Source organism: Nicotiana tabacum, chromosome 11 (assembly GCF_000715075.1).
Source record: "Nicotiana tabacum cultivar K326 chromosome 11, ASM71507v2, whole genome shotgun sequence".
Taxonomy (NCBI): domain Eukaryota; kingdom Viridiplantae; phylum Streptophyta; class Magnoliopsida; order Solanales; family Solanaceae; genus Nicotiana; species Nicotiana tabacum.
This window is the reverse complement of record NC_134090.1, coordinates 84,067,462-84,139,550: the sequence shown is the minus strand read 5'-3', so window position 1 is coordinate 84,139,550 and position 72,089 is coordinate 84,067,462. Positions and strand designations below refer to the sequence as shown.

The 72,089-nt window shown below is 39.9% G+C and overlaps 1 protein-coding gene across 2 annotated transcripts; it reads right to left on the bottom strand.

Moving 5' to 3' along the window:
* Positions 1–36,326: 36,326 nt before the first annotated feature.
* LOC107764748 (homeobox-leucine zipper protein HDG1-like) lies at positions 36,327–41,740 on the bottom strand. Of its 2 annotated transcripts, XM_075225919.1 has the most exons (9): positions 41,644–41,740; positions 39,818–40,044; positions 39,620–39,737; positions 38,854–39,528; positions 38,479–38,580; positions 38,165–38,377; positions 37,358–37,520; positions 36,905–37,266; positions 36,327–36,806 (listed from the first exon to the last, which is right to left on the bottom strand). In XM_075225919.1, exons 2-9 carry the CDS (start codon positions 40,033–40,035, stop codon positions 36,408–36,410), a joined length of 2,250 nt encoding a protein of 749 aa, XP_075082020.1. In that variant the 5' UTR covers positions 40,036–40,044; positions 41,644–41,740; the 3' UTR covers positions 36,327–36,407. The 2 variants fall into 2 exon arrangements, with proteins under 2 accessions (XP_075082020.1, XP_016438836.1); XM_016583350.2 differs by lacking the exon at positions 41,644–41,740 and having other exon boundaries at positions 39,818–40,211.
* Between the last annotated feature and the right edge of the window lie 30,349 nt (positions 41,741–72,089).

Genomic DNA, 72,089 nt, shown 5'->3' with positions numbered 1-72,089 from the left:
GCTTATGAGATTCTGACTGAGTAAGGCCGAGGGCCTGTGTTGTGAGGATACATTGATTTATGATTATGATGCTGAGGGCCTGAGTTGTACGCCACAAGGTGGCTTGATATGAGGCCGAGAGCCTATTGATTATGCCACGAGATGGCTTTATATTGTGCTTGGGCCGTAAGGGGCCCCTCCCGGAGTCTACACACCCCCAGTGAGCGGCGGTACCCATTGTGATATGAAATATAGCCTGAGGGGATGGTGTTGTTCCATGATATTTCCCGAGGGTCGGATTCTGTTGACATTGTGCCTAAAGGGCGGATTTTTATGTGTTTATCTATTTTAGCTGCTTTCATTTAATTTTTTAACTGTTAAAAAGGGTGTTTTAAAGAAGTTTATTCTGAACTAAGGTGTCTTTATATGTTTTCACTGTTTCATTGCTTTTACAGATTTTATACTGCTTCTTTATAGCATGTTGATGTGCGTTTACTTGATTTCTTATCGCTCAGCCTTCATTTATTGTTATTACTCACTGAGTTGGAGTACTCACTTTACTCCCTGCACCTTGTGTGCAGATTCAAGCGCTTTAGGTCCCGCTAGCGAGTGTTGATTCTTCCAGCACAGGCGGATTCGGAGATTCACAAGGTAGTTGCTCGGCATTCGCTAACCAGTGCTTCTCCCTCTATCTTATTTTTTCTTGTTTTAGTTCTTTAATAGACTATGTAGACTCTTCTTGTTCTTAATCGGTGAGTAGATGCTCATAACTTGTGACACCCTGATGTCGGGGTATGTCTATTCCGCAAATTGTATTATTCACCTTTACTTTGGGATCATTACTATGTTAAAGACTTAATTTGTATTGTTTGAATTACTTAAAATGAATTGGCTGTGTGTCGATTGGCCTTGTCTTCATGAGAAGCGCTATCACGACCGGGTCTAGGTTCAGGGTCGTGACAAAGCACGTCAAGGTTTTGTTATCTCTACATTCACTTTTAAACCCACCGTTTTGATCTCTCATACACTTTGGGAGTATATTGTTCACCAATCACAAAAATGTGCATTATTTCTCAAGTAATACACACTAAATAGGTACCACTAATGTTACATCCCGTAAGTTTGAACGTTGGATTTGTCGTAAGATAATTGACATAGGTTCAAGGATAAGACTATTTTTGAGATTATAATTATTTATACTACTTATAACAGGTGATAAGTAAGCGTCGTGAAGGTGAGAGGGTAAAACGAGTTGAAGAAAATGAGTTTCGCTGAAGCTTGCCAAGTGGGGGTCCACCCTTATAATAAAAATGTCTCTAAATCACTTCAAGAGATGGATATCTCTACAATAGGAGGAAAGGAAGGCTTTAGCCAATTCATATGAGAATTCATGTGGTAATAACGTGATCCTCATGAAACAAAATTCAAACGAGAATTTTTAGTATCTTAGCAACGTGAGATTTTGCAATTTTAAGGGAGTATGGTGCAATCTTTCTCAAGACTATCATACGTATTTTTCCCTACTTCGATCCGCCGTTACGTATTTTGTCACAGTTGACGTGTGTAAGAGGGATTTTCAAGAGAATCGACTCAGGCATGTTACGGCTAATCCTTCCTTCTTATGGCATGATCCAAGTAACGACACATAAACGTAATGCTATTTCGTAAGTATTTCTACTTTTAGTAGTTAAGGATGTCTATGTTATTTAATCCTGTAAAATTACATTCAAGCATGTCTAAGTATGTTCCTAAGTTTCTATTGAGGTATATGATAAAGATGTTAATGTTCATAATATAGTAATACATGCATCTTCATGCATTTACCATCGTGCTACGGCCAGTTGGGCAGTCATGCATATTTATTTACCACTGTGCTACGATTGGTTGTGCAATCATGCATCATCATTTACCACCGTGCTACAGCCGGTCGGGCAGTTACCACCGGTTGGGTAGTTATGTATCACTATTTACCACCGGTTAGGCAGTCATATATTTACTATCGTGCGATGGCCGGTCGGGCAATTACCACTGATCAGTTGGCAGTCATGCATCATAAGATATGGATAACAGTCTCAAGGAGAAGCATTATATATATACAAGTATGATAAGTATGCATATACAATGGCACTTAAGAGATTCGGGTTGATTCTTATATGTCATTAATTAATGTTGACTTATTGTTATGTTTCAGTTTCGCCTTACATACTAAGTACATTATTCGTACTGACGTCCTTTTTTTGGGGATACTGCATTCATGCCTACAGGTATAGACAATCAGTTTGATGAGCCCTCATAGTAGATAAGGTCAGCATTCACCGAAGGATCGGTAAGACTCGACCTCATTTGAAGTGCAGTCGAGTCTATAAGTCATCGTGTCATAGTTTTGCTACAGACGTATGGGTAGGCCGGTACCCTGTCCTATTTGATGTCTAATACTCTTAGAGGCTTTGCAGACAGAGGTTCATTTTGTACAGTATATTAAAGGCCTTGACGACCCATATATATTTTTATGTTTTAAGAACGATGGTTCATTGATACAACACTTTCCCACTTATAGTTATACATTACGAGTTGTGGCCATGTTGGCCCATCAAAGTAAAAAATAAAAAGAGTTATAGAGGGGTTCGCTCGGGTCCAGTACGGCATCGGGTGCCAGCCATGCCTCCCTAGGTTTGGGGCGTGACAACTAATTGATGGCCATTCAATTAACTATGTTAAGCATATAGTTGAACACGTATAAAAATTCACAAACAAAATTACATTTGGATATAATGATCCTTCAGCAGGTTCAATCAAACTCTCGATATAAATTTAGCTATTTATAATCATGCTAACAATCATATTCACAATTGGAAGCATAAATCTACAAACTAGAAAGATTTTAGAAGAATAAATCTTGTGATTTGTTGCTTGCAAGTGTTCCATCTGTATTTTCTCTCCCAAAGTTTTTCTAACTCCTAAAAGACTAAGTTAAAGAGGCATTTATATGATAGGGTATAATTAGAGTCGAAATAAACAAGTCCTAAGCTAAGTGGGGTTAAATTCCTCGGACCACGGCCTTGGCGCGCCATGCCCCTCTTTCCACACCTTGGAGCTTGCTTTGCACCGTGGGGTGCGCCAACCTTGGCTCCTTAAGCCTCGCGAGGCACCATGTATGGCGCCAAATTTTGTTGCGCCTTTTGGGGCGCAGTATTTTTGCGACCTTACTTCGTGATTCTTCTCATACTCTACTTTGTTGTCTTAATGCTCTTTGTCCAATTTACTTTGCACTTTACTTTAAAATTGTCATGACCCAAAACCAACCGTCGTGATGGCACCTATCGTGGAACTAGGCCAGCCTCAACTCAACAACCAAACATAGTAAAAATAACTTTAAAAATAATGACGGAAGCAATTAACATTAAAGAAACTCTTTTGAAACATAATAAATCCCAAAGTGTGATACAATCCAGCCCAAAATCGGGGTCTCCATGAGCGTCTACTTGGAATACAATCCACTATAATGTCTAAAGAAAACAACTAAAAATACATCAAATGATGAAGAAGGAGAGTCAAGGCCTGTGAACGCTGTGCAACTACCTTGATAGTCTCCAAACTCTGGGGTCTCAATCAGCAATCACCGCCGTGAACAAAGTCGTTTGGACAACTCAAAACAACAAAGTAAATACATATATGAAAAGTGTAAGGTATACAACTTAGCTACCTTTACATGCCAATGCACAGACTGTATGAAATGCACCATGTACTCTCACTCTCAAGTGCTCAACCACTCGATACTGTATATGGCCATACGACCAAGGAAAGATCCATCCCGGAACATATACAACACTAACTATAAGTCACCCAGTACCGAGGAAAAAGGGGAATCCAACCCTGTAGAGAAATCTATCTACAGGTATCAGGTACTTCGAACAAATCCATGTCCAAGAAAATCCATCCCTCACTAATATTATCCGCGCTAATTGGGGGTGTGTTACAGACACTGGAGGGGCTCGTACAGCCCAAGCGCTTTTATAATTATCAATATAACCACTGTGATGTGTCGGCCGATCCCATAACTATCGCTAATAACCAGGCTCTCGGCCTCACTCAGTCATCAACCTCTCCAGTCTCACCCATGGGCTCACAATGTCATAAAAATAAACCCGAAACAATGATATGATGAATCAATAAATAACCGGGACTGAGATATGATATAAAAATGCATGAACATGATTAAGTACGGAATATTAATGAAAATAGTGAAATGACAGTAAGAAACGACCACTAAGGGTCCCAACAATACCGACATAAAGCCTAAACATGAGATCTAGCATGATTTACTGCTCAATTACTTTATCACATGATGAAAATATGGATATTAACAACATAGAGTCACTAAACAATGCCATAGAATCACCCAGGTCCCAATTCTCACAGTGCACGCCCACCCGCCCGCCACTTGGCATGTGCGTTACCTCAATACTAATCACATAACACATAGTTTGGGGTTTTGAACCCTCAGAACCATGTTTGGAAGTGTTACTTACCTCAAGCCGAGCAAAATCCTACTCTGCAATTCCTTTGCCTCAAAAATCGGCCTCCAAACATCCTGAATCTTGCCACAAGCAATACAATACGATCAATATAGGCTAAAGGAATCGATTCCATAAGAAAAATACCAAATTATAGCCAAAATTCCGAAATCGACTCAAACCCAGTCCCCTAGGCCGACGTCTCGAAATCCGACAAAGGTCACAAAACTCGGAAGCCCATTCACTCACAAGACTAACCATACCAAATCTATTCAAATCCGATTACAAAATCCCATTCAAAACCACAAAATTCCATCTCAAGAACACTTCCTCTTTTTCCCCAATTTTTCACCCCAAATCACAAATTAGATGATAACATTAAAGGTATAATCATGAGATTTAACCAAAGCTAAGTGAGAAACACTTACCCCAATCAAATTTGCAAAAACCCCTTCAATAATCACCCAAATCTGTGATCTCTAGCTCAAGATATGAAAAATGAGCTCAAATCCTCAATTTTGAATTTAACACTGTCTGCCCAGATTTTCTTCTTCGCGAACACGACCGTCCTCTCGCGTTCGCGTAGACTAACTCAGACTGCCTCTCCGCTTTACACTTTGCGGACGCGACAACTGCTTCGCTAACATGATGCTTTACTCGCTCAAACCTTTAAGAACGCGACCCTCACCTCGCGAATGCGTAGACCAAGGACCTTGGGTCCCCAACTGCCTCACTCTTCTTCACAAACGCGACGCCACTCATGCGTTCGCGATGCACACACTTCCCTACCCTTCGCATTAGCGTCCTCTCCTTCGCGAACGCAAAGAACAAAACTCACCATATCAGAAACACTATTCGCAAATGCAAGGCCCCTCTCACGAACACGTAAGAGGAAACCAGAAACAAAATTTAAATACGAGGTTGGTTACATATAAGTTAACATCCGGTCAACTTTTCTAACTTAAGATTCTAGTTAAGAAACTATGTATCTCAATTCACTCTGAAACCACTCCGAACCCAAACCAACTAACTGGGTATGTCATAATATAGCTGAAGAATAGAAATGGGGGGGATGGGGCTATAACTCTTAAAACGATCGGCCGGGCCATTACAAAAATGATCCTACACCCGAAAACTAATCAATTAAGGGCAAACATAGCACGAATTGTCAATATTTACAAGAAAAATATCGAGTAATGATAATACAAAATGTAAGATGTTAGCATCATATTAATACCCTATACTTAAATATTGCTCGTCCTCGAGTCAACTCCAAACTAAGACAACTCACAACATTGCACTTTCTAAGCAACTACACCTTTGACCATGGTTGATAACAATAATTAAGTTTTAGCATATTCATCCAACAAACACTTCCTATAACTCATGCTAACTTTCAAAATAATCAAATATGAACAATAGGATCCGACAATCCTAGCCTTGAAATTTAGCCCATTGTCACATTGCACTCAAGGCTTGAATACTCGATCTAACAAAGAAGTCTAATAAATTACATATCCCTCATAAAACCATGAGCCTTCACAACAACATCAAGAGATTAAACAGCCCACACATCCCAATCAAATAATTTAATATATTTTAAGTACTCACATAAGTCACTCTCTCAAAGAAGTCATATGCATGCAAAAGGTACAATAGACTTGCCAATTATGTATCTCTACTAGTACATGCCAGTTGGTCTAAAATTAACTAGACATTATTATGGTTGTAATGTCGGCTAAGGGACGGGTAGAATAAATTTAGAAATAATTAATCCTCCTACACATTTTATCATGTCATATAGTAAAGTTTAAGCACATTTTTTTCAATTCACTTTAAACATCACAATAGAGACCATCCCAAGATATGCCCCATCTTTCTTTAAGCATTACTATAACTCACACTCACTATACTCCCACAACTCTTTTTTTCGTTCTAATTTTTCCCTTTTTTAACTTTATTTTTCCCTTGGATATTTCCCTCACCACTAGCAGTGGTTTCTTTAGATACAAGTGCACCTTCTTTCCTTTTATTGGTTCCACTTAAAAGCAACCCAAATTTCTCTTATTACTTATCTTCAACGCTATATTTATCATTCAAGTGCTTTAAGAAGTAAAGGGATCCAATAATTCAATTAATAATGAAATGGGGCATAAGCTTATAATGAGGGTTGCCAAAGGAAAGGTTTATAGGGCTAACTTGGGATGATATTATCTATGATAAGCAACAAAGCATAAAAAGATCAAAGAAAGATTAACATTATTTTCCAAACTGAGTAACACCTATGGTTTCACTTCAGTTTACCTTTTGGATAACTTTTAGATGCAAATGCAATAACACGGACTATACTAAGAAATCACTTCATACATAGCACATGACTCACTAATAACGGTTCTATTCCGACTCTCAAATCAAACAAGTATTCATAAAGCTAAAAGATATATTCAGCATTCAACACAAAGTGAACACAAGTCAAAAATGAGCCATACAAGTCATAAAATATATTATTCAATTTAATCAAGGCATCATCATATATTTAAAACAAAAGGAATATGAAACACATGCCAAAATCTAAGTATGCTACCATCAAACAAGTCAAAAGTCACCTAGGACTCACATTTTTTTCCTCCTTTTATTTCATACACTAATCTAGTCTATTCTAAGAAATAAAATAAAATAAATTATCTGCTTCAAACTACATACCGTGAAAAATAATCGATGTACAAAAAATTCACTTGAGATTACCCATCACTGGAAAAAGTTCAATCTTTTTCTATTTTTTCGATGATATCTTTTTTTCTTTTTTTCCTTTCATTTTTAGCTCCTACTGAAAATACTACACAACTAAATAAGCAACCTAAAAATAACATAAGAAGCTAAAAATAAAAATAAAAAGCTAACATTATTAATATTACAATAATACCACTATCCAAAAATATTCCCCCACCGTACACTTAAAAAGATGCAGTGTCCTTAATGCATAATCAAAACAAAATTAGCAAGGATGGACAAGAAACTTCCTAATCAATCATCAAGGTCATTTCCCTCATCAAAGAAAGCTCTATCAGCCTCCTCCCAGTCATCTACATCCTTTCCATCATCAACATCTTCTTTAACCTGCTCCCCCTCCTCGTACACATAATGCTCTGGAGTATTAATATCTTCATCAAAAGGTATAACCTTGCCTCAGCGATCCCCACAAACCTTTGGGCATGTGTGTTGAGAAAAAATCATTCATTCAACTGCATCCGCTCTTGAGTAGTAGGCCTACTCCCAATCTGCAACTGCAAATTCAGCATCAAGTATAAATGGGCCAAGAAGCTAGCATCATGAGCTTGGCGTTCGGTAGTAGTCACAGAAAACCCATGGTACTCATCCTTCCCATGGATAGTAGTGATGTTTGTGGCATTTGGAGCAGTGGGAATGATCATGTTAAAGTCCGGATCTTCATCTACCGCCTCAGCTCGCAAATACTGAGTGAGCACATTACCAAAGAATATCTTCTCAACATTGTTACTCATTTGAACCTGCGCCATCTGGTGGTGCATTAGCTATATTTGATTAACTTGATTCCCCATTATCTGAAAATACACAAGTCAAACTCTGTCCCTACCAATATCCATAGCATGATCATATGGTAGTAGCCTCGTGTTCACCAGCCTCAACCAAAGTTTGGCAATCTTATTGAATTTTTTCTTTGATAAGATAAAGTGGTATGAGTTATTTTGTATTGATTCCAAGTAGTATTAGAATGGAAACCACACAAGGTGTGTCTAATATCTCTATAAGAGGGCTGGGTAATAAAGTAGCACAAAGGTACATGTGGAACATCGGGTAACCCCAAGTGGCCACATAATGCACTAGCAAAAATATCAATTAACCTCCCATGGATAGACACCAACTACTCTTCATCCTGAAGATTCAATCCATCATAAAACTTCCTAATCAAGCTAAAATTTGCTTCTCCAAGGATTTTAAACACAAATCTCAAGCCCATGTGATGTACAAGTTGCCAAATTTGAGGGTGTCTCCACTTCAACCTATGCTCCTTCACTAACAAATTAGGGTGATAATTTTTTTGGACATTACTTTCTATGATATGCTCTTCCAGAAAGAGGTACACTCTTAATCTGATATTCTCATTCACCCCTAGCTTGTGGTTTTGACGCAACAACAATAGTTACCGCTTGCTTCCCTTTACTTTGGCTACTAAAGACAGCCTCAGTTGTACTCCGCTTCTTGGGTGGAGGCGCCAACGAGGAAACTTTATCTTTTGACGGGGATTGGACCTTAGTTGGGGCCTTAGACTGAGGTATAGAACATACCATAATTGACTACTTTTCAACAACATGAATCGCCAGTTTAACAAACCAAAAGATATAGCAAAATTGGGTCAAAACGACCTCACACTTAAAGCTTCGTCTATGCTAATTCAAAGAATCTTAGGTTACTCAAACTTTACCACATTCAATTAAGCACAATAGCATTAAAAATTTCGGGCACGTCACTAGCAAGCAAACAATTTTTCTAACGACCTAGTCGGTCATTTTGAGTATTTGAGCACCGTTTTTGTGTTTGATGCTTCACAAATGTAAATTCATGCTTTTATAACTTACAGGTTGGTTAGTTTTGTTCCGAGAAGTTTTTTGGGTTGATTTGGACCCTTTGGTTCTTGGTTTAGAAGCCCAAGTTAGAATTATTGACCAATGTTTGACTTTTTGTGAAAACGACATCGGAACGATGTTTTGATGACTCTGATAGGTTCGTATCATGATTTTTGACTTGGGCATATCAAAATTGGATTCAGAGGTCCCTAGGTTGATGTGACTTGTTTTGCTGAAAGTTGGCAATTTAAGGTTTAGAAGTTTTCCTAATTTTGACCGTAGGTTGACTCTATCTATCGGATTCGGAATTTAGTTTTGAAACTTGGAATAGGTTCGTTTTGCTATTCAGAACTTGCTTGCAAAATTTGATACCATTCGGAGTGGGTTGATAGGATTCGGACGTCTTGTTACAATTTTAGAGGTTCTTGAGTTTTCTTTTGAAATTCATGCATTTTAATGTTCAATCTGTGGTTCTAGATGCTATTTTGGCATTTTGATCGTGCAAGCAAGTTTGTATGATGTTTTAGACTTGTGTGGATGTTTTATTTGGAACCCCGAGGGATCGGGTGAGTTTCAGACGTGTTTTGGAATAGTTTTGAACTGGATCAGGTCTGCTAGTTTGCTAATGCCTCAGGTGTCGCAATTGTGAACACCAGCATTGTAATTGCGATCTTTGTAGGGGGTCTCAGGTATCTCATTTGCGATGCCTAGATTGCGATTGTAAAATAGTACCCGGGCTGGGCAGTCTCGCATTTGTGACAATATAATAGCATTAGCGATGGGGACAAGTTTCGCAAATGCGAAGCCAATGTCGCATTTGCGACTTCCCCCTTAGGATCTCAGGAGCCACAATTGCCAGGCTCTTGTACGCATTGTATGCAAGGGTTTGCAATTGTGAACCCACTGTCGCAATTACAGCATCTACGACTGAATAGAAGGGCTAGAAAATCAGGATTTAATCTCATTTATCTCATTTTAGAACCCCTAGACTCGGTAGGAGGCGATTTGGGGAGGGGATTTTCACCTACAATTATTGGATAAATGATTTTGATTAAATTCTAACTATTTTATATGATTATATATGATATTTAACATCAAAACTATGAGAATCAAAAGGAAATTTTATCTATATTTTGAAAAATAAAGATTTGTGATTTAAGAGTCGAATTGGACTCGGATTTGAAAAAAACACATATATTGGCTCATGAGATTATGGGTAGTCAGGATATGCCCTTGAGCCCGAGATTTGACGGGGCGAGCCCCGGGTTGACATTTGTCGACTTTTGGAAAATTTTGTAAAGATCATAGCTTTATCTATCGTAATTTATTTCTCTTGCATTGTTTGATGATATTAAGTCATTTTTGGTTAAATTTGAGACGTTCGGAGGTGGATTTTAAGAGAAAGGCTATTTTTACGTGTTGATTTGGCCTAGTTGAGGTAAGTATCTTGTTTAACTTTGTATGGAAGAACTAGCCCTAAGGATTTGTGATAATTATACTATTCCAATTGCGTGGAAGACGTGTACACGAGGTGATGAGTGTATACACGATCTTATATGTAGATTTGGATCAGTTTAAACTCTTAGGCTTCTTCCATGCATTTAATTAAAATTGACATAACATGTTATATCTTCCATTATTAAAGTTATTCTTACATGCTATATTTGATATTGCTAGGACATATTCTATCTTTTTTTGTCCAGTTTGCTCTTATATGCCTTAGTTGAAGTTGTTACCTCTCTTATCATCATGTTACCTCTTTTATTGTTGAGTTATTCTTACTTGAAGTTGTTATTACATGATGTCCCTTTGTGTTGAATTATTATTATGCATTTAGACATAGTTTCTATTTCAATGTTTAGTTTATGTTATACACTTGAATTTGAAGTTGTCATTTCATGAGAATACCTTCATTTTTTGTTATTAATGTTGAAGTTGTGAAAGCTATTAACACATTGATGTTGAAGTTGTTGATTATTGAGACAACTTTCCTTGTTGAGTATTTCTCATTCATTTTATTATTATTGAGATTCTTGTACGCATTGTGTTTGAGCCATGGGCTATATGTTGTGGTAACATTGGTATTGTTGATTTTGTCAAGTGTTGTTGCATATGGACACGTGTGGTGTGAGTTGATTATTGTGTTGTGATATTGATATGCATGTAATGGTATAAGGGTGGGCATTGAAACAAATACGGTGAGATAAGGTGGGACCTATACGCATGTTTCTAGTAAGGGAATTACTTGAAGCGATACGGTGAGATAAGTGGGCTAAAATGTGTGTAGCTATTTCGAGAAAATATTTTCAAAAAAATAAATGCAAGGCTCATGCGGCGATATAAGGAAGATTGTGATTGTGAATTGTAAAAGAGAATATGAGATGTGGTACCTCAGTTGTAATTTTTGTTGTACTTTCTTTGTTGAAAGAGCTTGTTGATAGAATAGTTATTGTTATTCCTTCATTCAATTTACATGTATTTGACTGTGTTTGTTTACCCATTGTTCTTATCACATGCTCATTATTGTTGTCCTTTATTGCTTTAATATCCGTTGTCATCCTTATATCATTGTATTGTTTTGTGGTCATTTATTTCTCTGCTTTTTGTTATTAGGCTATATGACATTCTGTTAAGGTTCCTTTTGTCTAGTAGGTGTCTTGACCTGGCCTTGTCACTAATCTACCGAGGTTAAGCTTTATACTTATTGGGCACCGTTCTTGATTTCCATGCCAAGACTGTTACCTTGGCGATGCTAGAGTTTCCTAGATTGGAGTGGAGAGGTTCACCTATTAGTACATCTAGCCGGGTTATTTCTTTTATGAAGACTCGAAATATGGTCGAGAAGGGTTGTTTGGCCTATCTGGCTAACGTTTAGGATACTGTTGCAGAGACTCTCATGATTGATTCATGGCTCGTGGTGAGGGAGTTCTCTAATGTGTGTCCTTCTGATCTACCAGGCATGCTACCGGATTGTGATATCAATTTCTGTATTGATTTGGATCAGAAAGAGTTGAAGGAGTTGAAAGAACAGCTTGAGGAGTTGCTAGCAAATGGGTTCGTCAGGCTGAGTGAGTCTCCTTGGGGTGCACCGATGTTGTGTCTGAAAAGAAGGATGGGACTATGCGGATATGCATTGATTATCTCCGGTTGAACAAAATTACCATTAAGAACAAGTACTTGCTGCCGCATATTTATGATTTGTTTGACCAGTTGAAGGGTGCCAGAGTGTTCTCTAAGATCGACTTGAGATATGGGTATCATCAGCTGAAGATTCATGCTTCGAATGTTCTGAAGACAGCTTTCTAAACTAGATATGTCCACTAAGAGTTTCTAATGATGTCTTTCGGCATGACTAACGCCCCAGCGACATTTATGAATTTGTTGAGTTCTAGTTAGATTTTGTGGCATTCTTGGGGCATGTTGTATCAAGCGACGGTATTAAGGTATATCCCAGGAGAATCAAGGCAGTCTAAAGTTGGTCTTGTCCTACCACAGCGACCGAGATCAGGAGGTTCTTATGGTTAACAAGTTATTATCGTCGGTTCATAGAGGGCTTGTAATCTATTGCAGCACCCTTGACTAGATTAACCTAGAAGGGTCCTCCGTTTCGATGGTCCTATGATTGCAGGCAAGCTTTCAAAAGCTCAAGATGGAATTGACTACAACACCGGTGTTAGTGTTGCCTTTTGGTTCAGGGACGTATACTATGTATTATGACACTTCACGTGTTGTACTGGGTTGTGTATTGATGCAGGAGGGGCGAGTTATTGCATATGCTTCATGTCAGCTGAATCCCCACGAGAAGAATTACCCTATACATGATTTAGAGTTGGTCGCAATAGTTCATGCTCTCAAGATCTGGAGGCATTATCTTTACGGGTTATTTTGTTCAAGTATAGGGATCTCAATTTGAGGCAGCACATATGGATTGAGTTACTGAAGGACTATGATTTTACCATCCTTTATCATCCAAGCAAGGCAAATGTGGTTACAGATGCCTTAAGAAGAAAGACTAAGAGTATGGGTAGTTTGGCATTCATTTCAGCAGAGGAGAGGCCATTGGCTTTGGACATTCAATCCTTGGCTAATAGACTTGTGAGGTGGATATTTTCAAGCCCAGTTGTTATTGCATGCATTGTGGCTCAGTCTTCATTATTTTAGCGGATCAAGGCTCGTTAGTACGATGATCCGCACTTACTGGTTCTTAGGGAGACGGTACTATAGGGTGGTGCCAAGGAGATTACTATCGGTAAGGATGGCGTTCTGTGACTCTAGGGTTGCCTATATATTCCTAACGGTGATGGATTGGGGGATAAGATTCTAGAGGAAGCACATTGTTCTCGGTATTCTATTCATCCAGGTGCTATGAAGATGTATCGTGGCCTAAGGCAACATTATTGGTGGCGACGGATGATGAAGGACATAGTTGAGTATATAGCAAGATGCCTAAATTTCCAGCAAGTTAAGTATGAGCACCAGAGGCTAGATGACCTACTTCAGTAGATGGTTATATCAGAGTGAAAATAAGAGCGCATCACAATGTATTTCATTGCTGGGTTGTTGTGGACGTTTAGGAAGTTTGATGTCATTTGGGTTATTGTCGACAGGCTGACCAAGTCGGCACACTTTATTCCAGTGATGACTACATACTCCTTCAGAGAGGTTGGCCCAGATTTACATTCTGGAGATTGTCCGGTTGCATGGTATGCCTATTTCCATCATTTCAGATAGAGGCCCTAAATTCACTTTGCATTGCTGGAGAGCAATGCACAGTGAGATGGGTACCCGGGTAGAGCTCAGCACAACCTTTCATCTGAAGACCGAAGGGCATTTGGAGCGGACAGTTCAGATCCTGGAGGGTATGCTTGGAGCATGTGTGATTAAATTTACAGGCAGTGAGATCGATTCTTGCCTTTGGCTGAGTTTTCTTATAATAACAGTTATCAGCCCAGCATTGAGATGGCTCCATTTAACGCTTTATATGGTCGGTGATGTCGTTCGCCCATCAGATGGTTTGAGCCCGATGAGGCTAGGTTATATGGCACTGATTTAGTGAAGGATGCCTTGGAGAAGGTAAAGTTGATTCAGGAATGACTCCGCACAGAACAATCCAAATAAAAGATGGAGAGAAGGTTCTCTTGAAAGTCTCGCGGATGAAGGGTTTTCATGAGGTTCGGGAAGAAGGGCAAGCTGAGACTATGATCTATTAGCCCATTTGAGGTGTTGAGGCGAGTTGGGTGGTTGCTTATGAGCTTGTTTTGCCTCCCAGTCTATTGGGAGTTCATCTGGTCTTCCATGTGTCTATGCTCCGAAGGTACCATGCTGACAGGTCGCATGTGTTAGATTAAAACACAGTTCAGCTAGATGAGAGTTTGGGTTATGAGGAAGAGCTAGTTGCCATTGTTGACAGGCAGGTTCGCCAGTTAAGGTCCAAGAAGATTTTTGCAGTAAAGGTCCAGCGGAGGGGTCAACCAGTCGAGGTCACAACTTGGGAGACCGAGGAGGACATGCGGAGCAGATATCCACACCTATTTAGCACTCAATGCATGATTCTAGACCCATTCGAGAACGAACGTTTGTTTAAGAGGCAGAGAATGTAACGACCCGACTAGTCATTTTTCTTTCTAGGTCCTTGTTCCGCTAATTAAGACTCTCTGTATGTGCACTTATTGTTTTATGAATTGCGAGGATGGTGAGTTTAGGTTTGGAAGGGTTCGGGTTGAAATCGGAACACTTAGTTCCTTAATAATGGCTTAGAATGGCCAAGTTTGAATTGAGTCAATATTTTGAGTAAACGACCTCAGAACCAGGATTTGATGGTTCCAATAGGTTTATATGATGATTTTGGACTTGGGCGTAGGTTTCGGATAATTCGGGAGCATTTCGGCATTTAATGTTGAAAGTTGGCACATTGAAGGTTTTCAAGTTCTTTAAATTTGGTCTGGAGTAGAATTTGGTGTTATCAAGGTCTGTTTGGGATTTCAAGCCTGGGAATAGATCTATATGGTGATTTATAACTTATACGCAAAATTTGGTGTTATTCCGAGTAGTCTAAGTATGATTCACCGCGTTCAGAGTATGTTGAAAAGCTTGAAGTTCATAATTTGATTCAATTTTGTTTTGTGGTGCGATTCTTAAATTGATGTTATTTTATGCATTTCGAGGGTTTGAGCAGGGCCGTATTATATTTATGGACTTGTTGGTGCAGTTGCACGGGGTCCCGAATATCTCGGGTGTGTTTCGGACCGCCCGGAGCTAAGTATAAAACTGTTGCACTTGTTGGTTTTGGTTTCATTCTTCGCGAATACGAAGAATGACTCGTGTTCTCGCATTCGCGATGAAGGAATGGGACTGGGGGAGTTTGTTCTACGCGTTTGCGAAGAGGAGCTCACGATCACGATGCTCTGGGCCATTGCTCTTCACGTTCATGTAATTGTGCCTGCATTCGCATAGAAGAAGTTGGGGCTGGGCGGTCACTAGCCAATTGCCCTTCGCATTCACGAAGTTTGGGCCGCGTTCGCGATGCTTTGGTCAGGCAGGCCTTCGTGATTTCGAGGACCTCGTCGCGTTCGCGATGTTCATTTTTTGGGGCCTGGGAAATTTGCCTTCACGATCTCAAAGAAGGAATGTCTGGGCAAAGACTTGTTTTAAAACGGTACATAGGTCATTTTCTCTCATTTTCATTTCCCTTGACCGATTTTGGAGCTTCTTGGAGAGGAGTTTTTGCCTAGCTATTGAAGGTAAGTAATTTCTACTCAATGTGAGTTTAATACATAGATTATGGGTAGATTTTAACATGTAAAAATTTGGAAAATTTAGGAGTCTGATGAAAAACCTAGGTTTTGATAAAAATGGGATCGAACTACAAAAATGATTATAAAATTGAGTAGAAATTAAATATTTGGGTTCGTGAGGTTATGGGTAACTTTTATTTACAAATATTTCCGGATTTCGGGAACGTGGGCCTGGGGGTGAATTTTAGGAATCTTCTAATTTGTGTTGGGTAATTACTCTAATAACTAAATTATAAACTTTTGAGCATATATTGATTAATTTATACAACTTTTGACTAGTTTCGAATTACGTGGAACCGATTTGAGGCTTTAGTGTAAATTGTGGACTGGGAAGAGACTTGAAAACGATGTAAGTCTCGTGCCTAAATTTATATGAGGATATCTCCCCATTGGTGCTATAAATGATTGTTTTCTAATAATTGTACATGCGCACGATGTGATGAGAGTCTGCATGTAGCTAAAATCATGCTTATGTCCGGGTAGTTTATGACTCTACCATGTATTACTTGTACTATTTGTATTCAACTTGTTAGCTTAATTACTTAAATTATATATGATACTGGGCAAAGAATTTGTAAAGATTGAGCTTCATTACTTTGAGTTTGGGCGAGTCACTTGACTATTAGTGGAAACTATGCCTCCTTGTGTATTATTCTTGTAGTACCCGTTAATCAGAATTTGTAGAGTATTCTCTCTTCCTATGGATCGGGCCGAACGCCTTGGCAGTATAATAGATGCATCGATGGTTCACGCCGGTCAACCCTCGGCAGTGTACATATTATTCTGAATGGGACCGTACGACCTTGGTATAAATCGTGCATGATATTGCTCGGAGTTCGATTATACTTGATATTTCTTCCGAGACTTGAAAATTTATAAGTACTTGATGGCTCTTATTTGTTGAAATTAGTAAGTGATAGTTGGAGACTCTAACTGATATTTAGTTAAAGCACCACTTATTTATTGTTCATTAATTCATTATTATTGATGTATTCCCTACTTATTTATAATTTGTGCACTTTATTTATTGACCCTTAGCAAGTGTCGATGTTAACCCCTCGTTACTACTTCTTCAAGGTTAGACTAGATATTTACTGGGTACATATTGCTTATGTACTTACACTACACTTTCGTAATAATCGTGCAGGGTCTTAGGCGTGTGCATCTGGCGGCCATACAGGTGCGTACCTACGCTACCCGGAGACTTAGCGGTGAGCTGCTCTTTATGCTCGTTCTACAGCGCCCGGAGTCTCTTTTTGTTGCATTTATTTTTCTGTCTATCTTACTCCAGACACTAGTATAGGAGGTTTTGTATATTCTACTGGTTTGCTCGTTCACTTGTGATACCAAATTTTGGGAATATTCTGGTAGGTTTTTATGGTTTTAAGTATTAAATTCACTACTTTACTCTTTCATTATTTTACACTTTATATTACTACAATCACCCTTAATCATTCTCTTATTAATAAAATTAATTGCTTTAAAAATATTAAAAATGAACAATTACATGGATAGTTCACCGTTTGTTTGTTCGGCGACGACGTTGGACGTCATAACGACCTATAGTGGGAATTGGATCGTGACAGTAATTGCTTTGTCTGACATCCAATTCGATTCGACCAAAAATTAAAAGGCCATACAAACTATCCACATTATGTAATTATAGTCGATTATACTCGAATCCAATTATAAGGTATCTCTTCAAACAATTCTCTTAATACATTTCCTGTTATAAAACAATAAAAGAAGAAGAAGAGCATTGCACAAAAAAGTAGAGAGAGAATTCTTATTGACTTGAGATGAATTACAATGGAATAGAACCCTTCTATTTATAGGGAAAATGATTTTTTTACGAATTTTACTTGGTGGCTAAGTCACTTTTTCCCTATAAATAGAGGGGTCCTTTATAAATTCTCTTATGTTGCTTATTCTCATTAATTAATAGAGCAATTAAAATTGGGATTGAATCTCATGAATGCTAAAAATATCAAAGGTGGATTTGGACCATTCAACTGCCATGTATACCACATAAGATGCCTCTATGAGATGGTTACATGTGCGATTATTAATAACCTGCAACCTGGTGGTTGCGAAGAAACTGCTCAATAATCTAATTTAGAGAATAATTTCCATATTTTATATTTAAGACAATTCATCTTGATAAGTTGCTTTACATCAGCTGGTTTAGAGAAAATAATTTATTGAGTGCCTCCACTCAATAGCTAAACTATTGCTTATGAGAATAAAGTTATCTATATCAGTTGGATATATGTTATATACAAAAGTATAATATATTCTCCACTCATAAGTGCTTCAGGGACATGAACCAAATAATTTCATCTTATTATTATTGATGAGCGGTGTATATTTTGATTAACAACATAGCGCACAAAGATGGATTTTCAAAGTTGAGGAAGCAAGTTAATTTTTCTAACATGAGGGGGAGGCAGGATAAATAGTTGAGAAAAAGTTACGGAATGAATTATTATTTGTACATATAGATCCTCGAATAAGATAATATAAACTTGAAGTTCATAAAAAGTTAATTCATCTGCAATATATTACAAATCATGCTAGACGCATTTGCTGACCAAAAGAAAGTAACTATATTATCACTGCAAATGCTCATATTAGAATAAGTCCTAGAAGGATAAAGCCTATGCTACACTTAAAGTGTATAGACAAATCGACTTCAAATAAAAATTTTGATAAAGAAGATGAGCAAATGATCAAAATGATCATAAAAAGAGGCAAGTGATCTAGAAGATCATATGACATAATACTTCATAAAATCTCATGAGAGGTTCAGGTACCTAAAAATATGAAAGAAGAGATCTCTGTGTCATGTCTTTATTAAAAAAGGTAATTGAAACCGATGTGAAATGTTCGTCGACTATATCTATTATAATTCTAAATATATATGTGAGGATATTAAATTTGAAGAGGCAATTCAAGTAGAATTAGTTTCATACGAAAGACAAGTAATTTTGGATCTGCAGTTCAAACACTTGAAAGCATAAAGTCAATGGCGTGTGCAATCACGTTTATCTATCTTATATGTCTAGCATGACATAAAAACTTGATATACATCTCAAGTCCATTTATATGGCTTATATGACTTAACTTATATAGCAATCCCTGAAGGATTTAAATTGCTTTAAGCATAAACAATTTTCGGTCATGAAGTACCACATCCTAAGTGCAATTTGTGCACACATGTATCTTGCTATAACTATAAGCTTGATACCGTGATAGAGAAAAATTTTACCTCTAAGGAGATATTGAAAAAGCCATTCCATGACATTATATAAAGAACATTACATGAAATATATTCATTCAAGTTAATATGGTTGATTTGTGTATACGGTAAAATCGGAGGGTCCAAGTTTCCGTTGACGTGGTGCCTCGTAAGCATATTTCGCAAGTTCGAGACTAGGGTCGAGGTTCACCCTCGAGGGCTATTGACTCTCTACCTCGGGGTGATGCATACCAATGGCTATGATGGAAAAGTGGGGAGTTCCCAAGGCGCATAACTAGAGCTGACAAAGTCTAGTGAGCTAAATTCAAACCCAAATCATGACATCAATTAGATTTCCCATCTCCATCTATTTGTACCAAATGTACTTATACTATGTTGAGATTTCCCCTCATATATAAAGGGGATCCTTGTCATTTTGTAGACACCGGTTGCTCAATACTAAATACACAAGAACATTATCTCTGCTCTCTAGCACACTCTCTTGGTCTCATCACTTCATTTATTGCTCATATTTGTTGTGTTCTATTTATTGTTCTTCATTTATTTTTTATTATTGGCTATAAAGAGCTATCATTGAAATTATTAACTGTTTGTCTCCATCGACGAACATCGGACTCGACTCCGAGGCCCCGAATAAGCAAGCTCAAGTCCTCGATTGACAGTGATTCGGTTTGGTTAACATCTTGTCTTAAGCTCATATCTTGATCCCAAATACTTCACTTAGAATATATTGCCTTAACAACTAGCATAAAAATAGATCACGTATTTTTAGAACCACAAAATCAAATTTAATTGTTATTACCATTTTTACGGTAAATAGTTTGGCGCCTACTGTGCAGCTAAAGATAATAGTGATTATTTTCTTGCTGGTTTTACTACACAACGCAAGTTATCTTTCATACTTTTCCTTATTTAAGATCTTTGATTTCAAGTCAAAATGCCTAAACCAGTAAGTGTACCTGAAAATAACAGCTTCAAAAGCAATGGAAAGGGCGGTATGGTTATTCCAGGTATGGGTGTGCTATGGCGAAACCCTGAGAACACATTGGAGCCGATTCCCAAGGGAACGACCTCGTACGACGCCCAATGCATTAACGTCGGTCCTCACATCAACCAGGGAGCACGCCGAGAAATTCAGCGGGAAATTCGGAAAAATACAACCTAGGCAAAAAGAGAGATTCCTCGGCATGTCGTTCATATGATTTTCGGGGGGACCGACACTTCCCAAGGACCCGTGATCAAATAGATAAAATATCCACAACAATAGAGGGGCCGATCCGAGACCGCATGACTGAAGACACCCTTGCATTCAACGAGGAGGATCTCGAGACCTTGGCAAAACCATAAAACAACGTGCAGGTAATTTCATTTCTTTTAAGAAACATTCGAATTAAATGTGTGCTCATGGATCCAGGCAGCTCGGCCAACGTAATAAGGTTAAAGTTAGTAGAACAGCTTGGGTTGCTCGATTAGATCGTACCCGCCTCCCGGTCCTCCACTGCTTCAACATGGCCGGTGAAGTAACGAAAGGGGAGATCGCCCTCCTGGTTGACATGTCCGGTACAGTTCAGAACACCAAGTTCCACGTCATCAACAGTGACATAAGGTACAACACATTGTTTGGCAGGTCGTGGATACACAGCATGAGGGCAGTGTCGTCAACTCTGCACCAGATGATGAAGTTTCCAACAAAGTAACAACTATATATGGAGAACAGCATGCAGCAAAAGAAATATTCATCGTTTACCAGGAGGCGCCGAATGCTGCGCACTCTACCTCGGATGAGTCTGGGAGCATGCAGACCCCCGAGGATGATGAAGAAGATTTCCTCGCTCCTCAAACTTTTGTTGCCCCCGAAGAGTCGGATGCAACAAAAATCGACAATTGAAAAACTAGAGCAAGCTGTTTTGATCGAGCATCTCCCAGATCGGAAGGTATACCTGGGAACGGGATTAACCCCCAAACTTAGGAAAAAGCTCATTAAATTCCTTATTAATAACATCAACTATTTCTCCTACTTGGATATGACAGGAATCCCGCCGAAAATAACTACCCACCGATTGAGTGTCTGTCATGCCCCAAAACACGAGGAGTGCGACCGGTGCTCAACCGAGTAAATCCGACTAAGCAAGTCTATTAGATTTCATTCTACCCATGCTAGTTCATGAATAAAGAGGGAATGTTATCTAATTTTATCAAAACACTAAGCAAGCTTCCATATCGACTTTCATTTCATTTCCGTTAATGACTTCATTCATAGTTTACAAAAGATTACAAGTTTAATGAAAACATGTTTATCAAGTACAAACTTTTCTACTCCGGATTCCCAACATCAACCACCACCTACAAATAGTCTACGGAGCCTCTAAATACAAGAGAAGAGAAATAGATAAATGCCGGCAACAAGACTCCGGCTATACCTCAAAACATGATGAGAAAATAAACAAAAGATACATGTCATGACCCCAAGATGAAGTAGGGCTCACCAAGACTACTGGGAAGAGAGTACCACTATCACTAGCCGATGCCGCCCGCTGTGGAACCACCTGTATCATAAAACGATATAGCGCCCCCGGCAAAAGGGACGTTAGCGCCGTCGAATAGCACTAGTATGTAAGGCTAAAATTCCTCTTTCCGAATAGAATAACCATAAAAGCAAAGAAACCACAAATCAGTAAGTCAAAATCAGCAATACACTAGCATCCAATTTGAAACATGTAAGTCTTCTAGTTTACGAAAATAATATATATAATTTTTGGTTGGGAGATCATTAGCACTGATATGAGTTATACCACCGTCTTTGTTAGAACGGAGTCCGATCACGACCCGATCGGCTAGGTCATCCCTTTGGAGACATGTACCATGATCACAATTTCCAGTTTTAAAATTCCAAGTTTTGATTCCCAGCACAATACCACCATGTGTGCGGCATGACGTCCGATCACGGCCCGATCAGCTAGGCTGCCTTCCCATGTATGTCGTGTGGGTTGGCGTTACCAATTTACAAATGTTACCAAGTTCATCCCAATTAAGGGGAATAACCACGATCCATCCCTACACCGGCACGTGTTTCAGATGTGAGCCTTATGACCCACCCTTCCTCGGTTTAGCTAATGATACTCCCAAAAGCATTTTTGATTTGATTTGATATTGCACACAATTGTAGTTTAAATACAAGTATACAAATATAGCATAAATACAACCATGCTTACCTCAATACCTTTCACATTTTATAGTTTTTATTAATGTCCTCAATCTCTCTCAATAACAGTATTTCTTTGGCTCTTTGGGCCTTTCACATGATTCATCTCTTTCATGGCACGAAGGCTGCATTTGGTTTTCCACATTTTCCATCTCCTTTATTTTCAAGGATCACCAACCAATATCAATGTAGTGAATATTCCGGGAATCATATATTTTCGAGTCAATAGTAATAAAATCATCAAACACAAAGGATTCTTCCCAAAGGGGAACCTACCAACCAACAATCGAAATATACATTGAAGTTATAAGTAAGCAATCACCTCAATTATCCTTGAATTACCCCTTTTTCCATCATGACAAATGCACAATTTCAACATCAAAATGTGTAAGGACTAGCATTATATTGAATGTATTTATAAGGCAAAGCATTATCTAAAACGGCCACTTATGGGCATAGTTCAGGTACAAGGCCTTTAGGCCATTCTATTTTTGGAGTTAGTTCATAAGAGCTGAGTCGAGGCTTATTTTATAATTTGTTTCACCTTTTCTCATTCGATTCATTTCCAAACATCTTTACAGTTTATCAACAAATAGGCACATTCAATCAAGGCATTTAGTACACATAAGAGCAACTAGGAACATTAAACAGATCGAATTCTTCTCACCCGATTAGTATACTAACCTTCATTTAAAATGTGACTCAAGGCTATACCATTTTGGTAGACAAATCACACTTAAACTTACAAAACAATATGGAGTTCACTTCCGAGAGAGAAAGTTTAGCCTATATACCTCGATTGAGCTTTTCTTAAGTCCTACTATATTCCGAGAGTCTTAGCAACGTCAATCTTTTAAGAACATGACAAATCGAACCACAAATTAGAGAGGTTATCATAGTTCTAGATCATTTGAGCATATTTTCAAACACTAGGTGGGCATTATGCATTTAAAACCATTTGTGAAAGATCCTACCATCCCTTATCGCATCTTTAGCTCAAGACCTAACCAAATACTTATTAAGAACTCATGCATGCAGGATATCCACTTTTATCCTCATCAATTACCCTTCTATGGTCTATCATAGTTATATCCATTAATTAAGAGCTTGGGTTATAGAACCTTACCTTTTAGTAAGAAGACCTAGGTGCCTTTCTTGGCAAATCTTCAAGGTTTAAGCAAGATCTTAGGAGAAATTTTGATGAAGAACCCCTTCTCCCTCTAGGACCCTCTCTCTCTCTAAATGCATCAGAAAATAGGACTAAAATGAAGGGTAGTGGATAATATATCGACATGGGGTCGGGTCAGAAAATAAGAAATTTGGAGCCCCAGAACAGATCTGCGATCGCATTTGCGATCGCAAAGTTGACATGCGGCCCGCATAATGGACCACATAAATGCTCCCCAAAACCTGAACACACTGTCTAGGTATACGGCAGAAATGCGTTCCGCATACCCGTTTTGCGGTTGCATAATGCACCGGAGAACTGCTCCTTACAAAATCCCAAGGGAATTATGCGACGACTTTGCGGCCCGCATATCGATTATGCGATCGCATAATTGGCCGCATAGTTGACATCAATTTGGCCAACACACTGCTTCACTCTGCGGCGACTATCTGGTCCGCATTCCTATTATGAGACCGCATAGTGGACCGCAAAAAGGGCACTTTTCTGGAAAATATTATTCTTTGACTTTATAATGCGTAGACCAGTTCAAAAGGGTCTGAACCGTGGCTCGCAGGCTCACCGCAAAGAATTTTACGAATTTCTAACACATATTCCTAATCATGGCACTACGAGATCGCGGGTTTTAGCAAAAAATTTCACGGGGCCTTACATCCTCCCCCACTTAAGATCATTCATCCTCGAATGTGGATCATGGCTTTCCCCAAACACCCAACGGGACTTATTTCCTTCCTTACATACCTCAAGCTCCGAACTTCCACATGCCCCTCACTTATGAAAAGCGATATACTTATCAAGTGATTTTCCTGCTCTTCCCTAATCAATACGTTCAACTACTTATAGTATCCTACCGAGAACTGAGAACTAACTTGTTCATATTAAGCCCTTGAACCAGAATAAGCACTAGACATCATCAATGGCAACAACATAACTAAATCTAGAGGCCACAGGGTAGAAGACATCTTTTGAGAAAAGCTTAATACATTATCGTCCTCTTTCTCTTCCACACCAGATTTATAACCTGTTACCACCAGCTCAGTTAGTGTACCAACACTAAAATTCTTTCCATAGCCTCAACACTACTCTTCCTTCTACCAACAACATCAACAACAACAATTGACTCTCTACCTTGGCGGTGTCCCTTTATATTGGATTCGATTCTTCATTCACACCCCAGAAATTTCAAATTTGACTAACTCCCTAAATTTTTGAAAATTTCGCCAGAGCTTCCTTCTGGGCCCATCCACCTACCGGAGAACCTCAGAAACCCAATTTAACAATACATCCGTAACTAAGCAACTAGTACAATATGCCAATAACACAGATTTCCCACACATCTAACCTTTCATTATCAAAGACAATACTTGCACATGAGCTGCACATATTTAATGCGTAACACACAGAAAGTACCTTTCGAATTAAGACCATATGATATACAATTAAGCGATAAAAATTTTCCCTTCCACGACTCTCAACCTGTTTAATCTCGGATGGCGATGAGCTACTCCCTATAAGTCGACTATCCATTAATTCCACCTTCAACAATTCTCACCGGAATGATATACCAAATACTCCCAATAACCTTCTTAGACATAGATACATGGAACATCGGAACCATGGAGGGAAACGATACGATATGGGGGGGATATCATACTCATAACTTGACCCTTAACTTCTAAAGTGCACTATACCTATTTTACCCTTAGGGACAATTCACATAGCATCTTTCTAGAGGGAACCTTGAGAATAGCCTGCTTACTTTCTTTAACTCTAAACCTTCAAGCCGGACACCGAGTTGAACACTTGGAGGCTTTTAACCATTATTCTATGAGGGGCTAGAATAAATACGACCATAGAGTTCCTACCCAATACGATTAACCATGGAATGACGCTACCTTTTGACATGCTTGAACCCATACCCTTAATAGATTTACCACAAATAGGAACAACGTTGTTCAAGATTGGACTGGAAGTATTTCAAGAATCCATCAATGTAGATGTGTTGAGCGGGGTATTTCATGAGGTTGTATTATATTTTGGGGAAATATAAAACTTACTACAGATTATGATGACACGATTAATCATTGCGATGAAATCATTGGTTTGAAATAATGAGGCATGGAGTTTAGATAGCATATCGGCAATAGAAATCATTCACGGAGACTATTCAAGTGCGTGCCACAAGTTGACTCCTGGAGTGTGGGGAAGATCAATTTATCAAGAATGAGAATACTCTGGCAACTTGAATGAGATAGAGGTCTTAATATATGAAGTCGAATTACATTCCTAATATTAATTGACACAAGGAATCTGCGCCACAAGCCCATGAGAATGAAATAGCAGTTAAACACTTGTGAGATTACCATAATTCAACCCACTCAACCCTCCCCGATAGTTGATCTGATACGAGAGTACTAAAGATATGAGAACTTATCTTTCAAATTAATATAATATGTGCCAAATTCGAAATATCTAATACGAACCTTTCACGATTGAATCCACATTGCTAGGATTTATTAAAAATATGGAGGGGGGGTCATATGCTGGCTGGAGAGGGAATAAACTCTTTTCTATGAGATTGACACGATTTTGTTATCATAATTCTCCGGCTGCGATACTGGGCCACTTCACGGGCAACTTCAACACTAAGAATAAAGTGAGCTACTTATTGAGGAATGATTTAAGTGAGCACGAAAGTCATACTACAATGGGCAAGGAAAAGATATTCTTGTGGCGGATTTTTGAAAACCTCAAATTTCTCAGAAACTTATACAGACAAACGATCTACTTCCACTGATATGCACATATATGCTAGGAGCTGAGATAGGATCTCATGTTACTAGTTAGTGAAAATTATTTGTGATAATATTGACGAAGGAGCAAAGTGATTATTTGAACCATTGAAGCCATCTACACCAGAGAGAAATGAGCGACGCAGGAAGGGTCACAACATAGGCAAATTTTACGACCGTTCACGCATGAGCACAAGTGAGTAGATGTTATACATTTAAATAAAATGACCTGTAAGAAATTTATCAGATATAGTTCCTTAGTGAGGGTCCAGGAAAGCAAGTGAAAATAGTTACCCTAAGATTTTGACTCAGTTTAGGAAATCATCATAGAACTCAATTCCTCAAGAGGTTGTAAGTAAAATAATTGTAATAAAGAGGCTTCACGAATAATACATCTCGCTCAAAGGGTAGATACACAGAATGGACAATAAGGTCGTCCTAACTCTATCCCAAATTCCACGGCAATATAACAATTGATATATGACAAAGCGAAGCCAGATTCAATAAGGGATACTCATCATGAGATTAAAAAGGTCAACATACTTGCAACCATACCTAATAAAGCTTCCGACCCTTGATGCCCCCTCATAGCATAGAACCTGTTGGGACCTCCCGAACTTCACATTTCCAAGAGGATCATTTGCGTTGTTCGCTGCCATTTGGTACCTGGGTTATGACACAAACAAATTAGTAACAAAGAAGGAAAGAAGAATAATACACAAAACTAACTAAATAGATAGCCAAAACCGTTAGCTCCCCGACAACGGTGCCAAAAAGTGATCGAGGCCTACCCTGCACTACTATTAAGTAGCGAGAGAGGGTCGAAGCAGCTTTTACCTAATTTAGGGCCGGGATCAATTTCCACAGAGAGCTAGATGTTGGAATCGGGTATCTATATAGTTTAGAATTGGGTATGTGTTCCAAATTACACTTTTAAACATTTTTGGGTTTTTGTTTTACTTCTACTTTTATCAAACTACAATGGTAAATTAAACTAGAATAAGCTAAGAGTAAAATGTTGCGGGTTGGTCAAATGGTTGAAAAGGTACTAGGGTAGTGACTTTCTCCTAGGTGGTCAGTTGACAGATACTTGAGTTTGAGTCTAAGGCATGATTGACATATTTGGGGAGTATGATATAACCGTTGCACAATTTTACCCAGTCTACACCTATCGGTGGTTCAAGTGATTTTGCCCGAATTGACTTTCTCAAGACCAAATGGGTATGCAAATTTGCACAAGCAATCAAGGTTCAAGTTGGGTATTACTCTCTCAAGGTTTAACCCTTTAATTGGGGCTATCAATCTCCTGAATACGCCCCAATTCCTTGTTGGACCAATTTTAGAGACTCAAGCTCTCTTTCTCAAGAAGAGCTCAAGTCAACTAAACACAAACTAGTGTTTGCAACCACTAATTCAGCAATTAAACATGAAATTAGCTCAAATATCAAACACTCATAGTCAATCTAGCCCTAAAACACAAGATCCATCAATTACCCACACTAGGGTTGAGCCACAACCCTAACTTATGGGTTTAGCTACACATAATTAAAGAAGAAAAGCACAAAATAGATGAAGAAAAACTCATATTAATTAATTACTAAGATAAACAAGAAGATTCAATGTTGAAATGTAGATAAAATTGCTCAAAATAGCTAAAATATTCGAACCATGAGCGCAGCTCTCAGCTAAAACTATCTGATGACCTAAAAATGGGAAAAGAAGCTATTTATACTAAGCTGAAAAATCTGGACAAAAATACCCCTGCGGGGCTAGTGCGGACCGCACAAAATGGTGTGCGGCCGCACTAATGCTTTGAACTTGAAAATTCATGTCTCTGAACTCTAGCAATGCGGACCGCACATAATGGAGTGTTGCCGCGGAGGCTTTTGGTGCGGTCCGCATGAAATGGAGCGCGGACCGCATTGGCTTGAAACTTGGAATTGGCAGCTCTCTGATCTTTCTCACTGCGGACCGCACTAAATGGAGTGCGGCCGCGTTGATCCCAGTACGGACCGCACAAAACCTAGTGTGGCCGTATCGCCTGTTTGCCTGAATGTCATGCTCTCTGAACCTCGCTCATGCGGACCGCACAAAATGGTGTACGGCCGCATTGAGCCTATTTTCCCTGAGTTTTGTCTTGTCTTGGTACTTGTACAAGTTTCACTCCTTTTTGAGCTGATCTTGGACATCTTGTCACTTTGTTGATCAAACCTGCAATCAAGCACAATGTGTGAGCTTTTATGGACTATTTTGTATAAATTCCTAATCAAAACTTAAGAAAGAAGGAGTATAAAATGTACCAAAATCTCTAGTTATCAGGAGTCTCTGAACCGACATCCCTCACAAAGGCTAGATACGAAAGACAACCTTTCCCAACCATACGCTGGGCCTTCAAGAATGAGATCACTCTACTGGGAATATAATTAGTCAAACCTCGCCACTCAATCTATGGCACACCCAATATAGCCAATGTGACTGTCTTGGCATGACAGTCCAGAATAGCATGACACAGAGATAGCCCATCCATGCCCAAAATAACATCGAAATCCACCATACATAATAGTAAAAGATCCACTCAGGTCTTCAGACCCCTGATAGTCACCACACACGACTGGTACACATGGTCTACAACAACAGTATCGCCCATCGGGGTAGATACATGAACAGGTGAAACAGGAGACTCATGGGGTGTACCTAAATAACGAGCAAAGTATGTGACACATAAGAAAAGGTGGAACCGGGATAAAATAATACAGAAGGATCTCTGTGGCAGACTGAAATAATACATGTAATAACAGCATCCGAAGCAATAGCATTGGGTCTAGCTAGAAGTGCATAGAAACGGGCCTGACCGCCACTTGATCGACCTCCCCCTCTAGGGAGACCCCTAGCTGACTGACCTCCACCCCTAGCTGGCTGGGCGGGTGGTGGTGAAGTAACTGGTGCTGAAGCCGATAGCTGACCTCTCTGCTGAGATGAACCCGCAAGATGACGAGGACACTGCCTCCACATATGACCCATCTCTCCACACTCATAACAACTCCCGGGTGCTGGAGAAAGGGACTGAAGGGAACCCCTAACACCAGAATGACTAGCTGATGCACCTGGCATAGAAGAGCCCTGAACTGATAGGGCACGGGACGAACTCTGAGCTGGAAGGGCACTAAGTGATGACTGGCCCTGATGAGAACTGTGACAACCATGACCCGATGACACCTCATGATAACCTGGGCGAGCTGGCTGAGCATGCCTGAATGGACGGCCTCTGCCGTGCTAAAACTGGCCTCTCGAAGGAGCACCACTATAACTACCAGATACTTGAGGCCTCTTGGCTTTCCTCTCCTCTCGCTCCTGGTGACGAACAGACTCAATCTCACGAGCAATGTCTACAACCTCCTCAAAAGTAGCACCAGTCACCCTCTCCATGGTCATAAGAATACAAAGCTGATAAGTGAGGCCATCAACAAACCTCCTAATCCTCTCTTTATCTGTCAAAACCAACCAAATAGCATGACGAGCTAACTCACAGAACGTCATCTCATACTGCATCATAGTCATCTCTTCCTAACGCAACCACTTGAATTGCCTGATCAGCTCCTCTCTGCGAGACTGCGGCACATGCTTCTCCATAAAGAGAACGGAGAACTGCTGCCAGGTAAGGGGTGTTGCACCAACAGGCCTACGCCTCTCAAAAGCCTCCTACCAAGTGAAGGCAGCTCTAGAAAACTGATAAGTAGTGAAAGTGACCCCACTGGTCTCCAGAATACCCGCTGTACGAAGAATCCTCTAACACTTATCCAAGAAACACTAGGCATCCTCGCCCTCTGAACCACTGAAAGTCGGAGGCTGAAGTCTACCAAACCTCCCCAACCTACGCTGCTCATCCTCTGGCATGGCAGGAACTACATAGTCCTGAGCAGCTGCAACTGGTTGGGCTGGATACACCCCCGGTGTCTGAAGTCCCTGCACGACCTGCTCAGGTGTGCGAGCGGCGGGAGTCGGGGTGCCTCCCCGGCCTGAGAAGTAGCTGTAGCTGTAGTAACTGAGACCGCCTGAGCTAGGCCAGTGCAAACTAATAGAATCTGAGCCAAGGCCTCCTGAAGACCCGGAATCACAATGGGCACAGCTGGTGCCTGAGCTGGTGCTGCTGGAGCGTCCACAACTGGGACCTGATCCTGAACTGGGGCGACTGGTGGATCTGCAGGTGCTACCCTAGCTACTATGCGGGCCACACCCCTGCCCTTACCGCGACTCGACCGCTTCCTCGGCCTCTAGTGGCCACAACTGGTGGTACTGATAGTCGTCCATCCTGACCGGTAGTATGTGTCCTCACCATCTGTGAGAGAATAGAATAGCAGAAGTTTAGTACTCGGATCAACAAATTCGCACGATAAGAATTTCAAGAATATGAAGTTTTCCTAAAGGTTCTGCAGCCTCTCGAGGATAAATACAGACGTCTCTGTACTGATCCGCGAGACTCTACTAGACCTGCTCATGACTCGTGAGACCTATATAACCTAGGCTCTGATACTAACTTGTCACGACCCTAATCCCGAACTCGGTCGTGATGGCGCCTTTCGTGAAGGCAAGGTCGGCCGACACTTTCCCAATTCATTTTAAAGAAATTAAATAATACAAATTAAGTCTTAATCATAATAATAATCCTAAAATATGATGAATAATACAATTTGCGGAAACCACATTGCCCGACATTGTGGTGTCACCATTCATGATCATCTATCTATAAACTACAAGTCTGAAGAGTCTACATAGTCTAATACAGAGCTAAAACAGAGAACATAAGATAAGGGAAGAAGCTCTGGGCTGCCAACGCCGCTAGCTACCTAGAGAATCTCCGAATCCTCCTGAGTTGGAAGGATCAACACTCGCTAGCGGGACCTGAAGCGCCTAAATCTGCACACGGGGTGCAGGGAGTAAAGTGAGTACTCCAACTCGGTGAGTAATAATAATAAATGCATACTGAGTAATAAGAAACCACGTAAAGCACATTACAGGCTATAAGGAAACAGTAAAAGCTAGTTAAAGTAATGAAATAGTGAAATATGCAAAATTACTTTCATTTAGTTTAAGCTTCTTAAAGTGCCCTTTTAAACAGTTAAGCAAGTAAAGGACATGAAACTAGAAAAGTTAAACACATAAAGAACCGCCCATCGGCCACAATACCAACAGAATCAGCCCCTCGGGAAACACATGGAGCAATACCAGCCCTCGGGCTCTATCTCATATCACAATGGGTACCCACGCTCATTGGGGGTGTGCAGACTCTTGGAAGGGCCCCTTACGGCCCAAGCGTAACATCAAGCCATCTCGTGGCATCATCACTAGGTTCTCGGCCTCATATCAATAAGCCACCTCGTGGCGTACAAATCTCAGGCCCTCGGCCTCATAATCATAATCAGTGTTTCCTCACAACATAGGTCGTCGGCCTTACTCAATCAGAATCTCACAAGCCACTCGGGCAATAGTAAAACATGGTGCTCACCCCAAAATATTATTTAAAATATCATTTAAGTGTTAAAGCAGAGTAAACATGGCTGAGTTATGAAAACAGTAGAACATAGCATGACTGAGTTCAAGTATAAAGTCAAAACAATGAGGAAATATCAGTAAAAATCCTCTAAGGGTTCAAATAGTTAGCACGAGGCCCAAATATGGCATTCAGCCCAAAACATGATGATAGAAACTAGTTTTCAATCAAATACGCGGTAAAACAATCATTCAGGACGGATTAAGTCACAATCCCCAATAGTGCACGACTCCACGCTCGTCATCTAGCATGTGTGTCACCTCAATATAGTACAACGATGTGCAATCCGGGATTTCATACCCTTAGGAAAATATTTACAATCATTACTCACCTCTACCCGGTCCAAATCTCTAGCTCGCGATGCCTTTGCCCTTCGAATCGGCCTCCGTATGCTCCAAATCTAACCAAAATCAGTACAAAACCATCAAAATATGCTAAAAGAAAAAAGCTCACTCGAAAGAAATCAAATTACAACACAAATCCTGGAAGTTGTCAAACCCGACCCCCGGGCCCACGTCTCGGATTCTGATAAAATTTACATCAATGGACTCCTTATAACTCCGCGAGTTCATTCATACCAAAAGCATCAATATCCAACCACAAACGGCCCCTCAAATCCCAAATTCCAGGTCACCAATTTCAAGCCCTAGTTCTTCAATATTAGGCTTAATTTCCACGATTAATTAGGTAGAATTCACATTAGAATCGAGTATTAAGCCCATAAATCTTACCTCCAAGTATTTCCCCTTGAATCCCTCTTCAATCCTCTTCAAAAAGCTCCAAAATCGCTCAAAAATGGTGGAAGATAACCCCAAAATTGTGGGCAAGATGACTATTTAAACATTCTATCCAAGCCTCAATTCTTTCTTCGCAAACGCGGTCAACGCCTCACGTTCGCGAAGCATAAATTAAATTTGACCAAAAAATCCTCAACGTGAACGCGATGGCTCCTCAGCTTGACCCTTTGTGATCGCACTCCCTCTCTCGCGAACGCGATGAGCAAAACACCCTGAAACCCAGCTGCCCAATTTCCTCTACGCGAACGCGCTCCCCTTCTTACGAATGCGATGCATAATCTCCTAGCCCTTCGTGAACGGGGAGCCTCCCTCGCGAACGCGAAGGCGAAATCCTCAGCCTCGTCAACTAACCCTTCGCGAACGCGAGAGCCTCCTTGCGAACGCGAAGGTTAATTTTCTCTGCAACACTTCAACAGTTTTCTGCAATTCTCAACAACATGAAATGGTCCGATTGACCACCCCGAAACTCACCCGAGGCCTCTGGGACCTCAACCAAACATGCCAACATATCCCATAACATCATTCAACCTTGTTCCAATCTTCAGAAATTTCTCAGAACAACATCAAAACACCAAATTCGCATCGGATTCAAGCCTAAGAATTCCAAAATCTTCTAATTACGCTTTTGATCAAAAACCCAACCAAACCATGTCTTAATGACTTGAAATTTTGCACACACATCCCAAATGACACAACGAAACTAATGCAACTCTTGAAATTCCATTTCGACCCTTATATCAAAACCTCACCTATCAACCGGAAAATGCCAAAAATCCAATTTCGCCAATTCAAGCCTAAATCTACCCCGGACCTCCAAAATACATTCTGATCACGCTCCTAAGTCCCAAATCACCTCCCGAAGCTATCCGAACCATCGGAACTCACATTCGAGCCTTCTAACACATAAGTCAACATCCGATTGACTTTTCCAACTTGAGCTTCCTCAAAAGAGACTAAGTGTCTCAAACCTTACCAAATCCTTTCCGAACCAGAGCCAACCAACCCGATGATATATAGAACTGATAGACAAAGCAATAAGAAGCAAAAATGGGGGAAACGGAGTGGTAACTCATGAGACGACTAGCCGGGTCGTCACAGCAAGCTATATATCGGCTCATTACACTTACTTCCTGGGAAATATCTGGACGTGTGCACACTATTGCATACATAATACTACCGACTGCACTGGAATAAGGTACATGTGCCATATACCTCTCTTCTTCCTCTGACTGCAGTGACTGAGCAGTTGATAACTTAAAATGAGGAGCAAGAGGGGTACTAACTGGTTTAGCATCTTTCATATCAAACCTCTCTAAAACTTTCTCCATATACTTTTTCTGGGTCAGAAATAACTTGTTGGCTCCTCGTTCTTTTTGATCTCCATGCCAAGAATTTTCTAGTTGCTCCCAAATCTTTCATCTCAAATTCTCTTGTAAGCTGACTTTTCAAATTGTGAATCTCTGTCAATCCTTAACAATAATGAGCATGTCATCAACATTTAGTAATAAATAGACAAATGAACCATCATTTAACTTCCGAAACTAAATACAACTATCATACATGCTCCTTGAATAACCATGACCAACATAAAGAAATAAAACCTTTTGTACCATTATCTTGGAGACTGCTTTAATCCGTACAAGGATTTCTTCAACAAACAAACATGATCTTTTTTTCCTTCAATTTCAAATCCTTCAGGTTGAGGCATGCATATAATTGTTCCTCAACTTTGCCATGTAAGAAAGTTGTCTTAACATCAAGCTGCTCTAATTCCAAACCATACATAGCAACTAAGGCAAGCAAGACACGAATAGAGCTATGTTTAACAACAGGTGAGAAAATATCATTAAAATAAACTCCTTGTACCTGGCTATAGTCCTTTGCAACTAATCGTGCCTTATACCTTGCATCTCCAATCCCTAGAATGCCATCTTTTTTTTGAAGACCCCTTTGCAACCAAAAATTCTCTTTCATGATGGCGTCTTGACAAGAGACCAAGTATCATTCTTCATTTATTGCAATCAGCCACTTGGCTGAATCAGCACCAAAAACTACTTCTGAATATTTTGATGGTTCTCCAATTTCTTCAGTTTTCTGTGCAACTGAAAAAGCAAATGCAACATAAAATTTAGCCAAACAATATCGTAATGACAATAACAAATACAATGCCAGTTGATAGCAACGACAATTAAAGCATGTAAAGAAGACACAAATTTAATGTGGTTCGGTCAAAGTGACCTATATCCACAAGCGGAGAGGAGCAAATTCACTGTAGCAACAAGAGTACAAAAGAGCATACAAAATTAGAGTAAATACTATAATTAATCCCAAATACCTCCGAGAGAATAACCCACAAGATCACTCCAAAGAATGGGGATCACACAAGTATTTTCCAATACTCAAGTCTCTTACAAACAACTCTCAATAAAGGAGGAGAGGAAGAAACAAAAAATGAAGACTCAAGTCTCGTTGGTGTGTCTAAAATGAACTAATGACCTCTCCTTTATAGGCAAAAAAGCCTTGGCCTCCAAACTGTAAAAGAAAAGATAGAACTTGTGCAAATGACATCCACCACACAATGCAATATTTTTGGATCCCAAAGAATATTGCCAACAAGGTCTACTTTGTAAGTTGGCTTATGCTTATGTGAGAGACTCCACTAGCAAAAATATTGGCCATATTACATCCTGTTTAACCAACTCAATCGAGCAGAATCGCACACAATGATGAATACCAGTATGCCTTGTGTTTAACCACCATATCTGCCCAGGAGGAATATAATGTCCTCAATTAATATCACTGCTTATTATAAGAGCTGATCGATCAACCTTTGGCATCTCAAAATCTGTTACTTCTGTTGCCTTGATACCCCTGTGAATTATGTGTAGTGTGGATATAGCTATGATGACAAAAATCTACACTGCTATGTTTGCTACAATCATTACGGTCTCTCATTTGCATTTTGGAATATTAAACCATGATCATAGATGTTAGTTAGAATGTATCCACTACTAATTTCACAAGTAATTTAAAACCATAGGACATAATTAAGTTCAAATTATGATAAGTATATGAGCTATAGTTGGAAATGTGTCACCCTCCTCGAGAATTTCTGTAATGAAAAGGTTTAAGCTGAAATTTCATAAGTTATTTTCCTGTTTTACAACCATTTTAGCTCTTGTTGGCGTTCAATTGTTTTCAGTATTCATAATGACAAGTGTCAACCTCGAAAACTATCACCAATCATATTCTCAAATGGTAGGATTTAGTGATTTACCACCAAAAAGTGTGATTCAGACCTATGCTATAACTTTCACTCGTTCTACTATGAAATTGGCTGGAGAATAAGACGTACCAGTCATATATAATATAACAAAAATCAAACGATCAGTAGACTATGAAAAAGGAAAAGATTTAGGTAAACTCAAAACAGAAAGGACACAATATCATATTACCATTAACACTGAAATGACAACAGACATTACTCAGGACTCGAACAAAAAACAACACCATTGTCTCATCTTCCGACAGAAACACATACTATATAGCTAGAGAGAGCTAGCTCTTAACATGCACTGACTTATTTTTGATGTATTTGACACACATAAAGTTTGATATTTAACACCCCCCCCCCCCCACCCTTCCCCTCCCTAAAAAAAGAAAAGATAAAGAAGCCAAGACTCAAAACAAAAAGAAGTAATGACCCAACAGATAGCAATTAGTCTTGGAGTATCACTTGCTCTTGAAAGAAGCTTTGATACCATGAATTGTATGAGATATGAGGTTATTTACTTTTTGGACTGACTCCATAGATAACTTTTCAGCAGGCGAGCTATTCACCAATACTTGGAACCCGATAGTCACTAGAGATCCAGTACCGCTAAAGCCATTATCTTTCTCCCAAGAAGTTTCAACATTGCAGTTATTGGCCCCGGAATAATCTTGAAAACAGTCAGGAACTATCGCAATTCCAGATGGTAGGAAAGCCACTGAAGAAGAATCTCCTCCATTCATCACCACATCCATATCTACAGCATCAATTGTTGCATATACTATAAGGGATCCTGTTGCGTCCGTGCAAGTATCTTGCAAAATCAGCATGTTGTTTTCACTGTCACTGATTGCATCCACCTGCAAGTCCAAGCCAAAAGGAATCTTATTTAGAACACAGCAATTAGAACTAATTTATTTCGTCTTGTTTCCAGAAAACACAGCGATTAATCACTCACATTAGCACGGAAAAGAGAGATGCTATTATCAATATTTTGACCCTTGGCAATATGGACCAGCTGTTGCATAGGACCACTATTGAACAAAATATCCCATTGACTCCTTGTTTGTTCATTCAACAGGAAGTCTAACAAACGTTGTTGTTTCACCGGCAACCAGATGGTCTTTGTAGCACTCAACACCACACCAATAGGCTCACCAGGGTCACCAATGTTCTTCCTCATCATCAATTTTGCATCTTCTCCATTTGCTTGTTGGATTGATTCCCACTTGTGAATGGTTGCACAAACCCCAGCACAAAAGTTGCGTGTCATGCGTTGAGCCAGCATTGCCATACTTGTCTGACCACTTGAACAAACAACTGTCACACATGGAGCTTTATCAGAACCCGGCCGGACTATTTTTTATAAGTTAATTCAAAAGTGTCAAAAGAAATGGCACAATATGATCACCTGGAGAGTCAACAGAAGACATCAGCATCGCCAAGAACTCAGACTGCCTTTGCAGAGTGGCCATCCACCTTTGTGCGCCGAACCCCAGGCCATTCCTGACCAGAGGGCGGTACAAATGGTGGAGTACATTTTCATAATATTCCATGTGCTCGATCCAAGTAACCTGAAAATATTATACTATCAATTTTACAGGCCCTTTTGATAAAACCACTAGATAGTAAAGTATGCATATGCAAGAAATGTTGACATAATCAACATAAAAGTAAAACGCACATTGTTGGAGACAACTCTGCTGCCAAATCTAGGACTCAATCTCAACGGAACTTGGAAGCCAAGCATAACAAAAATAGCTGATTTCATAAAACCAAAAGATGTCATTCATTTTTGATAAAATAAAGTATAAGCCAGATTATGTGTGAGACCAAAAAACGTTTGTATATCCAGGTCATGAAGACTAATGCATAGCAAACGCAACCTAAGCAAGGGGTTGGATCACAAGCATCTTTGAGTAAAAAGCATTTGTACCATCACAAGCATTTGTTAAGGTTCTCAGAGTACAACTTTGAAAGTACTCAACTGCAAAAGCCTATAAATAGGATGAACCGGCAGTGTCTACCCAAAAAAGTGTGAAAAACTATAATGACTAGATAGTCCTTACTTAAAAAACTGAGAAAAAGTTCAACTAAGAAACAAGAAAATCAAAAACAACAGATTCAATGTAAAATGAGAAACCTAGCTTGTTAACTTTTAGGATAATGTGGAGTCCTACATGAGAAGCAAAATGGGAAGACCATATAGTTGAAGTACCTTAGAGTAACCATTAGGCATATCTTGCACAATACAACCAGAAGGGAGTCTCCTGCAATTCCCAATTTCATGAGGTTGTGAACTTTCTTGAACTGTGTCAACAGAGACATCCACAACAGCCCAGACACCTTCAGCTTGTTGCTTGCAGAAGCGGAGAAATTTCATTTCACGAGCAGGAACCAGATCAGAAATAATTTGGAATTCAGTTTGAATCTGCAAAGTCAATATATACTTTCAAGCTCTTACCTCATGCAGGAAAAAATAGAACAAAAGATATGTGACTTCTAGAAAAATTGTAAGAAAAAACGAATTACCAATTGCAGATTACTGCTCCAGCTTCCACATGTGCTACCTGGAATCACATTGACAACAGAGGTTTTCCCGACAATGCATGAGAACATCTCCACCCATCGACTCTGCATATAAAAAAGCACATTACATATATAGGAAGAAACAAGAAATAACAGGCCAACACCTAACTTGTTTTCTTGACTTAATTGATTAAAAAAACATGCAGTCAACAATTGCAGCACCACCAAAACAAAAAGGAAAGAAATAATATGTCAAACACAGTAAAGGTAAGAATAGAAGTAAACATCAAAGCAAAAAAAGAAAGAACAATCATTCACTGCCCCAACAAGTAGTAAACTGGATGAAGGTTTTAACTGAATTCAGGACGAAGAACCTACCATGTCCATTAATGTCTCCACCAGAGTTAGGCTGTTGACAATCACTGTACCAGTTGCGCGAGTTGCTTCTGTTGCGAAATGTCCAGGTTTCATGCCCGTACATGGTGTAAATGATCTAGCATACTCCTCAAGATTCAATGTTTCTCCACCTCCATCCAAGCTTCTGACCCAAAGCGGTTCACCAATCTCAGCCAGCCCAAGCAGCTCGTTCATCGCAGCCAAAGCAAGATCCATCAGCATTGACTTATCATATGATGCATCTACATTAGCCAAGCTTCTAGAAATAATTACTGGCGGAGGACTTGACAGACCATTGTCGAAATCAAGCCCCATTGGCGATGCAGCGTTGGCATAATTTATACCACCGAAGCCATTTATTCCCTCAGGAAGTCCAAATGCAGGATTTGCTATAACGGAAGCCATTGATCCTTCCAAGGATGATAAAGGCCCCAAAAGTTTGTCGGCCAGGACACTGATCCTCTTGACTTCCTCTTTCAGCCGTTCATACTCAATCTTTGTTTGATGCTCCTCAACATTGATGTCAGCAATAATAGCCTGATTACGACAACGATTGCAAATTGGATGTTTCATGGCTCCCTGCATTGCAATATGCTCTATGCGGAGCCTATCATTTTCTTGTTTCAGTATTCCATTTTCATGGCGTTCCAAATGTGACTGATTCAACAGCGGATAATTCAATCCCATAATTAAACCAAACATATTTCACACAAGGGACTAAAGTAAAGAAGGCATATAACACCATTACCTTCATTTGGGTTCTTCTATTCTGGAACCAAAACTTCACCTGCTTGCTGTCCATAGACAGTTTCTTTCCAAGTTCTAGTCTTACTTTTTCGTTAGGATGTGGATTTTCCTTGAAAGCACTGTGACAGACAAATGAACAAAAATTGGAACTAATATAAACAAAATTAACAAGTAAAAAGGAAATTGGAATGATACGCACGTTTCGAGCTCTAGAATTTGGTTGGCAGTATGCCTGCTGTATTTCCTTTTCCTTGATGAATTACTGAGAACAGAGTCCGGTTCATCTTCAGACGCAACGCCATTTAAAAAGTTGTCACCATTGGACCTGCTCTCACTTTCATCCTCCTCTTTAGGCCTCCCCATTACCACATTATTCGAACTTTCACCTTTCTCACTCATGTCACTGTGACTTTCCATCTTTGGTTTCTGCACCAATTCGACTGAATATATTAGAAACAGTAAGAAGCAGTAACATTTTGTTATAATGGTGGTATCGCCTAATTCTTTCCATCAAGTTATGAACATATGAGAAGCAATCTTTTGTCCCTCATGAGACTTAATTCTGATTTTTCCATATTTTTTGCCAACTACAATTTTCAAGCAAAGACATATATCCGGAGAATATAAAGAGAGAATTGTATTGTAATGTTGGTAAAATTTTATTTTGTGTCTCGTACAACCGACACTAGTTGTATGAGGCAACTTTTTTGTCTCACAGTTTTGTGGACCCAGATTTCTGTGGACCCAGAAGTGTAAGATTGTGGTCCACAAAGTTGTGAGACAAAAAGGAGCCTCATACCACTAACGTAAGTTATACGAGACACAAAATAAAACTTCTCGTAATGCCCCCCTCCCCAAACAAAACCATTCATTTTATTGTGACTATCTTTATTTTATAGTTTTTATATATATAAATTTTATTTTATTTTTAAAAAATTAAAAAGTCTATATCCAAATTCATAATGAAAAAGTTAGTAGTTAGTTTGACCCTCATACTCGACTCAAGCCACATAAAATAGGACAAAGAGAATATAAAAGATTTTTTGAAAGATTTTTTGAAGTTTTTTTTTTTCAACAAGTTTTCATTTTTTCGTAAAAACTGTAAAACTTGAAAAACTTTTTTGTGTTTAAAGTGAAACTAAATTTGATGATTATTATTATAATAATAATAATAATAATAATAATAATAATAATAATAATTATTATTATTATTATTATTATTATTATTATTATTATTGAAAAGTTTTCCAATTTTTCTAAAACTGAATAAAGAATTTCCTCATTAACTTTTGAAACAAACGCCAGATCAGAAAGTCAGGAAAGAGGTGTGGGTTTTGACCAATTTTCATAGCTATCACGGTGAAGTAGTCCCAGAAATTAGGAAAGCCAAAGGGTCTAATACGGGGGCAGAGGAAAAGTAAAGCCAAATGGATGTAGAAAACACTGAACATGTGGACTTTGCACTATCTAGGTATTCAAATCCATGGACTCGATTAATTTAGATTCTCAACGTAAAGTTCGCTAAAGGATAAAATGTTTCTTTTATTCAATTTACATTGGTTTTTATCAAAAAGTGTATACTCCTGAGATATAAAATCGTGTTTCTAATTAAAGATTGAAAAATTTTAATCACCTCACCACAACGTGATGGATAACTTTGAGTATCTAGATACACAAACCAACAAAAAAGCTAGAGGAAGAAACAAGTTGACTCACCACAAAACTCATCTTTTTCTCCTTTTTTCCACTGCTATACTGATATCTTGTACCAAATTAAAAGTCATATACAGATGAAAAAGACACCACCTTTTTTTAAATAAATAATCTGATAGTTCACATACTCTAGAGGTAAAAAGGACTTTTGAGCATAAATAAAAGAGCTCCAGACTCCGTGGACCTATGGAATGGGATCCCAAAAAAACGTACACAAATGGTAATTAATTCAATGAGTTCACACATACCATGCAAAATAAGAATAAAAAAGAAATGGAAATGAATTAATTAGAAAATTAACAGCTTACTTACAGTGACTCCACTAATCTTTTCCACGTATTGACTCGTTGAAGAAATCGAAAAGCAGACAAAAAGATTATATATGGAGCCTCAGTTATTATTGATTCAGTGAAGCAATGTAGAACAAAAATGTGATTAGTAGTAGCTATATATACTGGAAGGAGAAATGGGTCCACTCTGAGGGGTTTCCTATTTAGTTACCAAAAACAGAGGTCTAGATGTGAATCCAACGTTGGATTTCTGACAGGTGAGCAGCCAGCAAAGACCTGCTCGTGTGCCACTTCCACTTTATGGTTATGTTTGTCTGGGAAAAAAAATTACTATATCTGTTTTAATTTATCCAATCAAATTTGATTTGGTATGAAATTTAAGAGAAAAAATTAAATCTTGTAGTCTTAAAGTTTAAACGATAAAAGCTTTTGTGGAAATTGGCTACAAGAACTTCTCATTAAGCGTAAAATAAAAAGTCTAAAGTTAAATTGTTTTCAAATACAAAAATATACTCCTTTTGTTTCAATTTACGTGAACTTATTTTCTTTTTAGCCTGTGTAAAAAAGCATGACCGATTTCTTATTTGGAAACAATTTACCTTTATGCAATTATTATAACCACACAAACTATATATATGTGCCTCATTTTACACCATAAGTTCAAAAGTCTTCTCTATTTTCTTAGAGTCCATGCCACAATTGAGTTCACATGAATTGAAAAGGAGGGAGTATCAATCATTCTTCTTAGAGTTGATTAATAAAAAAAATTATCACACAGATTGAACGGAGGGAGTACTTTTTACTAAGAAGTTTAATTCTAATATTTAAGATAAATGCATGTTTTAGATAGCAAAACAAATAATTGTTTTACTATTCAATATTAATAAGGTATTGTACCATCAAAGTTTTATTTGTTTTAAGCTTCAGTAGCATTATCATTTCTGGTAACCATAATGGAATTCTTAGGGCAAAGGTTGGTTATTATATGAGTCCATTTGTTAAACTACGTTTTGCAAAAATAATCAAACTTGTCCACTCTAATTTCAGATATGACAGACGTCTTCTTTCGGACGTAAACTATATTATTTATCTGTTTAGAAACCACCAGATATGAATGTGCTCTTAAAATATGAATTAGTTTCAACTTCTTAGACACATGAAATTATTTAAATGTAAGAAATAGTAAGTTAATAATGCAATTAACAAACTAAGATTAGATAATCCATGAGGATTTTGAGAACTGGATATTATTCTCTCTTTTTTTAAAATAAAGACAATATTATATATTAACCATTAAGCATTACATATTGTTGCATAAGTATGAGATGCATTGTCATTACATTATTCTCATTGATGCCTCTGACCTCGAAAAACCTTTGAAATTTAATTAAGAATCCTTGCAAATTTGCCTTTCCCTTATCTTTAGATTTTGTAAGATTTTTTTTTTTTTTTTTTTTGGTTAATGAAAGAAGCTTTTATTAAATAGAACAAACAGAAGTTATTACATGATGGTAACTGAACGTATAGTCCCAGTTCCATAGAGGTCTTCCTTTAGTTCATTAAGAATAAAGTAGGGTGGGTATAAAAAAATCAAAGCGTTTTTTCCCATGGCCGGATCTCTGCCTTTCCCATAGCAGGCCAGCTTATCTGCTGCAGCAATTGCTTCCCTAAAGATGTAGCACACCAGTGGGCTTCCCAGCTTCTCCATTAGTTGCCTGCAATCCATTAACATGTATGAGAAAGCTAGATTGTTAGACGATAATAGTTGAATCATTACCTCTGAATCAGTTTCCACAATAAGGGGAACTAAGTTGTTACTGAGTGCTAGCCTTAGATCATTGTAAAATGCTAGAATTTTGATCACGCCCAACTATGCCTTATTGTAATTTGCATAACCAATGTTCCAATCACCATTGTGGTTTCAGATAAGTCCACCACCCCCTCCTACTTTATTATTTTCATCGTAAGCACCGTCTGTATTTAGCTTGAAGAATCCATTTGGAGGTGGTTGCCATCTAATTGATTTCTTTTGATAAGAATTTTTTGTGTGGTGATTATGGACTAAGTGGAGGTACTCCATAGCTTGAGAAATTACGTTTGTATGTGTTATTGGATTAATAGAGGTCCGGAAAAGGATTTGATTTCTATTTTTTCAGATAGCCCAAAGAATAATAGGAGTTAAGATGGGTAATGGTACCTTTTTATTATTCGTAACAGACCATTGAGTTGTTGTACTGAATGAGAGGATTGTAGGTTCCAATTGGTTTGGAGGGATCTGTATGTTGAATAGATCCCATTATAATTTTGCTTTTGGTCATGTTATGAATAAGTGGTCAATTGTTTCAGTAGTGTTTGGGCATGAAATACAAGTGTTTAATCTAATAATATTTTGATGGTATAAGTTTTCAGTCATAGGTAATTTGTTATTAAAAAGTAGCCATAGGAAGAACTTTATTTTATTTAAAACATGTATTTTCCACACCCATTGATGGGATGGAGAAAATGGGAGGTGAAGATTTTTGGAGTCTTGTAACTACATATGATAAGCTGATTTTGTGAGAAAAAATCAAAGGTTGTATTTTTCCAAAAGGAGGAGTCTTTTTTGGGTTCTGAATGTTGAATGTAAGTATTATTAATTTGATATATTATATTCATAGGAATGTACATGGATAGTTCCGAAAGGTCCCACTCATTTTTGGGAATGATAATACTTTGGACAGTTTTTGTCATATTTCGTGAGGAGATCATGTATAAGAGACCTTAGGGAGTCATTCATTATCTTCCAGAGACTAACACTGGAGCCGTTGCCAATATTCCAAACGATTCTTTTATTAAAAGTCGAAATATTTTTGATAATATCTTTCCAGATATAATGAGTCGGATGGTTTTATTTTAAACTCGTTTTGAGGATAGCATGTTTGATATTTCCCTTTTAAAACTCTAGCCCAAAGTTGGCATGGATTTGTAATAAAATGCCAAGTCAGGCTAGAAAGTAGAGCTGAGTTTTTTCCATTAGATTTTGGGATTCCCAATCCACCCATAGTCTTAGGAAGTGTAACAGTTTCCCAATTTGCTAGATGGATTCTTCTTTTGTGTTTAATGGAACCCCAAAGAAAGTTGCGTTCAATACGGTCAATTTTTTCTATACAATTTTTTCTAATAAATTTATTTGCATTGTATAATTAGAAATTGTTGCTAGAACTGTTGTGATGAGAGTAGTACGCCCTGCATGGGATAACATTTTTGCCTTCCATCCTTGTAGACGGTTATTCATACGATCGATAATGTATTGATGGTCAGTGCTTTTAGGATTGGGATTAGTGATGGGTAGTCCTAAGTAGCTACCAAACTTTGACGAGGGAGTGAGTTGGCTATAATATCTTGGGTGTTTAGGCGCACATTTTTGGAGAAGTAAACTTTTGATTTGGCAAAATTAATTTTTTAACCTGAAGCAGCTGAGAGCTTGTTGAAAATATTAATAATAGTTGAAGTATTTTTATTGCCAGCTCTTGCAAAAAGTACTAAATCATCGGCAAATTGTAGATGTGATATTTCTGTTGACACCCTACCAATTCTTATGGGGTCCCAAAGGTTTTGGTTGAAAGCATGATTTATCAAACGTGTCAAAGATTCCATACAAATAATGAATGTATAAGGGGATAAAGGGTCAACTTGCCTAATTCCGCGATTTGGGTTGAATGAGTTGGATGGTTTGCCATTTATTAAAATGGATATGGAGGAGGTTGTGACGCAAGACGTTATAAGGGAATATTACTTTAGGAGGAAAATTTAGACTAGCTAAAGAATATCTAATAAAGGACCATTCTAGATGGTCGAAAGCTTTTTCAAGATCAATTTTCAGCATCATATGGCCTGTTATACCCTTAGTTTTGATGAACAAATGAATGGCTTCCTGGACTATAATACTGTTATCAGTAGCCCTGCGCCTTTGAATGAAGCTATATTGGTTTGGACTAATGATTTTTCCTAGTAGTAGCATGATAAGGTTAACTATAATTTTTGTGATTGTTTTATAAACTATATTGCAGAGACTGATAGGTCTATATTGGGTGATCATTTATAGGTTGTTAACTTTAGGGATGAGGGTGATGTAAGTAGAATTAATTTCAGGAGGAATGTGGGAAGAGAAGAATGCATCCATGAAAATTTTGGTCACAACACAGTTATATAGTGTCATCCCATAACTATTGAAAAAATAGTGGATGGAGGCCATGGGGTCCTGGAGCTTTAAGAGGTTTAACGGGTTTAATAGCTCATACTGTAAGTTTCAGTATGAGCAATGATATTGTTAGAGAATCATTCAACTAGAGATTTTTTGCTCAAAAAATTTTATTTTTATGTGAATCATATATATCACAAGACTTGTAATAAGAGAAAGTTATTTATGGTTGAATCCATTTCTAAAAGAATAAAGTGAATGAGAAAGATAAGAAATTTGAAACCGGTAAAGAAAGGGGATCAGACAAATATTTGGGGATTAAAATAATTTGTTTGGGGGATAAAGGGACTTGAACCCCGGGACTTTATCTTCATTCTTGTCTGATTTTGTAATATGATTTACGGCATTTAGAATTTGCTAAAATTCGTAAAATACTAAGTCACTTATTGTGCTTCTTATGAGCAATCGGAAAAAACGAACTTGTTAGGATGCAGGATGAATTTATAAGACGGCAATATATGGATGACGATAAATTAATTTCAAAATCTAGAGGTAAATTGGCTGCTATAATTCTTTATAAAGAAGTAAAATGTAATTAAATGAACTTGGTACTTTTCACGAAAAAAAAAATTAATTTATATTAAAGAAAAAAAAGTATTTCTAAAATTCACAACATTAATTAAAAGAAAGTTAAATATTAAAATACTTTCCTGAAATTCCCCAAAAGAAGAAGAAGAAAAAACCTATTTAAGAAAGAATCAAATTGTCTTCGATTTCTAAAATCTAAAAGTAAACAAAGAAAAAAACCTTTTCAAGAAGGAATCTACGTAATTGCTTTCAATTTCAAAAATTCAAAATGTAAATAAACGAGGAAAATTCTTAAGAAGGAAACAAATCGTTTTCCGCTTCTAACTATACCAAAATATAAATAAATAAGAAAACTTTTCCAAGAAAGACCAGATTTATGTTCAGAATATAAAGATTTTCCTACTAATTCCTAACGCAAGTTATAATAACGGAAATGTTATAAAACAATAAAGAAGAATATTGCAAAGAAAGAGAGAGAATTCTTGCTTTTTGATGAATTATAATGGAATATGACCTCTTTATTTACAGGGAAAGAGTGACTTAACCACCAAGTAAAATTCCTAAAACCTCTTTAAAATATATGTATTCACCTTAAATACAATTCTATTTATAACACCCCCCGAATGTCTATTCAACAGATAATGTGCCTCGTTAAAACCTTAACTAAAATAAAATCTAGTGGGAAAATATCCTAGGGAAGCAAAAAGAGTACACATATTTAGAAATACGCTTTTTTGTTGCCTCGATAAAAACCTTACAAGGAAAATCTAGTGGGACAAAACCTTGTAATAAAAAAAGAGTACAACGCATATTAACTCCCCCTGATGAGAGCATCAATTCACATCCTTAAGTCATCACATTACAATCTTGTGCACCATCTTCAAAAGATCCTTGGTAGATATTTGATAAACAAATTGTTTACCGTGAAAATGGTAATAACAATTAAATTTGATTTTGTGGTTTTAAAAATACGTGATCTATTTTTATGTCAGTTGTTAAGGCAATAGATGCTAAGTGAAGTATTTGGGATCAAGATATGAGCTTAAGTCAAGATGTTAAACAAACCGAATCGCTGCCAATCGAGGCCTCGAGCTTGCTTATTTTGGGCCTCGGAGTCGAGTCCGATGTTTGCCGAGGGCGGTCGATGGAGACAAACAGTTATAATAAAATCAATGATGGCTCTTTATAGCCAATAATAAGCAATAAATGAAGAACAATAAATAAAACACAACAAATACGAGCAATAAATGAAGTGATGAGACCAAGAGAATGTGTTAGAGAGCAGAGAGAATGTTCTTGGATATTTAGTATTGACCAACCGGTGTCTACAAAATGACAAGGATCCCCTTTATATATGAGGGTAAATCTCAACATAGTACAAGTACATTTATTACAAAGAGATGGAGATGGGACATCTAATTGATGTCATGATTTGGGTCTGAATTTAACTCACTAGACTTTGTCAGCTCTAGTTATGCGCTTTGGGAACTCCCCACTTTTCAATCATAGCCATTGGTCTGCATCGCCCCGAGGTCGAGCGTCGATAGCTCTCGAGGGTGAACCTCGACCCTAGTCTCGAACCTGCGAAATATGCTTACGAGGCACCACGACGACGGAAAATTGGACCCTCCGATTTTACTGTATACAGATAGTCCTCGCGTTTCTTAGAGTGAAAGTGATAAGAAACGACCTTGAATCCCCGCCCCTCTGGTACTTCCGTAACGACGGTAGTCATAAGGTACCAAAAGACGGCATGCACATAGCCCTTAAAAGCCTTTGCATTGATTACGACAGTTGGCTTTCCTTTGGCCTCCTTCAATGTGCGTGTGGGACCTCTATAAATACTTCTCTTCTCGTTCTTTACATCTCACTGTACCACCAAGCCCCCAAAAAGGTTCCTTCTTCCTTTACTTTTGTTCTTTCTTCGAAACGCAACTTCCCTTTCTCTTCTGAAATCTTTTAGGAATGGCAAAAACTTGCGCCTCTACTTCTCAAGAGAACGTGACCTCCTCCTCTTTGCTTCCATCTAAAGGCAAAGCGGCAATGCCTCCTCGTGCTGAGGAATGTGTTCTAGGATTTTTTGCAATGGCTTCCAATTTCAAGGCCAAGAGACCTTCTTCGAAGCCGGGGCATCGTGAGCCTGTGTCTCAGTATATTATCTCAATAACAAACGTCGAACGGGTAAGGACTGATTGTCGCTGGGGGGACGCGGTGTTTGTGGAGATCCCTACTCGGGAGGAGGACATAACGACATACAAAGCCGATTTTCTCAGTGTGTATACTTACCCATTTACCCTTAGGCCGGTGGGGCCATCCTTGCCTCCGATTGATCCCGTGATTCTCGACTTTTTCCAACGGTATCAAGTGACCCTCGGCCAAATTCACCTTTCGTTCTAGCGCATTATCTATATGATCAGGTACTCTGTGAACATGGCTGAGGGGATGCCCTTCACCCTCGCTCACCTGATCAGGATGTATAGCCCCCGTCTCTTCTGTGGGGGTCTGATTAAGCTCCATTGCCGAGCTTTGAGGGCCTTTTTAGATTGCATCAAAGAAGTAGGGAATGGAGGGTGGATGAGTCGCTTTGTCCGATCTAGGACTTTTCACCTGATCCCGGTGGAAAGGATGCCGTTCCCCGAGAGGTGGAACATGGAACGTAAGTAGATACGTTATCTAGAATTTCTTTGTTTCTTTTTAGGTACATTTTTCCACGTACTTAATTTCATCTGCTAACGCAACCGTAGCAACTTACCCAGCGCGGTCACAGACCTCTCGGTCTAGGTCGGCTGGCTGGACTCGATTTGTCCATATGATGAGCGAGTGTGGCGTGATCTGTCCCAAGCTCGATGGGAAGCTAAGGACCATGGTGAGCCTTCACCCCTGTTGCAGTCGTACCTTCTAATCTGAATTGCTACTAATAGCACTCTCACTCCCTATGCTTACCTCTTGCATTTGTGTAGGTCTGGGGGAGGTCCCCTTGATGAAGGGAACATCGCTTGGTGAAGAGGGTACTTTGGGACTCGACGAAGGGAAGAAAAGACAAAGGGAACCGTCGAATGAACCTTCAGAATCCAAGAAGATCAAGGTGGAAGAAACTAAAGTCGACTAGGCAGCCCTAACTCCAGAAGCAGCGGGAAGTCCCCGAGTTGAAGGCGAGGGAGAAAATAATTTCTCGATAGCATCCAAGGGAGGGGAAAACCTGATCGACCCTCAGGGCGTAGAGATGGTGGCTTCCGAGCTGGAGCTTGATGTCGTCGCGGTCCAACTTCAGAATGGAGAGACCGCTGAGGGAATATTGGGCCAGGTCCCCGAGCGGGCCGATGGCCAAAATACTCCTTGAGCTGGGACGCATTCGGTAGGTAGTTCGGAGGAGACTAGTTTTGGAGCCCTGCGTGGACAAGAGATGGCCCTGATCGACCCTACTGGTGTCGTTGTCATCAGTGATTCTCCTCAGGGAAGGACCTTACCTCCTAAAGGAATGCAAAATGCCCCGAACTAAGAACCTTCCAATGTGGGGGTGCCTATTGGAGACAGAGATGTGCTTGAAAGGCCTTCAGCCTCTCCAGAGGGGATTCCCGAGCTCGATGCTTCACTCGTCTTCGGCGAGATGAGCAGGTAGTTTTTGTAAATCATGCCTGTCATTCTGATCTTTGTCTTTCTAACTTGTATTTTTTATGTCTTCAAGTCATGGCACTTTATAATCAGACTTTCGCCCAGCTTCAGGCTGAGGTGACCCGTCATGTGCGTGAGAAGTCTCATCTTGTTGAACAGGTTACCTAGTTTCCGTTTGCTATTGCCTAAGTGTTTGCCAGATCTCAGTGTTTTAACATCTTGGACCTGATTCGTGCAGTTTGAGAAGGAAGGTGCCCTGCTGAGGGAGGAGCTCCGAGCCAGAGACTCTGAAATCCTCAAACTCAAACGATACGTGAGAGAGATAACTTCTGAGAAGGATACCCTCCAGGAAAAGGTGGCCTTAGTCGGGCGTCATCTTCAAGATGCGAGGGTGGATAGTGACAAATATAGAGGTCTTCACTCTGAGTTATTTACTACACTATCCGGGATTAAATTTGAAGCTAAGGCACTTATATCTGTGCACAAAGAGGGTGCCATTATAATAAATGCTCAAATCGGGAGAGTGCCTGAGGAGGCCGAACTGGAGTTGACTCGAGCCATGGAACCTGATTGGTTATAATCTCGGAGGTGAACTCTTGAGGACATACATACGGGAGATATTAGTCTGTCTGTCGAGCTCGAGAGGGTGAAGACCCTAGAGAAGAAAACTATTGCCCTTTTCGCTTCCGGAGGAGTGTCGGGTAGTGTCTTAGGAGATGATGAGGATGGAGGCGGGATCCCCTGAGGAGAAGAGGCTGTCAAAGGTCTTGGGACTGTAGCCGAAACCGTTGGGGCACAACGTCCGGTGGAGCCGTCAAAGATGCATGCTCGATGATAGATTAGGGTTCTGTTTGGCCCCTTCCTTGTAAGGATTTTTCAAAGCCTTGTAAACGTACCTCTGTGAGCCATATGTATAATAGGCTTTTCGTTTTTTATCATTTCTTTTCTCCTTTGCCTTTTGAGAACAATATGTGATACTTTTGATAATCGATTCGAGATCTTAGACCTTGGGTTACACCTTTGGGCTTTTGCTATTGCAGAGAGGCCTGTAATGGTCGAAAGTCGGTCCTCGAGTGTTCTCGGGTTAGACCTAGCTTTTATATGTTGGGTCACTGTGACCTTCGATTTTAGCGCTGGCGACAGTGGCTCTTACACGTTTGGTCGGTGCGACCTTCAATTTTAGTGCTGGCGATAGTGGCTCTTACGCTTTTGCTCTTAGGCATGTTTAGTTAACTGTTTTGGGTTCAGTCTCCAAATCGGGTTTCGACTCGAGCTCATTCGACCCTTAAGTTTTTGAATTTAAGGCCGGCCCTTAGGATCTTACACTTTGGGTCAGTGCGACCTTTTGTATGGGCTAGCGACAATGGCTCTTACGCTTTGGGTTGGTACGACCTTTGATTTGAGTGTTGGCGATAATGGCTCTTACCCTTTTAGTCGGTACAACCTTTTATAGGATTTATTTTTCCCTCGTTAAGGACTTTTTGAATTTGTGTTTGCCTGACTCTTCGACGGTTCGATAGGAACCTCAATTGTGAGTCGTTATATGGCGATGATCGATCACCTCGGGAGGTTTGGCTCTGTGGCTGAGTATCTCGAAGCCTTATAGTTGGAGCTGACATGGTCGAAGCTCTTTTGCCTATGTCGAGGGTAGCCTATTTAACCAGTTCTTTTCAAAGTATATTCAAAGTAATTGAAGGCCTGTGATTATATAGTGACGGTCGGGCGTCCCCGAGTCGCGTTAGTTTGGCTGGTATAGCCTTGTGACCATAGTCATTTGTGTTTGGCCGGAGCCTTTCAGTCCCGAGTGAAGTAGTTTCGGCATCTATATCGAGGGTATGCCTTTTTAGGGGTCTTACAAGTTCGATATATAGCCTTAACTTTGAGATCGGGTTTATGCCTTTAATAAGGTCTTACAAGTTTTACATGCCTTTGAGGTCTTATAGTATTGGTAAGCTCTTACAAGTTTTACATGCCTTTGAGATCTTACAGTTTTGGATACTTCGTGCAAGTATCGCTCATGCCTTGCTTGAGGTCTTACAGGTATTGTTGCTGCCTTATGTAGGTCTTACGAGACCGAGTCTACCCGGTCAGGGTATTATTGCCTTGGTTTTTGATAAGTCGATGGAGATGGCTATTGATGGCAGTCCCTGAGTTATCGAGGATTTCTCAGCTCGAGAGCCATTACTTGTAAACTCGGGATTGCCTCATTGAGGGCTTACGATTTCGGAGTTTCAGACCCGGAGGTCTGATGGCCTTGAGTTTTTGATGCCAGTCCCCGAGTGTTTGGGACAATTTTGGCTCTGGAACTATTTTTGTGATCTTGATGTTGCCTCATTGAGGGGTTATGATTTAGGAGCTCCGATCTGGGGTCACATTGTTGTGAGTTGTTGACGCCAATCCCCAAGTGTTCGGGACGTTTTTTGGCTCTGGGCCATTTTTTGCAAATAATATCGAGATTTCTTGAAATGCAAAATGCTTTTTGGGAAGTATTCTTTGATTACTTGGTACAAGTATACACGTTTTTGTTGTTACAGGCTCGGTTATTCTATGCGAACACGGTTCGTTCGACCATTTGGCCCAGTACATTATTTTCCTATCGGGAGCCCACTTAGCGCATCTTGGCTTCTCCGAGTAGGTGACCTTCTGGGGGGATGCCCCCCAGTATTTGAGGTTGATTGTGAAAGAAGCCTTGAATACTTGTTGGTTCTTCCTTAGGTAGCATATAGATGTTGCCTCGTTAAAAACCTTGCCGGTAAAACCCTTCTAGGGACAAAATCCGGTTGAAGGAAAAGAGTGCAACGCATGCTTACAAGAGCCTGACGCCCTCGAGCTTGAGGGTGCTTCAGAATCTTCCATCGGACGCCTTAGTAGTAGTATCGTTTCAGCATTGATATGTTCCAATTGCTTGGAAGATGTTCGCCTTCCATGGTACCGAGCTTGTAGGACCCTTTACCGATTACTCCGAGGATGTGGTACGGTCCTTCCCAATTTTGGCCTAGCTTTCCTTCATTAGGGTTTCGGGTGTTGAGGGTGACTTTCCTTAGGACCAAGTCTCTGACTCCGAGATGTCGGAGGTTTGTTCTCCTATTATAATACATTTCGATCATTTGCTTTTGGGCAGCCATTTGGACCAGCGAGGCTTCTCACTTTTCATCTAATAGTTTGAGGGTCGTAGTCATGGCCTCATTGTTCGAGCTCTCAATGGTATGTCAGAATCTAGCGCGTGACTCCCCGACCTCCACTGGTATCAAAGCCTCGGCGCTATATACTAGGGAGAAATGTGTTTCCCCTATGCTTGATTTTGAAGTTGTTCGGTATGCCCATAGCACTTTGGGCAATATTTCTCTCCATTTTCCCTTAGCGCTTTCCAACTTCTTTTTTATGTTTTGGATAATGGTTTTGTTTATGGACTCGGCCTGGACGTTTGCACACGGGTGGTAAGTCGTAGACAGGATTCTCTTGATTTTGTGATCCTCAAGGAACCGTGTTACTTCACTTCCGATGAACTGCCTCCCATTATCGGATGTTATCTCTGAAGGAATCCCGAATCGGCATATAATGTGATCCCAGATGAAGTAAATGCCTTCTTTTTCTCTTATCTTCTCGAAGGCCTGCGTTTCCACCCATTTTGGGAAATAGTCAGTCATAAATAAAATGAATTTAGCTTTACCTGGTGCTGTTGGTAGAGGTCCGACGATGTCCATTCCCCATTTCATGAATGTCCATGGTGATAAGACCGAATGTAGTTATTCACTGGGTTGGTGAATCATATGGGCAAATCTCTGGCATTTGTTGCACTTTCGGATGAATTCCTTAGTGTTGTTTTCCATGTTATTCCAGTAGTAGCCTGCTCTGATCACCTTTCGAACTAAGGAATCGGCGCCGGAGTGATTTCCACAAGTACCCTCATGAATTTCTCGGAGTACATAATCTGTGTCTCCTGGCCCCAGACATACTGCTAGGGGGCCATCGAAAGTTCTTTTGTATAGAGTCCCGTTTTCGTTGAGCGAGAATTGGGCTGCTTTGGTTCGTAGGGCCCTCGATTTCTTTAGATCCATGGGTAATTTTCTGTCTTTCAGATAGTCAATATATTTATTCCTCCAATCCCATGTTAGGCTGGTAGAATTAATCTCGGCAGACCTTCCTTGACCACTGATTTGTACAGCTAAATAAAAGTCGCAGGGAGTAGGTCATCTTCTTCAACAGATGATCCCAGGTTTTCGAGGGCATCGGCCTCGTTGTTCTGCTCCTGAGGTATGCAGACCAGGATCCATTCTTTGAAATAATGTAATGTGACTTGGATTTTGTCCAAGTAACTCTGCATCCTGTCTTCTCGGACCTCGTAGCTCCCATTTACTTTGTTTACTACCAAGAGTGAATCGCATTTTGCTTCGACGATCTCAGCTCCCAGGCTTTTGGCCTATTCCAGACCTACAATCATAGCCTCATACTCGGCTTCGTTGCTAGTCAATCTTGCAGTTTTTATAGATTGCCTGATTATACCACACATAGGCGACTTCAGGAGTAAAAGTTCCTTTTCCCCCTCAGGCATGAGGGAGGGCGAGAAGTCGGCCACGAAGTCTGCCAGAATCTGGGACTTGACGGCCGTTTGGGTTGATACACGATGTCTTGTCCCCCGAGTTCGATGGCCCATTTGGCCAATCAGCCCGATAGTTCGGGCTTATGCTATATGTTTCGGAGAGGGTACATTGTTAAATGCAAATACGGTGGTGTTGAAAATTGGGTTTCAATTTTCGCGATGCACATATTAACGCAAGAGCTAATTTTTCTAGGTGCGGATACCTGGTTTCGGCATTCCCTAGGGTCCGACTTACATAATAAACAGGGAATTGCGTACCTTGCTCTTCTCGAACCAGCACACTGCTTATTGCTATCTCGAATATGGCCAGGTATAGATATATCATTTCATCCTCTTTTGACATGTGGAGCAAATGCGGACTTGTCAGATATCGTTTCAATTCCTCTAAGGCGTGTTGTCATTCTGGAGTCTACTCAAAATTGTTTTTCTTTTTGAGTAAAGAGAAGAAATGATGACTCATGTCTGACGACCTTGATATGAGTCTGCCTAGAGCCGCTATCCGCCTGTCATCCATTGAACGAACTATACATTATTTATCACCATGATAGCCTTGATTTTATTGGGGTTGATCTCGATCCCCTTGTTCGATACCATGAAGCCTAAGAATTTGCCCGAACCTACTCCGAAGGTGCATTTCTCGGGGTTAAGCTTCATGTTGTAGCTTCTGAGGATGTTGAAAGTTTCCTGCAAATGAGTCAAATAGTCCTCTGCGCGCAGGGACATAACTAGCATGTCATCAATATAAGCTTCCATGGATTTGCCTATTTGATGCTCGAACATTTTATTAACTAGACGTTGGTACGTAGCCCTTGCGTTCTTCAGCCCGAAGGGCATTACATTGTAACATTAGGTGCCATACTTCGTGATGAACGAAGTCTTTTCCCTGTCCTCGGGGTTCATCAGAATTTGATTATACCCCGAGTAGGCGTCAAGAAAGGTGAGGTTCTCGTGGCCGGCCGTGGCATCAATCAGACGATCGATGTTAGGAAATGGGAACGAATCCTTGGGGCACGCCTTATTTAAGTCTTTATAATCTACACACATTCTTAACTTATTTCCCTTTTTGAGCACTACTACTACATTGGCCAGCCACTCGGGGTACTTTACCTCTCTAATAGACCCTATTTTAAGGAGTTTCATTACCTCGTCCTTGATGAATGCGTGCTTTACTTCGGACTGAGGTCTTCTTATTTGCTTCACCGGTTTAAACTTGGGGTCGACACTATAAGGCCCCGTGAAATATTTTGCTAAAACCCGCGATCTCATAGTGCCAAGATTAGATATGTGTTAGAGATTCGTAAAATTCTTTACGGCGAGCCTGCGAGCCATGGTTAGGACTCTTTTGAACTGGTCTATGCATTAAAAAGTCAAAAAATAATATTTTCTAGAAAAGTGCCCTTTTTGCGGTCCACTATGCGGTCGCATAATAGGAATGCAGACCGCATAATCGCCGCAGAGTGAAGCAGTGTGTTGGCCAAATTGATGTCAACTATGTGGCCAATTATGCGATCGCATAATCGATATGCAGGCCGTAAAGTCGTCGTATAATTCCCAATGGGATTTTGTAAGGAGCAATTCTACGGTGCATTATGCAACCGCAGAATGGGTATGCGGACCGCATTTATGCCGTATACCTAGACAGTGTGTTCAGGTTTTGGGGAGCATTTATGCGGGCCGCATGTTAATACTTGCAATCGCAGATCTGTTCCGGGGCTCCAAATTTCTAATTTTATGACCCGACCCCATGTCGATATATTATACACTACCCTTCATTTTAGGCCTATTTTCTGATGCATTTAGAAAGAGAGAGAGGGTCCTAGAGGGAGAAGGGGTTCTTCATCAAAATTTCTCCTAAGATCTTGCTTAAACCTTGAAGATTTGTCAAGAAAGGTGCCTAGGTCTTCTTCCTAAAAGGTAAGGTTCTATAACCCAAGCTCTTAATTACTGGATATAACTAGGATAGACCATAGAAGGGTAATTGATGAGGATAGAAGTGGATATCTTGTATCCATGAGTTGTTAAAAAGTATTTGGTTAGGTCTTGAGCTAAGGATGGGATGAGGGATGGTAGGATCTTTTACAAATGGTTTTAAAAGCATAATGCACACCTAGTGCTTGAAAATATGCTCAAATGATCTAGAACTATGATAACCTCTCTAATTTGTTGTTCGATTTGTCATGTTCTTAAGAGATTAACGTTGCTAAGAGTCTCGGAGTATAGTAGGACTTAAGAAAAGCTCAATCGATGTATGTAGGCTAAACTTTCTCTCTCGGAAGTGAATTCCATATTGTTTTGTAAGTTTAAGTGTGATTTGTCTACCAAAATGGTATAGCCTTGAGTCACATTTTAAATGAAGGTTAGTATAATAATCGGGTGAGAAGAATTCGATCTGTTTAATGTTCCTAGTTGCTCTTATGTGTACTAAATGCCTTGATTTAATACGCCTATTTGTTGATAAACTGTAAAGATGTTTAGAAATGAATCGAATAAGAAAATGTGAAACAAATTATGAAATAAGCCTCGACTCAGCTCTTATGAACTAACTCCAAAAATAGAATGGCCTAAATGCCTTGTACCTTAACTATGCCCATAAGTGGCTGTTTTAGATAATGCTTTGCCTTATAAATTCATTCAATGTAATGCTAGTCCTTACACATTTCGATGTTGAAATTGTGCATTTGTCATGATGGAAAAAGGGGTAATTCAAGGATAATTGAGGTGATTGCTTACTTATAACTTCAATATGTATTTCAATTGTTGCTTGGCATTTTCCCCTTTGGGAAGAATCCTTTGTGTGTGATGATTTTATTACTATTGACTCAAAAATATATGATTCCGAGAATATTCGCTACATTGATATTGGTTGGTGATCCTTGGAAATAAAGGAGATGGAAAATGTGGAAAACCAAATGCGGCCTTCGTGCCATGAAAAAGATGAATCTTGTGAAAGGCCCAAAGAGCCAAAGAAATACTATTATCGAGAGAGATTGAGGACATTAATAAAAATTATAAAATGTGAAAGGTATTGAGGTAAGAATGGTTGTATTTATACTATATTTGTATGCTTGTATTTAAACTACAATTGTGTGTAATATCAAATCAAATCAAAAATGATTTTGGGAGTATCATTAGCAAAACCGAGGAAGGGTGGGTCATAAGGCTCACACCTAAATCTACACTTGCCGGTGTAGGGATGGATTATAGTTATTCCCCTTAATTGGTATGAACTCGGTAACATTTGTAAATTGGTAACGCCAACCCACACGGCATACATGGGAAGGAAGCCTAGATGATCAGGCCGTGATCGGACGCCATGCCGCACATATGGTGGTATTGTGCTGGGAATCAAAAATTAGAATTTTAAAACTGGAAATTGTGATCATGGTACATGTCTCCAAAGGGATGACCTAGCCGATCGGGTCATGATTGGACTCCGTGCTAACAAAGACAGCGGTATAACTCATATCGGTGCTAATGATCTCCTAACCAAAAATTATATATATTAGCTTCGTAAACTAGAAGACTTACATGTTTCTAATTGGATGCTAGTGTATTGTTGATTTTGACTTACTAATTTGTGGTTTCTTTGTTTGTATGGTTATTCTATTCTGAAAAAGGACTTTTAGCCTTACATACTCGTGCTATTCGACGGCTCTAACGTCCCTTTTGCCGGGGATGCTGTATCATTTTATGATACAGGTGGTTCCACAGCGGGCGACATCAGCTAGTGATAGTTGTACTCTCTTCCCAGTAGTCTTGGTGAGCCCCACTTCATCCTAGGGTCATGACATGTATCGTTTGTTTATTTTCTTATCACTTTTTGAGGTATAGCCGGAGCCTTATTGCCGGCATTTCTCTATTTCTCTTCTCTTGTATTTAGAGGCTCCGTAGACTGTTTGTGGATGGTGGTTGATGTTGGGAGTCCAGACTAGAAACGTTTGTACTTGATAAACATGTTTTTCATTAAACTTGTAAACTTGTAATCTTTTGTAAACTATGAATGAAGTCATTAACGGAAATGAAATGAAAGTCGATATGGAAGATTGCTTAGAGTTTTGATAAAATGAGATAACATTCCCTCTTTATTCACGAACTAGCATGGGTAGAATGAAATCTAATAGGCATGCTCAGTCGTGTTTAATCGGTTGAGCGTCGGTCGCACTCCTCGGGTTTTGGGGTATGACAAACTTGGTATCAAACCCTAAGGTTTTAAAGTGTCCTAGGATATCTCAGAGCTGTGTCTAGTAGAGTCCTTTTTATCGGTGTGTTGTCGTCCACATCTATAAGTTGGAGGCTATTTGGACATTTAGGAAAATTCCACCCTTCTTTGATATTCCGGATCGTGCTATAGAGCTTGGGATAAAGATCTAATTTCCTTGTTTTGAGTAATCCATGAGCCCGAAACAGCGAGGAAGGAATAACCCCGCAATTGAATTTGGGGGAGATTGCGCATGAGTTCGTAGGGAGGATGCGTCAAGCAGTGGAAGGATTGGAAGAACTTGTTGCTAAGGAAAGTGTCCTTGTCCCTGCTAATGTCGCCGTACCACCAGAGCGTGTAGTGAGAGAATCTAAGAAACGAAAGTGGGTTGCTGGTGCTAGTAAGCCGATTTGTTCAGTTTGCAAGAAGCGTCACTTGGGGAGATGTTGGATGACCCTCGAGATATGTTACGGTTGTGGCAAGAGGGGGCACAAGAAGAATAAATGCCCTAGGTTGGGTACACCTATCACGGTCTGCCCGGTATGTGGGAAGGAATATTTAACGATGTGTTGTGAGTCTGCCCAGCAACGTGTTTGGGGTGGTAGACCAGGGCAATTCCAAGGGCCCACACAGCAAACCAATATTGGAATTGGTATTCCCGCATTAGTAGCTTGGGGGAAGGATAAGGGGGAAGTTTATAATGTATGCAAAAATAGTGTATCAGGTCGGTGGGGCGAGTCAATTTAGTGGACCTCATCCCCATTGTGTGAAATGTGGGAAACATCATCCGGGAGTATGTTGCTATGGTACCAATGTATGCTACATGTGTGATATGTCAGGTCATCTTTAAAGAGATTGTCATTCATCTCGCCAGATCATGGGCAGGGGTGTGGCGCAGCCAGCCAGTTCTACATCTACTTAATCTATAGCGCCTTCAGGACGTGGAGCAGTCGAGGGTGGTATTCAGTTGCGGGGGAGGAGGTAGATGATGTCGGAGATGATGAGGTGCCTCTTGTACCTTAAGGACAACGTAGAGTTTGCCAGGCTAATGCTAATGTTAATGACAATATCCCAGACCCTCCTCCGCCACCTCCAAGAGTGGCTCCTAGAGTGCTTCCGAACCAAGGGTATGCAAGTGCTATTGTCCCACCCCGAATCCAGGCGGGCAATTTTCAAATAACCAATGTGATATTGACCTTACTAGAGCAATGCGGGTACTTCACGGGCACTGTAAATCAAAATGCTTACAAACATATCAAGGGGTTTGTGGATACATGTTGGGGGAGCAAGCAGACTAATGTGTTTGAGGATGCTCTTAGGTTGAGACTTTTCCTATTCTCACTTAGAGGGAAGGCATTGGATTGGCTCGAGCGACTTCCCAACCATTCCATCACTACTTGGGATGAGTTGGAGGATAAGTTCATTGCAAAATTTTTCTCACCAAGGCATATGGAGGCATTGCAAGATGAGATATTGGCTTTCAAGCAAGATCCCACAGAACCTTTGCATGAGATTTCGGAGCTTTATAGAACAATGGTGAAGGAATGCCCCACCAATGATATAACTAATGCGATGATCCATCAAACCTTCTACTAGGGAATTAATATAACAAACCAATGCATAGTGAACCAACTTACTGTGGGCAACTTCATGAAGCTGTCGTATGATGAGGCTTGTGGAATTCTTGACGAGATGGCTGACACTTCTTCCGCTTGGAAAAGTAGAGCCAATGTCCCCAGGGTGACCCCACGGTTATCCATTTGCACAAGGAATTACATGATCATGGGCAGGCTATAGGTGAGTTGACAACTACAATGAACCAACTAGCAAAGGCACAGTTGCAACAAGTTCAAAATCCTCGCCAAGTGAATGTCATGGAGGGTGTCAACATGCTTGTCAACAAAAGAAGACAAAGAGGGCAATAGAATCAAGGGAATTCAGAGCAATTTGACAATGATTGTGGTGGATTTCAAAATGATGGTTATGATGAACAAAGTGAAGAGGTGCAATAAGTGAATAATTATCAAGGTCAAAGAGGCAATTCTTCCAACCAACAACAATGGAGACCCCAAGACAATTGGTCCAATCAACAACAAGGCAATGGTAATTGGGGGAACAACAACTGGGGCAATCAGAACAACAATTAAAACAACCAAGGAAATTGGAATGGTAATAACAACAATTGGGGGTGGTAATAAAAATCAAGGTGGATGGAACAATGGAAACCAAGGAAACCGGGGGCAAGGCTTTCAAAGGCCCCCAATGTACCAACAACCGAACAATCCACCTCTATTTCCATCTCAAGTTCCTAGTTCTTCTAGCAATGATATGGGTAGAATTGAAATGATGTTCGAACAGATGATGAAGAAGAATTCGGATTTTGATGCACAGTTGGCTTCCCACAATACCTCAATCAGAAACTTGGAGGTGCAATTAGGCCAAATCTCACAGTTTTTAAATACTTGCCCTAAGGGTGCTCTACCAAGTGATACGGCAGTGAACCCGAAGGGTGGGAACAATCATGTTATGGCGGTAACAACAAGAAGTGGGAGTTGCGGTGATGTGCATGCCTCCAACCAAAAACAAATTGTGGATGATGATGTTGAGTTGCAAGAAGATGAAGTTCCTTTGGTGGTTGAAAATGTGATTGATGAAAATGTGAATGAAGAAGTGAAGATTGATATTCAAGATGTCTAGGTGGAAACTCAAAATGATGTGAACCCGTCTAGGGATCACATAATATATATACCGGAGCCAGTTGTGCCTAAAGCCAAGGCTCCTTTGCCAAGGCCACCTCCGCCTTATCCTCAAAGGCTCGCGAAGCAAAAAAATAAAAATCAGTTTAAAAAGTTCATTGACATGATGAAGAGCTTATCCATCAATGTGCCTTTGGTGGAGGCTCTTAAACAAATGTCGGGCTATGCTAAATTCATGAAGGACTTGGTAACAAAGAAGCGGTCTATGGATTATGAAACTATAAAGATGACTTACCAAGTTAGTGCAATAGTGCATTCAATGGCCCCGAAGCTTGAAGATCCTAGTGCTTTCACCATTCCTTGCACTATTGGGAGTGAGGATTTTGCTAAAGCTTTATGTGATTTGGGGGCTAGTATCAATTTGATGCCCTATTCCGTTTTCAAGACTTTGGGTATTGGGCAGCCGAGGCCGACTTCCATAAGATTACAAATGGCATATAGAACGATGAAGAGACCATTGGGTATTATTGATGATGTGCTTGTCCAGGTGGACAAATTTATCTTGCCAGCTGACTTTGTGATCTTGGATTGTGAGGTAGATTATGAAGTTCCTATCATTTTGGGGAGACCTTTCCTTGCTACGGGGAAGGCCTTAGTTGATGTGGAAGCAGGAGAACTTACCTTCCGTGTGGGTGACGAGAAAGTGGTCTTTCATGTGTGCAAATCAATGAATCAGCCCAACACTACCGAGGTGTACTCTTTTGTGGACCTCGTTACATCAGTGATAATTGATGACACTTGTGCAATGATCAATGTGGAGGATCCATTGGAGGCCGTATTATTGAATCTTGATGTCAATGAGGATGCAAGCCGAGTGGAGTGCGTGAATGCTTTACATGTAATGGGCTCTTACTCTTATGAGCCTAGAAAATTATCTTTGGACATCGAGAATAGAAAGACTCCACCAACAAAACCTTCAGTTGAGGAGCCTCCGGTGTTGGAGTTGAAACTGCTGCCTCCACACCTCAGGTATGAGTTCTTAGGCTCAAATTCTACTTTGTCAGTTATTCTTTCTTCTTGCCTTACTAATATGCAGGTTGATGCGACATTGGCGGTGCTTCAAAACGGAAAAAGGCAATTGGATGGACCTTAGCTGATATTCGGGGAATAAGCCCTCATTCTGTATGCACAAGATTATTCTGGAAGATGATGCAAAGCCCTCCTTGGAGCATCAAAGGAGGTTGAACGAGGCAATGCAAGAAGTTGTGAAAAAGGAGGTGATCAAGTGGTTGGACGCCAGGGTTGTGTACCCCGTCTCTGATAGCTCTCGGACTTCACCAGTGCAATGTGTACCGAAGAAGGGTGGCATGACTGTTGTTACAAATTCACAAAATGAGTTGATTCCTACAAGAATCGTTACCGGTTGGAGGGTATGCATGAACTACCGCAAGTTGAATAAAGTGACCCACAAGGATCACTTTCCTTTGCCTTTTCTTGATCAGATGTTGGATTGACTTGATGGGCGTGCCTTCTATTGTTTCTTGGATGGGTATTCTGGGTAAAACCAAATCTTAATTGCTCCGGAAGATCAGGAGAAGACCACATTCACTTGTCCATATGACACCTTTGCCTTTTCTAGGATGACTTTTGGGTTGTGTAATGCACCGGCTACATTTCAGCGGTGTATGATGGCCATTTTTACTGATATGGTGGAAGACATTTTGGAGGTGTTCATGGATGACTTTAGTGTTGTGGGGGATTCATTTGATGGGTGCCTGAAGAATCTTGGTTGAGTTTTGTCCCGTTGTGAAGAAACCAATCTTGTCCTCAATTGGAAGAAATGCCACTTTATGGTGGAAGAAGGAATAGTTCTTGGGCATAAAATTTTGAAGCATGGTATTGAGGTAGATAAAGCAAAGATCGATGTAATTTCAAGGCTCCCCCCTACATCCGTTAAGGGAGTTTGAAGTTTTCTTGGGCACGCGGGTTCTACCGGAGATTTATCAAAGACTTTTGAAGGTAGTGAATCCCTTGTGCAAGTTGTTGGAAAAAGATGCTAAATTCATGTTTGATAAAAAGTGTATGCAAGCCTTTGAACTTCTCAAGCATAAGTTGACCACCACTCCTATCATTACCGCGCCTAATTGGAGCTTACCCTTTAAGTTCATGTGTGATGTGAGCGATGTTGCGGTTGGGGCGGTTTTGGGTTAAAGATTGAACAAAATGTTTCATCCGGTGTACTATACAAGCAAGACAATGAATGATGCTCAAGTGAACTACACGGTGATCGAAAAAGAACATTTGGCTATTGTGTTCGCAATGGAAAAATTCCGGCCGTATCTTATGGGTGCTAAGGTTATTATTCATACCGACCATGCCGCACTCCGGTACTTGATGACGAAGAAGGATTCCAAAGCTAGATTGATGCGATGGGTCTTGTTACTTCAAGAGTTTGATTTGGAGATTCTGGACCGGAAGGGTAGTGAGAATCAAGTGGCGGACTACTTGTCTTGCTTGGAGGAGGAGGGGAGGCCTCGTGATGGCCTAGAAATTAATGATTCATTTCCCGACGAACAACTCTTTTCGGTGTCGATGAATGATATGCCATGGTTTGCCGATATTGCTAATTTCCTTGTGATTGGTATAATCCCGTGTGACCTCTCTTCTAACCAAAGGAAGAAGCTCAAGCGGGATAGTTTGGATTTCTATTGGGATGATCCATACTTGTTCAAGATTTGCACGGATGGTGTGATCCGAAGGTGTGTCCCGGAGGAAGAGCAATTGAGTATCTTGGAGGCTTGTCATTCCTTTCCCTATGGTGGCCATCATGGTGGGGTGAGGACGGCTTCCAAAGTTCTTAGTTGTGGGTTTTATTGGCCAACTTTGTACAAAGATGCAAGTGAACTTGTGAAGAGGTGTGATGAATGTCAAAGAGCGGGAGGAATTTTGAAGAAAGATAAGATTCCTCTCAATACCATTCTTGAGGTTGCTATTTTTGATGTGTGGGGCATTGACTTTATGGGCCCGTTTGTTAGCTCGTGTGGGAACACATACATTCTTGTGGCGATGGATTGTATTTCAAAGTGGGTTGAAGTCGTGGCTTTACCTAACAATGAGGCCAGGAGTGTTGTTGCATTTCTCAAGAAGAGCATCTTTACAAGGTTTGGTACTCCTCGTGCAATCATAAGTGATGGGGGTCTCATTTTTGCAATAGAGCTTTTGACACTTTGCTTTCAAAGTATGGTGTCAATCACAAAGTTTCTACTCCCTATCATCCTCAAGCAAGTGGTTAAGTTAAAGTCTCCAACAGGGAAATCAAAAGCATATTGTCAAAGACGGTCAATGCAAATAGGACTGATTGGTCAAAGGAGTTGGATGACGCTCTATGGGCTTATAGGACTGCTTACAAGACTCCGATTGGTATGTCTCCGTATCGGTTGGTATTTGGGAAAGCTTTCCATCTACCGGTTGAGTTAGAGTACAAGATCATGTGGGCTTTGAGGAAGCTAAATCTTGAATGCGATGTCGCAGCCAATCTTCATGTGGAGCAGATTAATGAACTTGATGAATTCTGATTCCATGCCTACTCCAGTTCGTCCTTGTACAAGGACAAAATAAAGTACCTTCATGATAAATATTCTCGTAGCAAGGAGTTCAAAGTGGGTGATTTGGTTCTATTGTTCAACTCCCCGCTACGTTTGTTTCTGGGAAAGCTCAAGTCAAAATGGAGTAGACCTTTTGAAGTGGTGTGTGTGACCCATTTGGTGCTCCTGATTTAAAGAACAAATATGGTGAAATTTTCAGAGTGAATGGGCATAGGGTCAAGCACTACTTGGGAAAAATTGATGACAGCCATGTGGTGGCACTTCTTCATCTCAAATGATGTGATAGTAACCTGCGTCATGTCGCGACGTTAAATCAGGCGCTTCTTGGGAGGCAACCCATGTGTTTTTCTTCTTTTTTTAATTTGATTTTCATTGTAGTATAGGATTGATTTTTGGCTAACTGGTTGTGAGATGCTACAAGGTTGTGTTGATGTAGTACAGGACATAGTGGAAAAAAGTGTTCAGGTCTCTGAAGTTGTCAATGCGGTGGCACTACATTCAGTGCGGACCGCACTGATGAAGGGTGAAACGCCCAACTCTTTGAAGTTTTCCACTACGGCCGCACTACATTTTGTGCGGTCCGCAGTGGACCATTGTGGCCGCATGACATTTTGTGCAGACCGCAGTAGGTTGCCTTCTCAATCTTCAAAAGTACTATGTGATACAGACCGCAGTCCGTTTTGTGCGGTCCGCATTGGGGTAGGTAAGCTGGGTCCCAGGACTTTTTCTATAAATAGTACCTGAGGCCCAACGTGTAAACTTTTCGATCCTCTAACTCTCAAACCTCATAAATAAACATTGTTCATCATATCTTCTGCTCGTAAGTAGCTGCTAGGACTCATTAATCATCTGTAAATCTCTTATCTGGTAACTCTACTTCATTTTAATTGCTTTAATTTCGTTATTTTCTTTTAATTTTTTTTATTTGACTATTACTCTTTTCTTCCTTTAATTTCTTACATTGGTTAGTTTAGGGTAGGTAATATCTTAATTAGATGCAGGGACACTACTTAGGCGAAAAATTGGGCTTAGAATCAAATTATTTTGAACCCTAAGTTAGTGCCGCAACTGGGCACTCAGTGCGGACCGCAGTTGATTCTGTGCGGTCCACGGTGCCCTTGTGCGGTCCGCAGTAACATTTTGTGCGGACCGCATTGTTGAAAGTCCTGAAAGATGAACTTTAGGGACTGCGACCGCACTACAGTTTGTGCGGACCGCACTGGTCCCTGTGCGGCCGCACTACATTTTGTGCGATCCGCACTGCCTGGATACAGAGAGTGGGTAGTCTGAACACCACCTCTGTGCGGACCATATTGCTATTTTGTGCGGTCCGCACTGACTTCTGTGGCTGCACACCATTTTGTGCGGTCCGCACTGCATATCTTCTACAACTGTCAACAATTCTTTCTACAACTCTGCTTTTAATTGTTTCTAATGATACTAACAAGCTTATTGAATTGTGTTTGCAGACAATGGTGAAATAATGAAGTAAAGGCTCTAAACAACCAGGCAAAGGAGAATCCTCCCAGGGAGGGAAACAAAAAATGGTAAGATTGACTTTTCAAGCCCGACGAAACATTAAAAACATGAGAAAGATGATTAAAGCTACTGATAGGTCCATTGACATGTTTTGGAGTGAGTACGAGCCCTCCTGAGAGATATCTTCAGACTCAATCCCAAAGTACATCCCTGACTGGCCGGAGAGAAACATACTAAGAGACACTCCTCCCACTTCCTCCGCTACCCAAGCATTAGTAAATGTATCTTCTGGGTCGTCTGAGGGCTCAATTGAAGGCGGTGGGGATGAATACTCCACCTCTCCCACAACTTCATTATCCGAAGAGGGTACAGTAGGAGATGAGGAAGAAGTAGGAGTATAAGAAGTAGTTGGAGAAGGGGGTGAACCTCAAGTGGGCGGTGTTGCTAGAACTAGGAAACCGAAGGCGTGGCAAGACCTGTTCGTGAGTGAGGTAGCGTATCATAAATTCCGGGAATGGTGGCCGGTGAGGAAGTTGATCCCGAAGAGGAGTTTTGTGGATAGAGACTTGCTACCTCACAACCCCAATGTGAGGAGGCAGTTTAGGGAGAGAATTAACTGGGAGTACCTTTTGGGTGAATGTGTAGATGCCAACGAGCACTTGGTCAAGGAATTCTACACCAACGTTGCCCACATAAAAAAGGGCACAAAAGTGACCAAGATGCGAAATCTAAAGGTGCTGTTTGATAGGAAAACAATAAATGACTACCTTGGCTTTGATGAGGAGGATGAGACCAGATATATTGCAAAGATGGAAATGGGCGAGGAGGTCCATCCCTGGTTAGCATAGTATCTGGCAATCCCAGGTACTACCCCCGATTGGTTGAATGCGGGCGTCAAGATTCTAAGAAGAAGTTTGAACTTCGAGGCAAGGGGGTGGGAAACACTTGTGTGCAGTAGACTGGACCCCACTACTCATGACAACTCCCTTCCTCTGCACCGAGCAATTTTGGTGGCTTCAATCATGGCGGGGTACCCGATAAATGTGGGAAATGTAATGTCTAGGGTAATCACACTTGTGGGCAGTGAGAATGACATAAACTACCCTTTCCCCAGTTTCTTAACTATGTACTTCCAGGTCCTCAAAGTTGAAAAGATGCCGTTTGATATAAAGGTCAAGGCGAAGGCGCCATTCTCGTGGTATAGCATGCAGGGGGATGACAACCCAAAGAGCAAGAACTTCAAGGGAACAACTATTGCTCTAACTGGCTAGTGTAAAGAGCCAGTTGTGGTAGTAGCTCCTACTCAGCCTGCCTCCACCTCCATAGACATTCCTCCTGGTCCATCCACCTTAGCAGATCTGGAGATACCATCTTCCCGTGCTTACCCAATGACTGCCCACCGATTGAGCCAGGCTCTTCTCAGTATCAACAATTGGATGCAGACAGCGTCATCCAAGTTGTCTATCCTCACTGCTACAGTAGAGGCTCAGTCGGCTCCTCCTCCTTCACAGGTCCAACAGTCCATAGAGGACGCCCTCAAGGAGATTCTAGCCAACCAAAAGAAAATCCTCAACATTCAGAAGGTGCTCACAGATGCAGTTTATTCACACAACAAGGCTCTCAAGGAGCTTGCTAAGGTGCACAAGAAGTTGAGGAAGACGCGAGCTTCCAAGGAGTCCGTAAAGGCGCTGAGGGTTGATGTTGACAGGATGAAGGCAGATCATTTGCCTTTGGACTTATTGCTACAGGACCCAGTACCATCAGCTCATCATCAGCCCGAGTAATCCTAGAGGCTTTCCAAGAGGAAGAGGATGATTCCTAGAGCAGACGATGCAGTCATCCAGTTGGCAGACCCACCGGATGCCTCCTTCAATCAGCCACAGGATACACCTCAGGATCCTGTCCAGGTCCAGGCCCAGGTCCCATCAGTAGAGCAGCAGGCTATAGGGAACCGGTCTGAGGTTCCTGAGCACAGTGAGGACCCAGGGACCACTCAAGAGCCTATGCAGGCAGACAGGCCATAAGGAATCTCTATATCTTTTTCCCTTTTCTTTTTGGTGCTTATTTAGTTTAGTTGGCATTGAGGACAATACCAGCTTTCATTTGAGGGGGGTAGGCCCTACTTTTATGGATTTGGATTACTGTATATATTAGACAGTTTTTATGTTTTCTTTATTTTTCATCTTTGGGTTGTATATAATTTTAAAATTTTGTTACATTTCGTACTTTTATTTTACTTTGGGTCTGTATATAAGTTATGTTACATTGTACATATTCATCCCATATATTGTATATTCGACAAATCCCCTCTTGTATATATTCATTTTACTTTCCGCAATTTTTCGTTCTTATCTTCTTATTGATGTTCGTAGTTTCGTGTTTTGAAAGTTTGCAATAAGCCTTTGGTTTTCTTAATGCCATGGTTCATTCCAAAGGTGGAGTTTGTGTGAACCGGGTGGATCTTCCCAATGATGGATGGCATGACAACCTTCTTACGGGTTTGAGTCCGTTTTTCTTTTTTTTTAGTAGTGAGTGGTTAAGGGTACCTCAAGCAAAGCTTCACTTGGGCCTAGCACATTTGCCTTTGATCTTATGGTCAAAAAATAAATTGTTGTGTTTAGGATAGTGAAAGTCGTGACTTTGAGACTCTTGTGTTGACCAATAATCATCAAGTGATTTTTTCGGGACCATTGTGTGCTCAAATCTTATTTAAGGTCATTGTGGGCCCCTGACTCTGTGTCTTTAGCAATCCCATAGCTTGTGTGGTGAGAAATTGCATTGCAAGTCCAAGTCCCGAGCCATTGGTCTAGAACCTGCCTTGAATGTTTATTGAGGCAAAATCCTAAGTGAATTTTGACTTGAGACATGATTATAGGCTCTCCTTGGTCCAAATGATAGCTTGAACACTTTCATAACCTACTAATGATAAGATCCCTAGTCAACCCTTTTGAGCCTTAGACCTTTTTCCTTCAAGAACCATGATACAAGCATATACCTGTTCTAAAAGAGACCCTCTCTTGGCACCTGATCTTTCCTTTAGCACATGACAAAAGTATAAGTTTGGGGGGAGAGACGAGGATTGCAACAAAGTGGTAAAAAGGCACAAAAATGAAGAAAATGAAAGGCAATGAAAAAGAAAGAAAAGCAAAAAGACAAAAAGAATGTTCAATGTGAAAAAGAATAAAAAAAGATTCAAGAAAAGCAAAGAATGAAAGGTGTGAAAAGTTGAAAATGGAGAAAAGGTTTAAAATGTATAAGAAAGAGTGACAGTGTGTCTCTCTAACCCCTTAGAAAGAAGTGAAATGACTCAAAGAGTCAAGGGAATGTATGCCAAATGAAACAAAAGTTGAGCTTAAGGGAATATGGAACCTACTTAGACCAAACATTACCTACCCCTAAACCAAAAGCCTTCACTATGTCTCCATAAAAGCCCTATATGATCTTGAGTAGAATGAAACTTACATTAGTGGTGACTCACATAAGGGGCAAGCATATGGTACTTAGAGCCGGACTCATGACTTTTCCTTGAGAGAGATGAATGATTTTCCATTAACCTCGTTCTGAGTTCCTCTATTCTAAAGGTAAGGTTTACTTATGGAGAGTTGAGGATGTATGAGTTTGGGTTCCACAATGACCAAAGTAATAGAATGTAATACCCCGCAAATTTGAATCAGTTGTGGATGCATTAAATTAGTATTAATATGATGATTATAAATTGGATGTGATAATAAGTGTACGAGGACTATCATAGGTGATTTGGGGTCCAAAGAGAGATCTAAGTCTAAGCCAAGTTGCAAAATTACATGATAGACTAAAATTTCAAATGAGTACGCACAAGACCAAACTTTTCACGAGAATATTTACATTTATATAAGGTTTTATGTGATACACAACCTATAAAATGAAAGATCGTTGAGTCTAGTTTCTAACGCTTCAAACCGTTCGTCATTTGGACACTCCTACCAGAAGTTATGACCAAATTACCAAAACAGCGCAGAATTTTACACTACCGCGGCTGTGTAAATTAACAGAGCACCTCCAAATTTCGTTTCTAAACACATTTTTCATTACCATGCCTCCCCATGCATTGCCCCATGCGCCGCGGCTGTGCAAATCTGTGTTTTTTTGTCAACCCGACCCTATTTTGATATAAAGCCTTCGGGGGTTATTTTCCCCACTTTATTTGGACGAATTTTAGGGTCTTCCTCAACCCTCTCAAGACCTCCAACCCCTCCCATCGTCAAGGTAAGTAATCTCCATTATCTTGGTGTGAATTTCATCATTTATACACTAGTATTGATGAAATCTACAAATAAAATACATAGATCTTCAAGGGATTTCTTCAAGAACTCAAAGAAGGGTTTTGCAAGATTCTTCCAAAAAGGTAATCCTACACCCTTAAACTTACATATATGGATTTATTAAGGGAATATGAGTATGAATAAGTATTGGAACTCTTGGTATGGTGATTGGAAATCATAAGTTCCCCGTTTAATTACCCAACTATTATAGAGAGTGAAAGATGTTTATTTAATGGAGCTCTATTAGTTAAGAGTGTTGTTTACCTTATGGATGATAAAGAATAATATTGATTATAACCATTTGAGATTTTAGAATTTATCCAAGAGCAAGAGAATGGGTTATTGGGTGTAGGAACACCATTAATAGGGATTACGAAACTTTATACTCACCAAGTGTTTGATAATGCCTAAATTGCTTAAGTTATGGAATTTGTTACTAATATTGGGTTCCATTGGATGTTGCTATTGTAGATTGAAGGTTCTTAGTATTTTGGATCATTGTAGTATCAATAAGGGGCGAAATTGAGGTATGTGATAATAACTCTCTATGTTTGGGAATATTAATGATTTTCCCTACACTACGTTTCTCTAACGATGTATCAATTGCCTCAGAAATATAGTTAAGCCTAGTTCCTTGAATAGTTGTAGAACTTCTATTCTCTAGCTTCATAACTCGTTCATGACTTTCATTTTGAACATTGTGAGCTCAGTGCGTATTCAATATAGACTTGGGTTTGATGCCCCCAGTCTTAGTATAGATTACTCAGTATGCCATAAACAGTTGAAGTTTCACTGTTCATAATTAGTTCAAGAATACATGTCTCAGTCTAGTCCTATTCAGTATTCCAGTATTATGTGACTCAGTGTGATCCAGTATTCCAGTATTATGTAACTCAATGTGATTCAGTATTTAACTATCATATATTGCAGTATGATTCTTAGTTCCTGATTTTAAATCCTTGAATGTTGAACACTTGTATTTGGGCCTGAGGCCGCAATTTATGCTTTATGCATCTTTGGGCCTGAGGCCACAGTCTATGCTTTAAACATCTTTGGGCCTGAGGCCGCAGTTTATGCTTTATGTATTTTGGACCTGAGGTCGCAGTTATGTATACGTATACTTGGGTCCGAGGCCACAGCTTGTGCACATAGATATATTGGGCCTGAGGCCGCAGTTTAATATTCAGATAAATAGGTTGTTCATCATTC

Bases quoted from the DNA above. Each gene is read 5' to 3' on its own strand.
- LOC107764748 (XM_075225919.1), bottom strand. From the start codon at position 40,035: ATGGAAAGTCACAGTGACATGAGTGAGAAAGGTGAAAGTTCGAATAAT. The intron at 39,529-39,619 runs GTAATGGTGTTA...CTGTTGAATCAG, and splicing joins ATAGAAGAACCCAAATGAAG to TCACATTTGGAACGCCATGA. The intron at 36,807-36,904 runs GTGAGTGATTAA...TTGGACTTGCAG, and splicing joins TCTCTCTTTTCCGTGCTAAT to GTGGATGCAATCAGTGACAG.